This window comes from Bubalus bubalis, chromosome 5 (genome assembly GCF_019923935.1).
Source record: "Bubalus bubalis isolate 160015118507 breed Murrah chromosome 5, NDDB_SH_1, whole genome shotgun sequence".
Lineage (NCBI taxonomy): Eukaryota > Metazoa > Chordata > Mammalia > Artiodactyla > Bovidae > Bubalus > Bubalus bubalis.
Genome location: NC_059161.1, coordinates 59,563,345 through 59,635,433, shown reverse-complemented (window position 1 = coordinate 59,635,433; position 72,089 = coordinate 59,563,345). Strand labels below are relative to the sequence as shown.

At 39.9% G+C, this 72,089-nt stretch overlaps 1 protein-coding gene across 1 annotated transcript; it reads right to left on the bottom strand.

Moving 5' to 3' along the window:
- Window positions 1-43,756: 43,756 nt before the first annotated feature.
- LOC102394022 (heat shock cognate 71 kDa protein-like) lies at window positions 43,757-67,750 on the bottom strand. The gene is made up of 2 exons (XM_045165892.1): window positions 67,682-67,750; window positions 43,757-44,216 (listed from the first exon to the last, which is right to left on the bottom strand). Exons 1-2 carry the CDS (start codon window positions 67,748-67,750, stop codon window positions 43,767-43,769), a joined length of 519 nt encoding a protein of 172 aa, XP_045021827.1. The 3' UTR covers window positions 43,757-43,766.
- Between the last annotated feature and the right edge of the window lie 4,339 nt (window positions 67,751-72,089).

Genomic DNA, 72,089 nt, shown 5'->3' with positions numbered 1-72,089 from the left:
TCATTCTTTTTAATAGTTGAGTAATATTCCATAATATTCATAAAATCCACATTATTATCCATATCTGTCAATGAACACTTAGGTTGCTTCCATGTTTTGGCTATTGTAAACAGTGCTGCTGCGAACACTGGGGTCTAGTCTGCTTCTTGTCCACAGTCTACTCCCATTTCCCTCAACATATTTTCAAACCTTCAACACCATCCTCTCTCCTTCCAGCTCCGGCCTCCTTCCAGTCTTCAAAAGATAATTACCTTTTACACATAAAATCCAGGCCTTCTCTCAACTGCCATTCTCTGTTTGCTAGTTTCTTCCTATTCATGGTCATTTCTAACTTCCCTTCCTCCAGTGTTAAAGAAAAGTTGACCTCCCCCTATTTAAACCCCATGTATCCTTAATTCCTCCTTCTACCAACACCGTGACTCTGCTCCCTCACCTCCTTTCTTGTATCTTTCTTTCCTCTCCCCTCTCTTTTCTAGCTCATTGACCTCAACACCTAACTGTAGAAAAACCTCTCCCCCCACCAAAAAAAAAGAAAAAAAGAAAAACCTCTCCCAGACAAGAAAGAACTGACCTTCACCTCATAGTTCTCTATCTTCAATCTAACCCTCCTTTCACATAAAAATTTCTCCAAAGTGTAGCTTTAATTTCATATCTTCAGTGCCTATCAACCCACTGCATACATGACTTCTATTCCCAGATTGCTAAAATGTCAATCATCTTATTCTCAAAGCCAAGTAAGCATCTTACTGTATTTCTCTATGACACTTGATACCTACTTCCATCTTCTCAGCATCTAAACTCTTCATTCTCCTGACTGCCCTCCCATCTCTGGCCATTTCGTGCCTCTTACTCACGATCGCCTAATCTTTCTCCTACATTTAAATGTGTGTGTTTCTACATCTATACCAAGGCTTAACTGACTTGTTATATTTTATCCTGAGCAATCAGATTTTAGCAGTCACTTCTAACGGTTTCAGCAATTATTGTATGTAAATGACTAACAAATTCATGCTTTTAGAGGTAGTTCTCTTCAGGGTCTGGATCAAATCCCCTTCTAGGATATTTCATCTAGATATCGCTCGAGCACTTTTCTGAGCCACCAGGGAAGCCATATTTTATATGAATTCATATATAATAAAGTCATATTTTGTAGACTCCAAAAAGCTTATTTATATTCACATATCTTCAAGTAATACTTAGTTTAATAGACATTATATATAAAAATTACCCCTCTGGGAAATTTATTTAGTTTAATAAATATTTGTTGAGTACCTATGCATCAAGTATTTTTTCAGACACTGGACAAAGATAATAAATATAGGCCAGTGGATTAGAAAATAGATAATTTTAATGAAATTAATCAGAGCTATGAAAAACTTTACAAAGGGTAATAGGTTATGAAAGACATGAGAGGGACCGTCAGCCAAGCAAGGATATTCAGGAAGGTCTTCTTTCCTGGTAGAAAGGACTACTTAGCTAGAACTGAAAGCAGCCTGTTTTTACTCAACCCTCTTCCACTGATAAAAGTAATTCATCTGTTACATTAATTAGTCCTTATATTCTAAATAATAAGAGTTGTTCACATGGTTTTCTAAAGTGACAAATAATATTTTTAATTCTTTGTTAATACTATATTGCAACCAGATGAATGTAAGAGCTTTCATTCCCACACAACTGCTTGCAAGCTAGTATCTTCACCAGTTTAATGACCATTGCAATTTGAGCCTACAATCATAATGAACATGGAAAATAACATAACGCTGATGGATGGTGCCTAATGCAAATATTTTATACTTGTTAGCTAGGTGTGTATGTCAGATAACTGTACATTTACTACTCTCGGATCTCAATTAATTCATTCAAGATGATTGGCTATTTGTGAAAATAAAAAAATGCAAACATCATAACATTACCTGATAGGATATTTCATTACCTGTAGAATGTAAGAGACATTTCTCTCATTAGCATGGTCTACTAAATTAGGCTTTTATGTTGTTAGAGTATTTGTGGCTTAGTCAAAGCTCATAAAATAGATAGTAGCCAATAATGGAGAGGAATGATTTATTGGCAAAGAGCCAAGTCTCTAAGTCCTTTTGTTTTTCTTACAGTCATGTAAACTGAAATCACTTAGACACATCTTTTCAAATTTCTTTCAGGAAAGAGAGAAGAGATTTTTTAAAGTCAGAGACTGTTTTTAAAAGAACAGATGAAAATTGAAAGACCTTCAAACTTTTATACTGGTCACTAAAGCTTCATTTATATTGATCCAAGTATCAGCTGGACATACAGATGTAACATGATTTTTTAGAGTCATTTCCCATGTGTTCCTTCTGTTATATTTGCCAGCTCTATCATCTAGATAAGGACACATTTTAAGATGGGATGAGTTATTGACTTGAGTGCATAATAACAAACAAGATCCGAACTGGGAGTTAGTGTTCACAGCTCAACCAAGATACTGTGCTGTTATCCCCCTGTATCCCTAGTGGACAATAGCTGCATGTGTATCTGAGCACATGAGTATTTCTGGAGGTTTCACTGACTTCCTCCAGTCTCATCAGCCTCAAACACTGGAGGACTGCCTTTGTTATACAGATGTGCAGTACAAATGGACAGATGTGCAGTACAACTGAAATGATATAGTTTCAGTTTGTAATAGATAAAAAGGTTGATGAGGAGTGAGTGACCAAGAATGAGTGTGAAATATGTAGAGAACAAACTAGCACTTATCAGTGGGGGAAAGATAAGGGAGGGACGTATAGGGGTAGGGGAGGAAAGAGTGGGATACTATGGGATTGTATGAAATCATACATGTGGAACTTTTGGAAATTGTAAAGCACTATAGAATTTAAGGAACCTTTAATTTTGTATGAAAAAGAATGACTGTGAAAGTCTGAGATCCTTTAAACTCAGTAAACATACGTTTTATGACATCTATAGTTTGGGAGGATTTGTCTAAAGCCAGAATATTTAATGGCTCTTAGGGCTGAAAAACCCTTTTCTTAGGGCTTTCTTTATTTTTACAGACTGGTTCATTTAAATTTTATTATAAAAAGATACTTTTATTTTAAATATAATGTATAATATAATGAGGTACAAAGTATTATATTCTTATTCAAAAACACATCTTTAAAACACCTCATGTCTTAGAAATAATATTAAGTACCGTATGCCTTTGAAATAATAGTAGCCAGCATATGTATCATTTAGTAAAGAATTTCATAGAATGAGATCACATCTGTAACAATGTGTTTTTGACGAAAGTAAATGGACAACATTAGCCTCAATTCATGTGACTGAAGCGGCAGACTAGATTTTTAGTTTAATTTTATTTTTCTCTCCCAGCATATGGGATCCCCGTTCCCTGGCCAGGTATCAAACCCACACCCCTGCATCGACAGCACAGAATCTGAACCACTGGACCACCAGGGAAGTCCCCTATATTTTTAATTTTGAAATGTCTAAGGTCTTGGAAGTATCCAGAGGAAGTTTCATTCTTTGAATAAAAAAATATTTATTCAATGCTTATTATACATAAAATGTTATAAGTCAGTTCTTCACACCCAGTGGCCAAAGTATTAGAGTTTCAGCTTTAGCTTCAGTCCCTCCAATGAATATTCAGGGTTTATTTCTTTTAGGATGGACTGATTTGATCTCCTTGCAGTCCAAGGGACTTTGAAGAGTCTTCTTCAGCATCACAATTCAAATGCATCCATTCTTCAGCTCTCAGCCTTCTTTATAATCCACCTTTCACATCCATACATGACTACTGGAAAAACTACAGCTTTGACTAGACAGACCCTTGTTGGCAAAGTAATGTCTTTGCTTTTTAATATGTGGTCTAGGTTTGTCATAGCTTTTCTTCCAAGGAGCAAGTGTCTTTTAATTTCATGGCTGCAGTCACCGTACACAATGATTTTGGAGCCCAAGAAAATAAAATCTCACTGCTTCTACTTTTTCCTCTTCTATTTGCCATGAAGTGATGGGACTGGATGCCATGATCTTAGTTTTTTGAATGCTGAGTTTTAAGCCAACATAAGCTTTTTCAAGCTCCTCTTCACCCTCACCAGATGTCCCTTCCAATAACTCCTATGGCTTTTTCCATCTATTCTTTTAGTAAGATTTTCTTTGCTTCATAAAGGGTTTGGCATTCAAATTCTTTCCTGCTTTCTTCTTTTTTCACTTAATGAAAGTTTACTCAGTTCTTTGGAAATTGCTAGCAGAAATACAATAACTCTTCTCTTTCTATGTGTAAATAAAAGATTGCCTGACTCAACCACCTGTGTACACAATCCCAAATCTTAAAATTTTAGGACTTAGATATCCAGTGGATGCTTCATTGATAATTTATAGACAAAGCTTATAAGAATAAACATTATTTGTATCATTTGTTAATGTTCAGTCATAATTAGGCTTAGTAGTGAGTGAAGTCGCTCAGTGGTGTCCAACTCTGCGATCCACCTGGATCCACTGTAGCCCACCAGGCTCCTCCGTCCATGGGATTATCCAGGCAAGAATACTGGAGAGGGTTGCCATTTCCTTCTCCAGGGGATCTTTCCGACCCAGGGATCGAACCCAGGTCTCCTGCATTGCAGGCAGACGCTTTAACCTCTGAGCCACCAGGGAAGCCCATTAGGCTTAATAAGTCCCTAAATAATGAAGTTTTCCAAAGAGAGCTACATCAGAAATTCCAACTTAATTTGTTGGTAAAGTAATCTTTAGAATGACTGTATCAATCATATAGAAAAAATGAGGATCAGGTTTTTCTCTTAGCTAATAAAAATATTATATTTTCAGCTTAAATGAATTTTCCTTTCTACTTACAGTTTTTTTTTCAATATTTAGGGAACAAGTTTAACATCCTGCCATTTACCTGTTTCAAACCAGATTGTTTCATAGATCAGCCTTATTTCTTGGTGCAAATAAGTAAGTGCCATTAAATGTTCAGACTTCAAAGCAATCAAACTTGACAACTATTGCAGCCGCTCACTGTCCATAGCTGACCTTACAATACTAGGTAATAATGGATACCATTTAATGGACTTTTAATTTTCCTATATTTTAAGGAGTTATAAGGACTGAAACAAGGAAGGCAAAGAATTATAGTATTCCAGAATTTAGAAAAATACATAATTAAGTGTGAAATACTCAGTTATAAGTAGAATTAAATCTTCTGCTGAATATGTTAACAATAGATTTTTCATTCAGTAATTTAATGTAAATTCCTGAATCTTTTTAGAGTAGGATGTATCTTTGCCTTTATTTTTTAAAACTATATACATTGGAGAAATTTAACAACACTTGAGGCAACAATCCATGATCATTGTAAACACAAGTTCAGATCTTTCTTAGAAAATTGTTGTGCAAAATCCAGATGATCAGCATATAAGATCCACTGAAAGACTGTTAGATGTAACAAGATAATTTAGAAAGGAGACTTCTTGCAAAATAAATATCAAAATCAGTAATATTTCCATAGAAGTGTACTAATCAAAAAAATAATGGAAAAATTATTCTTCCATTCATGTTAACAACAAATACATATAAAAGAGTCAGAAATGAATACAACAAGCAAGATACAGGCATTTATGAAGAAAAGCAGAAAACTTCCCCAGGGAATATGAAAGAAGACTAGAAAATAACTGACTTATTTCTGGCTGGTGATATCTAATAGTCAATATTTCCTGATTTAATTTGTGGATTGATATAATTTTTATCACACTTAAAATGGAATTTTATTTATGTCTTTACAAAGTAATTTTAAGTTCACCACAAAGAACAATAAGCTTGCAAAACCTCTGTGTATGCTTATGAGTGCACATGTGTGTGTGTATAGAGATAGAGAATTGAATTTTTATATTTAAAGTATGCTTTATAAAGCTAAAGCAATTAACAAAATACACTATACTAAGCCAATTCAGTTGCATCCAACTCTTTGCAACCCTATGGACTGTGGCCCACCAGGCTCCTCTGTCCATGGGATACTCCAAGCAAGAATACTAGAGTGGGTTGCCATTTCTTTCTCCAGAAGCAAATATTCTAGTGCAGTGTTATAGAGACTGAACAATGACTACATTAGAAAGTCACCAATCTACGCACTTTATGTAAGAATTTAATATATGGTAAAGGTAGTATTTTGAATCAGGAAATAGCAAACTACTCACTAAATTGTTTAGGCACAATTCAAAAAGGTTACCATCCTCCTTTTCAAATGGGGGAACCGAAGCACAGAGAAGTTAGGTAACCCGCTTAAAGTCACACAGCTAGCATACAGTAGATTTAGGACTCAAACTCAAGCAGATTGACTCCAGAACCCATGGTTTTGCTATTACACTCTCTCTTCCTAATACTTGACTTTTCTAACAACCTTATTTTAGAAATAAGAAAACTGAAGAACAGGAAAATAAAGGAACCCCCTAAAATCATGTATCTGAAGTATTCCAGAAATAGTTTTGGAATTTGAATTCAGGCCATCAAGATAGTTATATAATTTTTCAGAATATTTTGTACTCATTAAATCTGAGTTTTTAAAAAGTCTAGCTCTTTTAAAGTGGTCATATCATTTTTCTAAAATAGTTTCACCAATTACATAAGCTATCAAATGTAGTGTTATTTCTAGTGTTTGGATAAGAAACTGTGAGAAAGAAGAGGTGTCTCTCATCAAATTTTACCTTCCAAAAATAATTCTATTTGTCTGTGTATCTGTGTAGATATCTGTCTGTCTATATATCTATATACCTACTTGCCTATATGGGGCTTCCCTGGTGGCTCAATGGTAAAGAATCCTCTTGCCAAGCAAGAAACACTGGTCCAGTTTGGGAAGATTCTCTGGAGAAGGAAATGGCTACCCACTCCAGTGTTCTTGCCTGGGACATCCCATGGATAGAGGAGCCTGGCGGGCTATAGTCCATGGGGTCACAACGAGGCAGACACGGCTTGGCGACTAAACAGCAACAACAGCTTACCTATCTACCCACCTACCCATCTTTATCAGTAAATTGTGCACAAAACTAACATCTAATCAGTTTAAAGAGAGTTAATTCTTTGACTATGGGTATAATGTTCTGTTTTTCATTATCTAGTTTTAGTTAATATATGGTAAGCTGCTTCAGTCAATCAAATAAATATCCCAAACTTCTACCCAAAGGCTGGTTAATTTTTAATACTGAATAAGTTTTTAAGTACAAATGAAATATTTTGGCAAAATATGTTTCTCTCATTCAGTCCCTTCTCAATTTAAACATAGCATTTACTTCTAAATTACTACAGAATTTTGGTGTGACTTCATGAAAAAATATTCCATAGGGCAACCCTCGTTTTGCCTTCTCCAAAGCGTTAAACATCTTGAATTCAAATTCTTGGCTAGAAGTTAATTTTTTAAGAAACTACATATATTTATGTCTATCTAACAGAAAGATTTTGAGGACATATTATGCACCAGGCATGTTGCTGGATCCTAAGGATAAGAAAAGACATTTAATGAGATCTCTGACCATTAGAAGCCCACAGAGCACAAAGGCTGATGATATTCACATTCAATGAGAGAGCACATGAGAATATTTGCTTCAGTGTTCGCTGCATACAAGGCACTCAGTGTGTTGTAAGAAATAATCAGAGTATCACACAGTAATGATTACCTTATGGACTTATACAGAAATGACATTCAGCATTCTCTTGGTATTTGAAATTATTTTCCAGAACACAAAATTCCAAGAGATTAAACTAAAAATGTTTTGATTTCAATAAATAATATCTCATATCTACATGCATCTGACATATCAATTTTAATACACTGTAACACATTTAGGGGAGAAAAACAATTAATGCCATATTCAGTGAAAGGCAGCTGATTGTTAGAAGCAGACTCACAGAGTAACCTCAATTATTTTAGCTATTTCGCTTTTATCCTAATGCTAATATGTGAACTGAATTGTTTTCAATGGTTTGAAAGCAGAGAGGTGATTGTTTTGCCACGGATTCAGGGAATCACGGTTTATTGGCCAAGTCACTGACCTTCCAAGATCCTGAGCTAAAATCCCATTAGCGCAAGTTGTTTTAATGTGAACTTGATACAGTAACTCCAAACCTGAGAGAGGAGATGTGAAAGGCACCTTTCTAAAAAACAATTGATTTGCTTCATTTCATTGAAATGGCTAATGCTTTGATGGTTCATATTTACAATGGCTTGTCCTGCTCTTCAAAGGAGTTGATATGTTGGAGTCTTTAACACCATAAACTTGATCAGAACTTCCTCAGCAATAAACAGACTGAATGGAAGGGGAGTGCCCCTCCTCACCCGGCCTCTGGAGCGCATTTGCTTACCAATTTGTAGCTAAAGACATTGAGAATGGTGTTCTTCATGCTCAACTGCTCCAGGTAGTTGAAAAGAGTTCTGGGAAACTCAATATGCAAACTGGTTTGGAAGCCTGAAAGATTGCAAAGAGAAGAACATTTGACCTTCCTTAGTAAAAGGCTGTTGCTCAGTTATAGTCACTCTTACGTATGGAATTTTGGTAGTGTTCATAAAACCCACAGAGAAAGTCTATTTCCCTGTAAGTTGCTTCCTAAACAACTCAGAAAACCAACAAGCTGGGATGCTAGTTTGTACGTTTTTTCTTTAAATGCCAGAGATGTGTCAAACTTCACAGTGACTTGTGTTGAATCCCACAGTTGTTAAGGACAAGAGACACAGAGAATGCTGAGGCTGAAACGTGTGTGTGTGTGTGTGTGTGTGTGTGTATGTGCACTCAGGTGTGGCTTACTATAGCCGCCAGGCTCCTCTGTCCTTGGGATTTCCCAGGCACACTGGAGTGGGTTGCCATTTCCTACTCCAGGGGATCTTACCAACCCAGGCATCAAACCCTCGTCTCTTGTGTCTCCTGCATTGACAGGCAGAGTCTACCATTGCGCTGCCTGGGAAACACAAACTTCGCAGCTACTAAAGGGCCTGACTGTGTTGCTTTGTTTATTCTTTTCAATTCCACTCTTTTGGAGATGCCAGGGTCAGTGCAATTTTTTTTTTTACCCCATTTTTAGTGTATTTCTTTGGCAATTACCTATTTCTTTTCATAATGAAAAATAACTTGACTCATAAGTTCATCACAAAAATGATAGTGAGGCACTTCACTGGCAGTCCAGTGGTTAAGACTCAGTGCTTCCATCATAAAGGACATGAGTTCAATCCCTGGTCAGGGAACTAAGATCCAGCATGCTGCTTGGCCAAAAAAAAAATTGATAGCAATCATAGAAATACCATGATTAAAGGTAATAGTCATTTGAGCAGGAGATAAAAGATGAGATAAAATGATTTTACTTAAGGATTTCTTTACTTTTAATTTCAATAAAAATAAGCAGCTAGAGATTGTGTAACTCATTTGGAAAACAAATCTAATCTTGTAAGATGGATCAAAAGCTATGGTATGAAGTCATTCATTACCAAGGGAACATTACCAAAGAGGAGTTATATCTACTAAAAAGCAAAATCACAGTTTAAATAAAATTAAGCCATAAAGTTGGAAACTCATTTCATTATTTCAATGAATGTTATGTATATACATATATGTATGTATATATTTGAGAATAACAAGTGTTGCTTTCCTATGTATCCAATATCCCAACTGTGTATCCTATGTATCCAATATAAATTGTCCAGCAATTTATAAAATCAAAAAATTAAAAATCTTATGTTCAAATGCTTTAATGTGTACTGTTATATGTATTGATCAAAATGTGCAAATAATTTCTCCCTCAATTTTCTTGTTTGGGAGATTAACTGCCAATTAAATGAGCAAATACATAAATAAACAAAAAGTTAAAAGGATAATTAATTAAAACTAAAGTATCCATAGTGATTTAGTAATCCAAGTATTTCAGAATATGTAGACACAGACAAATAATATTAATAAAATGAAAACTTAATCTGAGGTCTCCAACTATTTATCTATTGTATGTATATGTGTATTTATCTACTTTGTATCTCTCAACTTGATAAGTAATAATTTGACAGAAAAATCATGGAAATCCTCTTTCACTTCAACAATGGTTTCTACTCTCAGCAAAAATGCTCAAGAAAATTTTAAATACACTTCTGAGTATTTCCCAGGCTTGCCAGTCCACACTTCAGAAGTTAGTTATTTCTCCTGTGTCTGTCTCAACTAGAAAATTAGGCTAAAATCCTTCCTTCTCCAGCAATAACTTGTATAAAATTCTCCAGTTAAAAATTACATATCAGCACAAAATAATGCCAGTTCTCTTTTTTATTTGAAGAAGAATTCATATGAAACTCAATCTGCACAGTTGCGAATGAAATATGGAAATTTAAAGTGAGTAGTAACCTATAGCTGTGAAATCCCAGAGGCAATGAAATCCAATCAGACAAGGGAAGAGTTAAAATATGAGAACTCTCCAAAGCTTAGATGACTTTGGAAACACAGATCAAAAACAAAGAGACGGAAAGTATAATTAACTCCATTACTGCTCAGTCAAATGAAAACAGCCATGACACTCTTTCTTATTTATGACACCAGCAAATAGCTCAATTCCACCCTGGATATTGCTGTAGGACAGCACTGATTCCACAGCAGGTGAAACAGAAACAAGCTGCTAAAATTTATGTCACTAGATCATCCTATAGATAGAAGATTCATGCAGAAGTCCCATAAAAAATAAGTAGCTTGTGTATCTTCTTATAACAATTCTTGTTCTCGAGCAAACCAAAGTCTATACACGGAAAGCTGTAATTTTCTCAAGTGCACTTAGAATCATGAAAAGCCTATTTGCTTAAATATATATTTTTTCTCAGATACTGGAATTTACCAACAATGATAATAAAATTTTTGCATCATCGAGCCATCTGTTAACATTTATGAAATATTTTCGTTTCTGAGTTGTGCTCCTTAGCACATTGGAAAATTCTTCAATGTGGTATATAATCACCATTGAACAGAAGGTCTAACAGGAGGAAGGACAAAGGGAATATTCAGGTCACTCACAGCACTTCTTCCTGGGATGTCTTCTGTACCTCCGTTATTAAGTTCTGGCCAGATCTTACCTTCTTGATCACTTTGATATTTCCACTGCTTGCATGAGTGCTCATTTGTGTCCAACTCTGCAACCCAATGGACTGTAGCTCACCAGTCTCCTTGGTCCATGGGATTTTCCAGGCAAGAATGCTGGAGTGGGTTGCTATTTCCTTCTCCAGGGGATCTTCTCAACCCAAGGAGCAAATCTGTGTCTCCTGCATTGGCAGGCGGATTCTTTACCTCCTGGGAAGTTAGGATAGTATATGTTAATAGCATGTAAGAGGTATTTGTCTACAAAGAATTTCACTGTGCATATTCTACTCAGATTCTCTTATATTTTTTTGTATCTATCTTAAGTGCCTAGGACAGTTACCTTATTTACATTAGATGTAAAATGTTTAGGTGATTGCCTGATTTCCTGAGTTAAATAGTTTTACAGAGATCTTAAATGTTTTCCTCACTGCTGTGGGAATATGAATGGTTACAATCCATTTGGATAGCAATCTGTTTTTTACACTTATGGTCAAGAATATTCAATGACAGCAGATAGTTTGTTAAAACAAAAAAAAAAAAGATTAGAATGGATACATAGTGGTATATTCATAGAAGGCAATGTTGTAGACCAGTGAAAAAGTATCAACTAGCCCTCTACAGGTTACCACCCAGACTCTCTCAAATAGGATGTTGGGCGTATAAAAAAAAAATCATTTATTTAAAAGTTTTAAAGCATGAAAGCAATACTATCTATTTTATTATACACCACACATTGCAATTATATTTTAAATGCATGGAAATGAGAAGAGTTACATTCAGTAGAGTACTTGCCTTGGGGTAAGAAAAAATATTACAGTCAAGAAGAGTACACAGGAATGCAGAACACTGGGGAATCCAAATATATAGGTAGTGTTTTACTTTTTAAACTGGATGTTGATAACATGAGATTTTTTATTATTGTCATTCTCTTCACCTTTCCATAAATCTGAAATAGTTTTTAAAGGAATAGGAAAATAACATTATAAGGCAATAATCTACCATGGGACAAATATCCTAATTAGATTCTTTTTCTTTTTGCCATCTCAAAATTTTTAAGGAAAATACTGTTCTGAATAGAAATGATAGGTTGACATGAGGCACCATTTAAATCAAGCATGACAAGGGACATGAACCCCAGAGCCAACAAGAAAAGATATGAAACTTTAAGAAGCAAAGAAAACATACTCTCTTCAACCACTCACTAGGCTTCCCCAGTGGCTCAGCAGTAAAGAATCCACTTGCCAATGCAGGAGACATGGGTTCAATACCTTGGTTGGGACGATTCCCTGGAGAAGGGAATGGCAACCCACTCCAGGATTCTTGCCTGGAGAATTCCATGCACAGAGGAGCCATGTGGTTGCAAGAGTTGGACATGACTTAGCAACTAAACAACATCAAAATATATAGACATAATGGCCAGGAAGCCATCAAACACTTCCTGCCAGCTACCTCAAAAAGTTGCTCAAATTCTTTCTATAAAGTGGGTGAACACCTAAGTTATTACCCAAGTAATATAGTATCAAACCTTTAATGTATATACTCTTAGTCTCAGAAATTCTATTCCTATATATATTTGTGCTAAGAAATAATGGTAAATACGCTCTCAAGGGATATTTCAAAGGAAGTTCATCCTTGCAATGGATATGAAAGCAAAAAAAAAAAAAAGAAATCAATATTCATCAATAAAGGATTGATTTTCTTAAATTATGATATATTCTTGCAATATAATACACTCAATCTATACTTATTTACATGGAAGATTAACACAGTTACATTGAAAAGGCAAGCTGCAAAACAATATGTACATATGATCTTGTTTTTGTAAAAAGTAAAAATGTATAAACAGGGCCATAGAATACAGTTTGGGAGGCTCTCCCCTACAGTGTTACTTCCTGCTGCTGCTGCTGCTGCTGCTAAGTCGCTTAAGTCGTGTCCGACTCTGTGGGACCCCATAGACAGCAGCCCACCAGGCTCCCCCGTCCCTGGGATTCTCCACGCAAGAACACTGGAGTGGGTTGCCATTTCCTTCTCCAATGCATGAAAGTGAAGTCGCTCAATTGTGTCCGACTCCCAGCGACCCCATGGACTGCAGCCTACCAGGCTCCTCCATCCATGGGATTTTCCAGGCAAGAGTACTGGAGTGGGGTGCCATTGCCTTCTCCGATGTTACTTCCTAGAAGAGATTATTTCTAATAGCTTGATGTAAGGAGTACCTCCTCTGTTGATCTGCCATCATGATTCTCTGTTCTTAGCTTTCATAAATATATAATATATATTCATTTACTTTCTTGCCTAGTTGTTGTGTCTTTCACCAATTTGACGCTAAGGGCAGGAACCACATTTGCATTAGTTACTCAGGACCAAATGGTACAGAATATGTGCGAAATGCTTGTTGAGCTAGGGCCACACAAATTTGTTTCCAGATGAGTTTTCACTTTCTGCTTTCTACTTTCATCCACTGTTTCAGCTTTCACAAGGAGAAGGGTGGGTATTGCTGGTATAATTATAGGAAAAAAAAACAAAACAGTAAAGCTATTTTTATTATGATAAGGCCAATCAATCAATTGATCAGTCTAGCAATGCAGAGGCAGTGCAGATGAAATTTAAAACGCTGCTGATCTTGCATTCACAGGACTTGAGTCTGCAGCCTGTCTTCCAGCTCAGGCACTTACTGACTAGGGTATCAGTCTCTTAAGCCTCACCCAGGCTCTTTTCATTCTTACTCTCATTGGGAAAAAGAATTGTTTCCATATGTATTTGCAGAGCAAAGAGCTAGGCTACCTGTCTCCAGGAAGCTGCAGGGTCTTTCAGTGCTCAGGGCTCTAGGTGGACCGGAAAGTACTGAAGAGCAGAGACTACAGAGGCAGGACTGCTGAGGATTTGGTTTGTGGGTGTTTTTGTTCCTTTTGGTTTCAGAATGTCAGAGGGAGGTGGAGGCCATAACTTAGAGGGTTGCAAAGCCCCTCAGTCTTCTCAAAGAGAACAGATTGACCTACCTCATCCTTCCACTGTCAAAGGAATAGTCACTCCATAAATATTTGTTACAAAAAAGAATGAATATTGAACATGTAAAACATTCTTTTTCATTGGTCTTTCTGCCGCAGTAAAAGTCCTAAAAGTCATTACTAGAAAAAAAAAATGTAAGATTTGATGAATATTGAGTTTAGGGAAGAAAAAAAATATATTTATAAATTAATTTGTTTTCAATATAAGACCTTGTATGTGAGGTTCCAACACAGTGAATTTTTACAGTGAAGCTATAAACTCTAAAATGGGAATTATGAACGTGGACACTATAATTTATAATACTTGCATAGCTTTCAATTATTCAGGTGCTCAAAGCCCAACAAATTGAATAATGAACAGGGGTAATGAATTGAACACTGAGAAGATGATAACAGAAAACACTGGGAAGTCACCACAGAGAAATTCACATACAGAAGTAGCCCTGAAAGAAACACACTTGTTTGAAGGACACATTTTTTTTTTTCCTTTCAAGCCGAAACATTTACAGAACAGTAATGCAAGTAGGAATTGCTTTCAAGAAATACCTGTTAAAGCTAGAAAGCTGCTAAAATCGTATATTTCAGATGACCAAACAGAGAATTAGAATCATAAACTGGCCTGTAACAGTCTCAGAGAGCACGGTTCTCTATTTCATTATTTTTAACCACATACAGAAGGGGGAAATACAGTCATATAAATTATTAAGCACCATTGCTTTAGATTTAGGCTGCAAAATATGTTGATATACCACAGATCCGAAAGCATGGGGTTCTTAACAGTATTTCATATAACACTGCAGATAAGAAATTTAAATAATGAAATGGCCTCTGACCCCGCTGTTCTGACCCGGGCTGGATGATGCATGCTCGTGTCTACAGGTGAAGGTTCTTAGTATGAAGAAAGCTTGCCAAGCCTGGTACCCAGTGATACTGCAGATCCATATGGGTACAAAGTGCAGCTAGCCAAAATCATGGAAAGATCAGAATTTCATACAACTAACTAAAATCAATAAAAATGAATGCTCCCCCATACTCTCAACCTCCACCACCGTCACAAAGCTACTCAGTCTTCACGGTCATCATTTTCCTAGATAAAGGATATTTATCAAAGCAACTTAGAAGTCATCTGTCTTCTAGAATATTGCAAGCCAGGAGCTAATACTGTATAGTGAATAGCCTATGCCCAGTGAGGTCAACATAATTGGTTTCAAGCCTCAGCTTTGTTGTTTTTTATATGTGTCTTAGGCAAACTTTTTAACCTTCTAATATTCAGTGATTATTATTCTATTATTATTATTATTTTAATATTATAATGCAGATAATAACAGTACCTGCTTCTCCAGATCATTGGGAGTATTAAATAAGATAATATATGCAAAACATTTAGTATAGTTCCTGGTCATAGTTGGCCTTCCCAGATGGCACTAGAGGTAAAGAACCCGCCTGCCAATGCAGATGTAAGAGATGTGGGTTTGACCCCTGGGTTGGGAAGATCCCCTGGAGAAGGGCTTGGCAACCCACTCCAGGATTCTTGCCTGGAAAATCCATGGACAGAGGAGCCTGGCGGGCAGCAGTCCATTGGGGTCGCAAAGAGTTGGACAGTACTAGAAGGCAATGGCACCCCACTCCAGTACTCTTGCCTGGAAAATCCCATGGACGGAGGAGCCTGGTGGGCTGCAGTCCATGGGGTCGCTGAGGGTCGGACACGACGGAGCGACTTCACTTTCACTTTTCACTTTCATGCATTGGAGAAGGAAATGGCAACCCACTCCAGTGTTCTTGCCTGGAGAATCCCAGGGATGGGGGAGCCTGGTGGGCTGCCGTCTATGGGGTCGCACAGAGTCGGACACGACTGAAGCGACTTAGCAGCAGCAGCAGCAGCAGGAAGTATTGCCTGTTCTTACTGGCTAATGCTGCATTGGCAAAGTTGTTTCAATGTATCTGAGACAGTGGTACCTGGAACCTATAAATATGAGTTGTGCCATTCACAAGAACTATTCAAATGATCATTCTGGGCTTGAGCCTTTCAGTGGCATCTGTTGCTACTGTACCCTTAGAAACAGTTTTCCAACAGCAATACAGAAACATTCACATGGAAATGAATGCTTATTTACCTCTCACATTTGTTTTGATGGATAGACAAAAAGGACTCATCAATTCAATAAGAATTGTCCAATATGTGTTACATTTGTTAAACTGTCATGCCTGTACAATTTGAGTTTCATTATTAAGATCCTAAAATATTGTTCTACCCCATGGAAATCATGATAATTATCCCAAATCTGTCCAGGAACTACAAAATCGACAGGGTACAACTCTAAAACTAGCTCTGCTACTTGGAGAACGTCACAGAAAATCCTCAGGAGTATTTCACCACTCAAAATATAATTTAAAAGTACTGAGGTGCTTTAGGACTTTTTCTCAGATCCAAATGTAAACCTACCAGAAGATCTGGAGGAATTTGCTTTTTGTTTTTGGCCACTCACTAATCAAGGGAAAGTGGAAATTTGCAAGAACCTTAAAGATCATCTATTGTGACCACTTTGTGTTAAAAAAAAAATGATGAAATAAGAATCAAGAGAGGAGGCTATGGGGAACTCCTTGGTGGTCCAGTGGGTAGAGCTCCATGACACCACCACAGGGGGCACAGGTTCGATTATCGGTCAGGGATTAAGTTCCCACTAGCCCTGTGGCATGGCCAAATAAATAAATAAATAAAAATGACCTAGCACTTAGCATTCATTACATAGTGGTCAGCTTCCATGTTTGTGAAATGGGAATAATAATAATAATAATAATATTTTTTAAAAAGAGGAAGCTGTGTTTCAAGGAGCCAAGATTTAGATGGAATTTTTTTTTGTGGGCTGAAGGCATATTTTCAGTGATGTGGGCAACTGTTGAAATACCCAGGACACTCCATACATGGAGAGTTCATACTATAGAACACAAAGTATAAATTGTTATTTATCATTTTTGTTTGATAGTCCCAATAATAATTTAATTGCCCTTTATATGTTAACACAAATATATATTCTTCAGTTTCTTTAAGATAAAGCAAAACACCTGCTCCACAGAACTCTCTTTATATACAGCATTTACATGGAGGCATTCATCAAGCATTTCATTTTTCCTCTTGCTATTTCTATTTCTGAAGTCTCCAATTAAACTGTTAAGATATTAGGATCAGAAACCTCTTTCCCCATTTTTAATCACCTACAACATATGGGGTATGCTCGTGATAGGTTCCCGTGATACACCACCAATGAACGAGTTCTAAAGAGAAGCATTTAAACTATTAAAGCCAATGGGCTATGAATTCAGAATTCTTAGAGGTCTTGGGGGAAAAAATTTTTTTTTGTTTAAGGGAGACCTGAACAACCAAAGGACAAGAATTCACAATATGACCTTGGGTAAGTCAATTAACCTCTTTGGACCTGGGTTTCTTCACCTGTAAGGGGAGGAAGCTGGCCAGTGAGATGTCTAAAGAGCCTTCCGGGTGACGACATTCCACAGCCCTGTGTCACTTCATTACCGCGGTCTCTCTGTACAGTGTTGGGTTATAGCCTTCACCCCTGCTAATAGCCATTCAATCTTACTTCTAAAAGCCAGATCCCGCCGGGGTCGCTGGTGGCGGAGGTTGCACTGCTTGTTTCTAAAGCACAGCGGAGAATTCAGCGATGGGGAACAGATGAGGATAGATGCCCCTGTTACAACCGCAGCTGGGAAGCAATCTCCACCTTTGTGCAGAGGGGCCCTTTGCTTCAGGGCTGGGGGCACTGGGAGACGCCGGGAAGGAAAGCAACCACTGGCAGGACGATGCCAGCACGACAGCTTGGTGTTTGGGGATGTCTTTTGCTAGCAGGTCACTCCTCTCTAGTGATGATTTTGGTCCTATGAAAAAAAAAAGAATGTGTATCTGTCCAATCTGATAGAGGCTTCCTTCCCATTCGGCAGATCACAGAAATGGGTCCTGTGAAATCAGGCAAGTAGAAAATCTCCCCTCTGACCCCATCCCTGGCTCCTAGCTCCAACTGAGATAAACAGCCAGCCTCACGAGTTTTTTGCTCCACCCTCCAGAGACTCTCAGAGTGTACAGAGAGTAAAAAGAAGTAAAACTTCTCTCCCAAGTCATAAAACTGGCATGAATCGAATGCCTCCACAGCAGAGAAGCAAAAAAGGAGAGAAGAAAGTTGGTTTAAGCAACAGTAATGTGAATATTCAACCCAAATAAATCTTATTAGATGAGGAGAGAATAAATGAAACAGCCAGAGGCAAGCAAAACAGGAAGACGCTACAGCTGAATTCAAGAAGTTGAGGATAAAGTTCACTGGCAAAGTAGGGTTACAAATAACAGTTGCCTCCTCAGACAAATATAATGACTCACCCAAAAGCCTAGAGAAAAAAGAGTCCAAGTAGAAAATTACCGGAAGTGACAATCTCCTCTCCACCATGATATAATAAAGATCGTATTCTTCCTAAACACCCAAAGCTTCCCCATTAAGACATTAATGATATGATTGGATATTGGTTGTTCAGTCATTAATAATGCTGACTAATTAGCTGCAATAAGCAAGGCCTTAGAAAAGCATGCCTATTTGAGAGAAAGGATAATAGAAAATCTCTTAGTGATGTCAGTTTCAAAATTGAACAATTCCAAATGATCCCTCCTGTTCCTTTTGAAGATCACCAACTTGTTTGGAAAGGTTTTTGTTTTTAATTTAATAACAGGTTAGAAATCTCCTTGCTCATGTCCTGAACATTTTTTACCCTGTTATCTTTGTTATTATTCATTCATTCATTCTCTTATTCTCTCATTCTCACAATGAAACTTGAGGAGACAAAAATAATAATTAATGTAGGATTCCTATCCTTTACTAGATTTATCAAGTCTATATCTCACTCAGACAGCAGAAGGTTAGAATACTAGCTCTTTTTATAAGCCATCTGTGGGCAAGCATACTCTTCAAGCTTTACTTTCTTCAAAAATAAAAGCTTCAAGCTTCAGTTTCTTTAAAATAAAAATAAGAGCAAATTTTTAATAGTGTTTTTTCATTAATTTTTAAAGGAGTGTAGTTGCTTTACAGTGTTGTATTAGTTTCTACAGTACAGCAAAGTGAATCAACTATACATATATCTCCTCTTTTTTGGATTTCCTTCCCATTTAGGTCACCATAGAGCATTAAGTGGAATTCTCCAGGCCAGAATATTGGAGTGGGTAACCTTTTCCTTTTCCAGGGGATCTTCCCAACCCAGGGATCGAACCTAGGTCTCAGAATGTTCAAACTACTGCACGATTGCACTCATCTCACATGCTAGCAAAGTAGTGCTCAAAATTCTCCAAGCCAGGCTTCATCAGTACATGAAATGTGAACTTCCAGATGTTCAAGCTGGATTTAGGAAAGGCAAAGGAACTAGAGATCAAATTGTCAACATCCGTTGAATCATAGAAAAAGCAAGAGAGTTCCAGAAAAGCATCTATTTCTGCTTTATTGACTATGCCAAAGCCTTTGTGTGGATCACAGCAAACTGTGGAAAAGTCTTAAAGAGGTGGGAATACCAGACCACCTTATCTGCCTCCTGAGAAATCTGTATGGAGGTCAGGAAGCAACAATTAGAACCAGACATGAAACAACAGACTGGTTCCAAACTGGGAAAGGAGTATGTCAAGGCTATATATTGTCACCCTGCTTATTTAACTTCTATGCAGAGTACATCATGAGAAATGCCAGGCTGGATGAAGCATAAGCTGGAATCAAGATCGCCAGGAGAAATATCAATAACCTCAGATACGCAGATGACACCACTTTTATGGGAGAAAACGAAGAAGAACTAAAAAGCCTCTTGATGAAAGTGAAAGAGGAGAGTGAAAAAGCTGGCTTAAAACTCAACATTCAAAAACAAAGATCATGGCATCTGGTCCCATCTCTTCATGACAAATAGATGGAGAAACAATGGAAACAATGACAGACTTTATTTTGAGGGGTTCCAAAATCACTGCAGATAGTAATTGCAGCCATGAAATTAAAAGATTCTTACTCCTTGGAAGGAAAGTTATGACCAACCTAGACAGCATATTCAAAAGCAGAGACATTACTTTGTCAAAAAAGGTCCGTCTAGTCAAGGCAATGGTTTTTCCAGTGGTCATGTATGGGTGTGAGAGTTGGACTGTGAAGAAAGCTGAGTGCCGAAGAATTGATGCTTCTGAACTGTGGTGTTGGAGAAGATTCTTGAGAGTCCCTTGGACTGCAAGGAGATCCAACCAGTCCATTCTGAAGGATATCAGTCCTGGGTGTTCATTAGAGGGACTGATGTTGAAGCTGAAACTCCAATACTTTGGCCACCTGATGCGAAGAGCTGACTCATTTGAAAAGACCCTGATGCTGGGAAAGATTGAGGGCAGGAGGAGAAGGGGATGACAGAGGATGAGAAGGTTGGATGGTATCACCGACTCGATGCACATGAGTCTGGGTAAATTCTGGCAGTTGATGGACAGAGAAGCCTGGCATGTTGCAGTTCATGGGGTCACAAAGAGTCAGACATGACTGAGTGACTGAACTGAACTAAGCTGAGAGCACTGAGTAGGGCTCCCTGAGCTATACAGTAGGTTCTCATAAGTTATCTGTTTTACACATAGTATCAATAGTGTATTTATGTCGATCCCAATCTCCCAATTCATCCCACCCCTCCTTCCCTCCTTGGTGTCCATATGTTTGTTGGCTACATCTGTGCCGGAGAAGGCAATGGCACCCCACTCCAGTACTCTTGCCTGGAAAATCCCATGGGCGGAGGAGCCTGGTGGGCTGCAGTCCATGGGGTCACGAAGAGTTGGACATGACTGAGCAACTTCACTTTCACTCTTCACTTTCATGCATTGGAGAAGGAAATGGCAACCCACTCCATTGTTCTTGCCTGGAGAATCCCAGGGACGGTGGGCTGCCGTCCATGGGGTCGCACAGAGTCGGACACGACTGAAGTGACTTAGCAGTAGCAGTAGCAGTGTCTCTATTTCTGTTTTGGAAATAAGATCATCTATACCATTTTTAGATTCCACATGTGTTATTATACAATATTTGTGTTTTTTTTCTTTCTGACTTACTTTACTCTTTATGACAGTCTCTAGGTCTACTTATGTCTCTACCAGTGACCCAATTTTGTTTCTTTACATGGCTGAATAATATTCCTTTGCATATATATAACACAACTTCTTTATCCATTCACCTGTCAGTGGACATCTAGGTTGCTTCCATGTCCTAGATATTTAAATAGTGCTGCAATGAACACTTGGGTACATGTGTCTTTTTGAATTATAGTTTTTTCTGGGCGTATGTCCCATAGCAGGATTGCTGGGTTATATGGTAGTTTTATTTCTAGGAGTGTTGTACATGAAATACCTGGAATAGTCCTTGGTTCACAATAGGAGCTTAATAAATAAAAAGTTATTTTAATTATTTATTTAATGAAAATAAAATTTCATTATTATTAATTTAATTAATTATTTTGTAGTGTACTATTAGCTACCTTCCAACTGTGTACAGAATTCAACTTTAATAAAGTTTTCAAGCACAAGGGAAGAGGTTATATTACATCCATAATAAATCATCATGGTTTTCTTATCAGTTTCAAAAGTGCAAAATCATTGGAACAAGAAGTGTTACACTTAGTTGAAACTATTCAGGTAGTCTGTCACCAACAGGAACATTAAAGACAAATTGTCAGGAACAATAATACTTGTTATCATTTATTGAGCTCTTACTATATATAAGGTCCATGCTAAGGAATTGATATGAATTGCTTCCTTTCATCCTTTACAAAACCCCCTATGGAACTGGTATTTTATCCTTATTTTTCAGATGAAGAACAGAGATGCTATGGGGAGTTGCCTGTAAAGAATGCATTATCTTGTCCAAATTTACATACCTAGTAGGTGAATAAACCAAGATATGAAACCACATCCTTCTGATGACAAAGTTTTACACTTGTACACAGCATAGGATGTCTAGTTTTCTTCTTAAGAGTTGCAGCATTTTAGAAATTCAGAGGAGAAAGGAATTTGAGTCTTCCCCACGAGACCATCTTTTGAGAAAAAGAATTCTCTCAATCTAGTAAAATGCTTATGGAGCCCAAAACACACTGCTTGTGTTTTAATATTAGTGTGATCATTGTCTAGCTGGGTGATCTTGGGCATATAACTTCTCTGTGCCTTGGTATCCATCTTCAACATAGGGTAATGACATAATAATAATACATATTTCATGACGTTATGAAGATTAATTAATATAAGAATGTTAAGAAGAGCGTCTGGCACAGAATAAATGCTCAACAAATGTTAGTTGTTGTCATAGTCATTTTGGGTTGCTATAACAAATACCATAGACAGTGGCTTAAACAACCAACATATATTTCTCACAGTTTTGGAGGCTGGCAAGTTCAAGGTCAGAGCGCAGGCAGGTTCAGTGTTAGGTCAGTATTTTCTTCTTGGCTTGCAGACTTATTGCTCTATCCTTGCATGATAAAGAGAGGGCTCTTTTCTCTTCTTCACAATGGTGAGTACCTACAGTCACACAACTTGCAGGGAGCAGAGCCCAGTTTGACTCCAGCATCTTTGCTCTTAAATGCCACACCATAGTGCCCTTTTATAATTAAAGAGACAGCCTAAGTCTCTGACAATTCAATGGCTGTTCGTATAAACTATAACTGATGAGAATATTCAATGAGTTCTGGATGGCACTGTCTAGAAATTTGGTTGTCACATTCATGAGCATTTCCTCAGTGAGAAATAACAGTTGCTGAACCTCTGTCTCACCAAGGACTAGAAATTCATGGCACCAAACCGTTGCACTGCCCAGTCCAATAACTCAAGCACATCAGCTAGCTGGGTTTACACAGAACAAGCAACTTGCTGATTTACTGGTCTTTTCACACATCAGTGAATCGTTTGGTGTATGAAGCCATAACATGATTCAAAGGCATTGATAGAGCTTGTTTGGAGAGGCACAGATAACTTCTGTTTGGTGGGGGAAATATGTATAGGTAGTCTAAATCTCAATTTGACCTTTTCAGCAAGTATTACATTTCCCAAAGAAGTCTAAGCAAGCAGAAATTTCTCTAAATAAACTTAGAGAGGTGGCAGGTAAATTTCCAACTTTTATACAGCATCCTATACACAGGTGAGCAAATTAAGGCTCTAGTGCTTTTATCAATAGCGTGAAATTGTTTTCTTTCCTTTTTCATAACTCTTGTGATTATATCCGCTATAGGCTCACTTTTAGAAGTTATCAGAGCATGCCCAAAACACAGTACTCCCAAGGCAGATAAGAAGTTTCCTAGAAGTCAGAGAACCTTCCTTGCTCTCTCACCAAACACTCATATTTCCATTGTCCCATATAGTCTGGTTTTTTCAGCAGCATCTATACACACAAGAGGAAGTTCTATGAACGCCCCAAATCAAATGCATAGTTTGGATCATTAAATCATTTGTCTACAATTTTTTGTTGTTTATGTGGGAAGGATCTATGCTTCAATTCTCTACTGCATTCTAAATATATGTACAGGACATGAACAAAAATTCACATGGAGTTTTACTTTCAAACTTTAAGTCTCGAGTTGCTTCAGGGTAAGTTAGTTCTTCACTTGAGTTCATCCTTTTTGCCTGTGTTGAAACTGCATGAGGATAAATGCAAACAATACATAGGCCAAATGGGGATCAACAAAGTTTGAGGGGCTTCCCCTGTGGCTCAGTAGTAAAGAATCTGCCTGCCAATGCAGGAGACACGGGTTTGATCCCTGATCCGGGAACATCACATATGCCACGGAGCAACTAAGCCCACATGCCACAGCTATTGAGCCTGTGCTCTAGACCCTGGGAGCCGCAACTGCAGAGGCCACGTGCCGCAGCTACTGAAGCCTGAACACCCTAAAGCCCATGCTCCACAGCAAGAGAAGCCACTGCAAGGAAAAGCCTGCACACTGCAGCTAGAGAGTAGCCCTCACCTGCTGCAACGAGAGAAAGCCTGTGCACAATGATGACCCAATGCAGCCAAAGATGAAATATATATATATATATATATATTTTTTTTTTTAAAGAAGCTTGACATGAGAAAAGTGGATCTAGAACAGAATGCCATTCACTTTATCCATTCACCCTCAATTCATCCTCATGAAAACTGGTGTAAATGCTTTTCAACAATTTGGAACTTCAGTAGGGAGAAAGTCTATTAAGCTGCCAGGGAGAATTCTTCTTTTGCCGTCTATAGAGCTTAGGTGCTCTGAGCAAACTAAGATTTCTTTTGTCAGTCACTTACTCACTCATCAGAGTACAATTTAGGGAAATTTTGTGGATCAGTTATTGAAACCACTATTGAAACCACCGGAGAAGGCAATGCCACCCCACTCCAGTACTCTTGCCTGGAAAATCCCAAGGATGGAGGAGCCTGGAAGGCTGCAGTCCATGGGGTCGCTGAGGGTCGGACATGACTGAGTGACTTCACTTTCATTTTTCACTTTTATGCATTGGAGAAGGAAATGGCAACACACTCCAGTGTTCTTGCCTGGGGAATCCCAGGGATGGTGGAGCCTGGTGGGCTGCCGTCTATGGGGTCGCACAGAGTTGGACACGACTGAAGCGACTTAGCAGCAGCAGCAACAGCAGCAGCAGCAGCATTGAAACCACTCTCAGTTCATAAGCCTAAAAAATACAGTTAGTATGTAGCGATCCTTGTACATATTCTATAGCAGTAAAATATACATCTAGATGAATTCTGTCCAGTGGAAATAAAATAAGAGCCACATGTGTAAATTAAAGTTTTCCAATAGCCATTTGAAAAGAGTAAAATGAAACAGGTGAAATTCATTTTAATATCATATTTTATTGAACCCATATATCCCAAGTATTCTCATTCCAATATGCGATCAATATACAAATCATTAATGAGGTATTTTATATCTTTGGTGCTAAGTCTCTATTCTGACTAGCTGTATTTCAAGTGCTCAAGAGCCACATGTGGCCAGTGGCTACCTTACTGGGAAGTGAAGCTTTAGATCAGCAGTCCCCAACATTTTTGGCACCAAGACTGGTTATATGGAAGACAATTTTTCCATGGACCCGGTGGAGGAGGGATGATTTGGGGATGATTCAAGCACATAACACTTATTGTGCACTTTATTTTTATTATTATTATTATATCACCTCCACCCCAGATCATCAGGCATTAGATCCTAGAGGTCAGGGACCTCTGCTCTTGATCATCAAAAGGAGGCTAAAAATCATTAAGTGAAGTTAAAATAAAGTACCTCTAGTCCAGTTTTATTTGACTCATTATTCTTTAGTTTCTACCTTAATTGTGTATACTATTACCCTAAAAATTAAGGTTCTATGTAAACAGGGATCTATTCTCAGCTGATAAAGTCAAGCTATAATGAATTTCTTTTTGTAAGATCAAAGTTCAAGGATATTTCTATGGTTCACAAATGTTCTCAAGATTTTGTATTATAGTTAACAAAATGTTCCATAAAAAGTTAAAAGTGAGTAACATGGATTAGTAGTAAAGTGAGAAACGCTGGGCTGGAAGAAGCACAAGCTGGAATCAAGATTGCTGGGAGAAATATCAATAACCTCAGATATGCAGATGACATCACCCTTATGGCAGAAAGTGAAGAGGAACTAAAAAACCTCTTGATGAAACTGAAAGAGGAGAGTGAAAAAGTTGGCTTAAAGCTCAACATTCAGAAAACGAAGATCATGGCATCTGGTCCCATCACTTCATGGGAAATAGATGGGGAAACAGTGTCAGACTTTATTTTTGGGGGCTCCAAAATCACTGCAGATGGTGACTGCAGCCATGAAATTAAAAGACGCTTACTCCTTGGAAGGAAAGTTATGACCAACCTAGATGGACTATTCAAAAGCAGAGACATTACTTTGCCAACAAAGGTCCATCTAGTCAAGGCTATGGTTTTTCCTGTGGTCATGTATGGATGTGAGAGTTGGACTGTGAAGAAGGCTGAGTGCCGAAGAATTGATGCTTTTGAACTGTGGTGTTGGAGAAGACTCTTGAGAGTCCCTTGGACTGCAAGGAGATCCAACCAGTGCATTCTGAAGGAGATCAGCCCTGGGGTTTCTTTGGAAGGAATGATGCTAAAGCTGAAACTCCAGTACTTTGGCCACCTCATGTGAAGAATTGACTCATTGGAAAAGACTCTGATGCTGGGAGGGATTGGGGGCAGGAAGAGAAGGGGATGACAGAGGATGAGATGGCTGGATGGCATCACTGACTCGATGGACATGAGTCTGAGTGAACTCCGGGAGATGGTGATGGACAGGGAGGCCTGGTGTGCTGCGATTCATGGGGTTGCAAAGAGTCGAACACAACTGAGCGACTGAACTGAACTGATCTATGTTTGATTGGTCCTCAGGCAAAAATAATTTGCCAAATAAGAATCTTTATTATGGATATCTAGTAATTGTGCAATTCTACTTATAGAAATTTATCCTAAAGAAAGAAATTTAAATGTATGTATTAAATTCTTTGTCTACAAAAATATTTACTTCACCACTGTGTATAAGAAAATAAAATTGTAGACAATGTAAATGTCCAACAATATGAGAATGATTACATAAACTGTGATACAATAGACTATGATTCAAATATTCAAAATTATTTTGTGGATAATATGTATTGACAAGGTATTTCTGTATTTTGTTTGATGAATGAAATTGGTTACTTTTTATTTTTAAGTATACACATATATACAGTTTATGATGTTCTCATGGCAAACATACTGGGGTGGTTTGCCATTCCCTCCTCCAGTGGATCACGTTTTGTCAGAACTCAACCACTATGACCTGTCCATCTTGGGTGGCCCTACACGGCATGGCTCATAGCTTCATTGAGTTATGCAAGCCCCTTCGCCACAACAAGGCAGTGATCTGTGAAGGCGATGGCATGCTGCAGTTCATCGTGTTGCAAAGAGCTGGACACAACTGGTGACTGAATAACAACAACAGTATATATATATAAAAACATAAAAAACTGACAGAATATATGCTGTGATGTTAGGCACTCTGTGTCATAGAATTACCACTAGTTTTTCCTTTTTGCATTCAGTTCAGTTCAGTTCAGTCACTCAGACATGTCCAACTCTTTGCGACCCCATGAATCACAGCACACCAGGCCTCCCTGTCCATCACCAACTCCTGGAGTTCACTCAAACTCACGTCCATCGAGTTGGTGATGCCATCCAGCCATCTCATCCTCTGTCATCCCCTTCTCCTCCTGCCCCCAATCCCTCCCAGCATCAGAGTCTTTTCCAATGAGTCAATTCTTCACATGAGGTGGCCAAAGTACTGGAGTTTCAGCTTTAGCATCATTCCTTCCAAAGAAACCCCAGGGCTGATCTCCTTCAGAATGCACTGGTTGGATCTCCTTGCAGTCCAAGGGACTCTCAAGAGTCTTCTCCAACACCACAGTTCAAAAGCATCAATTCTTCGGCACTCAGCCTTCTTCACAGTCCAACTCTCACATCCATACATGACCACAGGAAAAACCATAGCCTTGACTAGATGGACCTTTGTTGGCAAAGTAATGTCTCTGCTTTTGAATAGTCCATCTAGGTTGGTCATAACTTTCCTTCCAAGGAGTAAGTGTCTTTTAATTTCATGGCTGCAATCACCATCTGCAATGATTTTGGAACCCCCCAAAACAAAGTCTGACACTGTTTCCACTGTTTCCCCATCTATTTCCCATGAAGTGATGGGACCAGATGCCATGATCTTCGTTTTCTGAATGTTGAGCTTTAAGCCAACTTTTTCACTCTCCTCTTTCAGTTTCATCAAGAGGCTTTTTAGTTCCTCTTCACTTTCTGCCATAAAGGTGGTATCATCTGCATATCTGAGGTTATTGATATTTCTCCCAGCAATCTTGATTCCAGCTTGTGCTTCTTCCAGTCCAGCATTTCTCATGATGTACTCTGCATATCAATTAAATAAGCAGGGTGACAATATACAGCCTTGACGTACTCCTTTTCCTATTTGCATATTTGCATTTAAATTTTTCTCCAATATCTGTTATTTGATAAAACAAAATCAATAATTTAAAAAATATATAGATATATTCTCTATTATATTTTTAGAAAGAGAATTAACAAAGAAACTGATTGTATACTTGGGTTCCTTCTTTGACCCAAGGAACCCAAATGTGCATCTTATCAAGGAGGAAACTAGCACAAAATTTAGCTGGAATAACTAAAATGCTAATAAGTCAGTTGTTTGAAGAAAAAATACCCTTATAGATTCATGGATGTCAGGAATCCATGCCACAAGTAAGAGCTCAGGCAGCCAAATAAATAAATAAATAAATATTTTTTTAAAAAAGGAACAAGCCAGTGATAGGAGCAAAATCAAATATAGCTCAAAAATAATGTGTTGAGCAGAAGAAGTATGCATCCTACATGCTGACATCTATGTAATATTCTACCATAAGCATACCAAGTTATAATGACAGGGTGGATTCAAAACAGCTGGATAGCCATGGGCAGCTGTCTAGAAGGAGGCATGAGGAAGGGTGAGTGATATCTGAATTGTTCCATAGATCAGCTGAGGCAGTGGTTATATTATTGGAAATTTTCATCAAATGTCATTGGACTGAGCACTTATAATGTGTGCATATATAAATAATAAAATAAGTTTGAAATTAGAATTTTAAGAAAGAGTAAGAGGGCAGTGATCACTTTTATTCAGACTGTAGTTACTACATGTGCTTGTGTGATAGCTTCTGGTCTCTTCAACCTATTTTACAGGTACAGGTATTTTAACTCCCTGCCTCCCTCCCAGTTCATGCTCAGGATGAACAATGAAGAGTCTCCTGATGACCATTTTCACTGAAGAGCTGGTATTAAGTGAAAATATAGATGAGGATTTGCAGTCCACTCACACTTCTCCGTCATTTCTGCAATCATTTTATGAATTTTTGGCAGGTATTCAATGGGGGCGAGTGATTTTTCAAAGGGTAAACAATTAGTATATAATATTCAGCACATTACACACATTTCATGGTCTCTTTATTCATCTTGAACTTGATAATCTCTGGAAATTTTGAATTGAGGGGGTTTTGGTTACTTTCCAATGACATTTAACAGTTAGACTTAAAAATACAGAAGAAAGCATTATAAGTTTTATCCAAAATGATTATGGCCATCATTTGAATAAAATACAGATTTCGCAAGCTGTAAAGCATATCATTACTACATACTGGCCTAAGTAAGGTTTGGTTCACAAACTATAGAGCTTTAACCAAGTCATTAAATCTATCTAAAAGGGCCTCATTTGAGAAGCAATAAAATTTTTAATCATTTTATTATTAAAAGAGTGTTTAATATGTAGCTAATTAAATGCCAAAGGCAGGTTATCTGAGTTTAACCTTCAAAAAGAAAATGATGTATCAAAGTCTGCCTCTGGCATCATGGGATAGAAATGTCATCCTCGTAATCATTGCGTGACAACTAGCGGGTGGCCTTTTCTCGAGCTATAGTTAAATTACCTGATTAAATTAATAGCCATTTGGATGTTTTAGGAACTGCACAGACCTATACTAAATGAAAATTAGGTCCATTACATTTTCTGAGTGGGCTAGATAGACTCTAAAATAAAACACGTATGCCATTGCCCACATTACTTAGATTAAGCAATTAAAAGCTCTTTCTAAAAAGCGACTAATTCCCTATAAAGTGCAGGCAAGTGGATTTATACTAATGACCAGAGGTAGGGTTTTTTTTTTTCCTGCTTATTTTTCCCTATCCTCAGACAAATTCTGTGTTTCTTTTAAAGTAAAACATTAAATTTGAACCTATTGCCTAAATATGTAGCCAGATAGCTACTTGTAACTATATTTCTACAAGGCAAAGAATAATAATTACACATAAGTAAAACAGTAAATTAGAAAGTAAAATAGAAAATCATCCTAATTGGGAATCCACCAAATCTTTATTGAAGCATTCTAAGTATCAGTTTTTAAATAGTCTCGAATGTTTGGAAAGGATACAGAAAGAATTAATGCCTTCTTTCCTTACTATGTTAATTCTTTCATATGAAATCTGAATCATCAAGTAATTAAATGTCAGAAAATGCAAACAACATATTTATTAACTTGCTTAAGAAGTAAGCTACTTTCTTCTCCACATGCCTCCAGTTGCAAATGAATTCAGACTGTGTGTGAGTTTTAAGGACAGAAAGTGTGGTCACTGCTGTGTGCTGAGTACCCAGAATAGCGTCTAACACCTAATAGGTATTCTGTAAACATGTGTTGGATTGAAGGCAAGCCTGAAATATTTTCTCAGTTTTAATTAATGACATTTATTTAAAAGTCATATTGATATAGCATGATCCCTTATTTTCATAGAATGCTATAAATTCAATATTTGGCAAGGAAGTTTTAGTCCAATGCCATTTGATAGGCAACTATTGAATAAATAAACTGCATGGATGTGGGGGCTTCCTTTATTTACAATTAAGATTTTGCTTAACTTCATTTCATTTCATACTTATCAAAGATACAAGGTTGTATCCTATTCAGAGACTTTAAAGGTTCAAAATAGATACAAACTCAACAATATTTCTTAGAATCCTTCTTGTAGCTATAAAGCTTAGATCTACTATAACATCTGGTACTATTTACAGATAAATTTCAGCTGTGATATGTTCATTATGTTTTAAACATTAAACAGAAAGAACCAAGGCAGCACTGATATGAATGTGTAAACAAATCACTCTTCGGGAATTAACAGTGCTTATATCATAATTTGGTTGAATGTGAGTCAGTCTTTATTCATTGACTCCTCATTTATTGGAAGGCTTATGATGTGTTTGCATTGCACTAGACACTTTGTAGAAATGCAAAGAGTAATAAAACAATGCCTTACTCTTGTGTAAATAAATAATCAACCCTGAATAGGAAAGAGTAATCAAAAATGTACATGAGCAAAATGAGAAATATGGACAAAGTACAATGACTAGAGCGAGACAGAAATGATGAACTGTTCCATGGATGGTGGAGGCAAGCTGGGAACACAGTCAAAAAAGAAAACAATGTCCAGAATTATTATATGACAAAATGAAGACGGAAACTTTCATGATTATGTCAAATCCAAAAATATACCCTAATCCTATGGTTTTATTTTGTTACAGCCTGCTGATCATTTTTGGACCCCACTCCAGTACTTTTGCCTGGAAAATCCCATGGACGGAGGAGCCTGGTAGGCTGCAGTCCATGGGGTCGCTAACAGTCGGAGAGGACTGAGCGACTTCACTTTCACTTTTCACTTTCATGCTTTGGAGAAGGAAATGGCAACCCACTCCAGTATTCTTGCCTGGAGAATCCCAGGGATGGGGAAGCCTGGTGGGCTGCCGTCTATGGGGTCACACAGAATTGGACACGACTGAAGCGACTTAGCAGCAACAGCCATGAAATCAAAACCTTTGAGTGACTTTGGTTGTTTGCTGATTTTCAGAAGTATTTTGTATGTGTTTTATGGGGAAAAGGATTTTCCAGGTAGCTCAGTGGTAAAGGATTTGCCTGCCAATGCAGGAGACTTAAGGTTTGATTCCTAGGTCAGGAAGATCCCCTGGAAGAGGAAATGGCAACCCACTTCATATTCTAGTCTGGAGAATCCCATAGACTGTGGAGTCTGGTGGGCTACAGTCCATAGGGTCATAAAGAGTTGGACAGGACTGAATGACTGAGCACACAGGTATGGGGGAAAGAGAAGAAACTCTGAAATAAATCTCTGCAATTCATAAAACTATTGTTTGATATTCATATTGAACAGTAAAACTTTCTCTCATCTTATCATTGTGATTCTGTTTGCCTGTTTGTGAATCTGTCAAAAGATTTAGCGATTCCTAATGATTTTACAAGTTGATTTGACAAGGGCAATGATGAAGGAATTGTTATCTCTTTTTCTTTTAGTGATCAACCTCCATAATTACTCCATATCATGCTCTAAGTTGTCTTTGAAAAGTTCTGCCTAATAGAAGAGTTTCCTCCCACAGTTCAGTGAAAGCAACTGCTAGGTGTTACATCAGATTTTTTTTTAACCTGATCACCTAGCTCACAAGTCAAGGCTGAATAGTGTCTGTTGAATGAATAATAAATAAAAAATTAACATCAGATGAATAAATAATTGGCATGTTCTTGAACTCTGGCTGCACATAAAAGCTGTTTTATAGATATTAGCTATAGCAACTCACTTGTAGAACTGGAAGAGAATATTAGAGATGATCATTTCATTTATAACTAAAATTCACTCCTCCCATCCCCCCACCACTACCAATTTATGTGGTGGGAAGTCAGAGAAAAGACAGTGTCTGTTCTTTTTAAAGGAAGAGTAGGTAATTGGGAAGTTTGGGCTTTCACACTTACAAAATTCATTAACTTGGAGGAAAAAAGCATAGGGTATAAAGAAAGAAGGAACTGTTACTTTTGTTTGTTCTAAAATAAAAGTAGTCTGAAGTTCTCCTTTGAATGTTATAATATGGCTCTATAAACTGTAGAAGTCATCCATATCTATGACGATTCAAAAAGTGTTTTGAAGAGCTATGTATACAGATTGTCAAAATAGAACAAAGCAAGCAAAATCTTCACTTTACAACTGATTGTATTGGTCAAGAATTTTGAATCTTTTCATAATTATAAAATGTCAGCGTGAATGTTCGTATTTGATTTACTGGCATTCTCATCCTTCCTCACACAAGTATATTGTGATTTTAAAAAATCATAGGATATCACATTTTTGAAGCTAAAAGTGACCTAATGTTATCTGTTTCAAGCCACATCCCTTTGGAGCTAAAAGTTACCTGATACTACCTATTCCAATCCACATTCCCTTCTTAAAAAAAAAAAAGGTTGAAGAAAAAAAAGCAATGAAACTTAAGTCAAGAAGTCAGCTTAGGGACTTCCCTATTAGTCTTGTGATTAAGACTCCACCCTTGTGCTGCAGGGCACATGAGTTCAATCCCTGGTTGGGGAACTAAGATCCTGCATGCAGCACAGTGCTGCCAGGATAATAACAATTATAAAAATTAGTATTAGATTTATTATAATAATTATGTTATATTTATTATTTATTATAATACTTGTTATTGTTATTATATTTTTAAAAACACTTTTAAAAGTTCACTAATAACAGAACTTGCCTTCCATTTTTAATTAAGTAAAAATATAATTGAAATTTTAAAGCTTTAATTTGAAATTAGGTAACAGGACATTAGTTTGACCCTTTAAGTTCCAGGGAGCACTCTCAGCATTATCAGAACTTATAGTAAATATTCTATCTTTAAATCTGTTATTCAGTTGACATGGCTTGAGATTTCTGCTAATTTTAATCAGGAGCCCTTGCTTTAGCTTCTTAACTTTTCTTTGCCTCAGTGTCTTCTCATAGGAAGTAAGTGCTTCAACTTCAGTCTCCAAGGTCCCTGCCAGTATTTCTTCTCTGATTATAGCTTCTGTTAGATTTTTCTTCTACAAAATATTTCTTTTCTTATCCTCAAAATGGGTGAGCGTTAAAACCTATTTTCAGTATTTATCTTGGAAGTGTTCCATCCACTGAGCTGCCGTTTGATTATCCAAAACTTTCTAGGAATTTCTCTCTTAAAGTGACTTTTGAGAGTTAGAATCCATAATGAACATAGGGGATGAGCAAGTTTAACACCCGCCAAGGCGCAGGTCATGACCGCCTAAAAGGATCATGACACGCATGCCTGAGTGCTCAGTTGCATCCAATTCTTTGCGACCCTATGGACTGTAGCCCACCAGGCTCCTTTGTCCTTGGAATTTTCCAGGCAAGAATACTGGAATAGGTTGCTATTTCCTCTTCCAGGGGATCTTCTTAACCCAGGGATCAAAATTCCGTTCCTGCATTGCAAGCAGATTCTTTACTGCTGAGCCATTGGGGAAGACCCAGTGACATACATACTGGTAGTAAATATCCAAGTAAAGATGCCACAAACAACAAACATTTACTGGCAGCTACTCTAAGTTCAGAGCTCATTTCCTTTTACTTAATCTCTGCAATGATCTCATCTATATGTGGAGTTGAAACTACCATGTGCATCATTAATTCATCACACATCATCCCTCTGAGCCCTGGATCTGCATGTATTGGAAAGAATGTCCACATGTTTGTTCCACGGGCACCTCAAATACACCAAGTCCACATTATCCTTTCTACCCACCTTCTAGTCTCTCCCAACATTTCTCACCCACGTAAATAGGGCTATTACACCCTCCACCTTCTAATGCAATAAACGTGAAGGATCCTGAGGATAAGAAAAATGGAATTAGAAAAGCAGCGGTAGAGAGTGGAAGATGGAGAGACAGGTGGGAAGACAGGCAAAAGAGTTTGACCAGGCATGATAGGGTAAAAAGGTTTGGAATGGGAAATAGGCATGACCACTTCATAAATGAATGAATGAATGAAGAGCTGTGTGCATGTAATTTATGTGTGTGTAGTTTATTAAGAAAAATAAGACAAAGAAGAAATGCTGAAGGAAAGCACATTGATGCACTAACTCTTAAGTCACCTAAACCACATGTTGTCATTAGTTCTTTTTTTAACAAGTTCATAGAAAGGGTAGGCTCACTTTTATTAAAAGGGTGCTGCTGCTGATGCTAAGTTGCTTCAGTTGTGTCCGACTCTGTGCGACCCCATAGATAGCAGCTCACCAGGCTCCTCCATCCCTGGGATTCTCCAGGCAAGGACACTGGAGTGGGTTGCCATTTCCTTCTCCAATGCATGAAAGTGAAAAGTGAAAGTGAAGTCGCTCAGTCGTGTCTGACTCTTCGCAACCCATGGACTGTAACCCACCAGGCTCTTCCATCCATGGGATTTTCTATGGTGAGGAGAAGGTAAAATCTGAAAATTGCAACCATTTTCAACCTAATCATGGCGTGGCTGAATGTGGTTTGAAGCAAGGAATGACAATGAAACATGCTTTCATTTACTGGGGACTCTTCGTTCTGAGCAAGGTTAGGAACTTCGTCCTCACTTGGGAAGTTTTATGATGACTTTTTCAAAAGGCTTGGCATATCGTCCTCAGTTCTTTTTCCCTGTATCAAAACATTTGCTGACATGTCCAAGAAAGTGATATCGGCATGTTGATCATTTTGTAGAGAATCAAATATGTTTCTCTGCCAGTTTATCAGTAGATATGAATTTTAAGTTGCATTTTATCCCTTGTTATCAAAAATTACCACATATGATTCAAGTGTCACTCCCACACTTGTAATTCTCAGAATGATAAGAGGAGCCTGTCTCTTTCATACATTGAGAGTTGTTAGTTTTATGTTCCTTACTTGATCATAATCTCTGGGAAAGCAAAGGCTATGCCTCCCTCATAATCTATGAGCTAAAGTTAGAGCAAAACCAATGCAGTTTCCACTCCAAGAAGTTTATCATAGAATACATGGAGAACCATATGTGTAAACAGACCATCATGCAAGTATTAGTCAGTTCAGTTCAGTTCAGTTGCTCAGTCGTGTCCGACTCTTTGCAACCCCATGAATCGCAGCAGGGTCTCAAATTTGGCCATGCATGAGAATCACCTGGATGCTGTGTTAATTCACATATTACTGGGGCCCCAACACCAGAATCGCTAATACAGTAGGTGTTAGGTTGTAATAAGGAAAAACTTCTATATTCTATTACAAGTTAATCACGTCCTATAAGCTTAAATTCTACATAATGGTCTACCTCCAGAAATCCTGCCTCCCAAGTAATGAGGGTTAAGGAAAAATACCTTGTATAGCTCACAGGAAACATCCTGACCTGTGAATGGCTACAGGAAGAAAGAAATTAACACATCCTCTAAAGAGTGTGGCTGGAACCAGGACTTCACTCCCCTTCTCTCTTAGTATAAAAGAAGCCTGAATTCCAAAAAGGGGAAGATGATCCTTCAGGGCACTAGTTCCCCACCTTCTCAATCTGCTGCCTTTCCAAATAAAGTTACTATGCATTGCCCCAATAACTCTTCTCTCAATTTACTAACCTGTCATACCATGTTTGGACTTGGTAACAGGGTGATGCTACTAAGCCTTTGCATTTTTAACGAGTGATGCTGATTCTGCCGGTCTGGGAACCACACTTTGAGAAGACTAAAATATGGTGTCAGTGGTGGCAGGTGAGCTTATATTTACTCCTAAAGAATCATATGATGGTAGGGCTGACTTAAAATTTTAGAATTGAAAGGGAATTCTGAGATCTTCTTATTTAATCTCCCAAATATTATGTAACACAAGTCAATAGTGGTAGAACTTGAGCTTGATACTCCAAAACCAACTTCTGTCCACCATCTTCTCTGCTTCTCAGATAAGGTTCCCCATATCTGGTACAATCCCCCACTGGCACCCTGCCTTTGTGTCGCCCATGTAAAATAGCTACAGCGGAAATAATTAAGGAATAGTGGAAATCATTAAGTTCTGTGTCTATAGCAATCTCAGAGGTTGCTTATGGATTTTATTCCATCAGTAGAAATTACAGAAAAAAATACACATGCATTAGTTTGATTTTGATCTCTTTGCTCCACTTGTAGAAGAAAAAAAATGAGTATGAAAACGTGTTCTTTCTGAGATTTTTTCCCAGGTGTTTCCCTCTTTATTTCTCAGGTAAAGTGGGCTGCCATCTGAATAGGAATATAAGGCCCCCTGGCCTTTTTCACCCACCATTATGCAGAGTCAGTTTTCCACCAGTTAGGATTTAGTGCATCTTTGGTGAAGCCTGACAGGTACACGGAGGGTCGGTGGAGAGAGGTTGGAGGAAGGTAAGAGGGCTAAGAAAGCAGCCGTCTAATTTACAATCTTCAGGACCATAAGAGCACAGCAAGCAGGTAAGGTCGAGGGTGCTGTCACGGGGGCTAGCCAGGCCTCCACAAACCACAAGGTTTTATTTCATTATCCTGTGACCTGCATCGCAGCGCACAAAAGGCCCACTCCAGGGCCAGAGCTAATCTACTCTGACAGAACAGGACAACAACTGCAGAACTCTGCCGCTTCCCTGCCCGATAACCAGGAGGCCAATTGCAAGCGACTGAACTACATCACTTTGGAGAACCTTCATGACCAATGAGGGCATCCGGAACTTACGATCGGGCTCTGACTCTGTGACTGTGTAATTGTGACCCTAGTCCTGCCTAGATGTTCAGGGCATGGGTTTGGGGTTCAGATGTTGATTCTCCCATTTGTGAGCTGGATAACTTTGACTTCTGCTTCAATAAGTTGCATCTTCCTTAACTACAGGATGGTGACCAGAATAAAGACAAGCACTCAGGGCTGTTAAAAGAAAACACTAATCCATGTACGATACAGAGTACGTCCCATAGGAAGCTTTTATGATTATGACAGGTAGCTCACCAGTCTGTGATACGTCAGGCTGATTTACTTAGACCTGCTTATATAGTTTTTTGGTTGTCTTTACCTATTATGGGCTTTCCTGGTGGCTCAGATGGTAAAGAATCTGCCTGCAATGTGGGAGACCTGGGTTCAATCCCTGGATTGGAAAGATCCCCTGGAAGAGGGCATGGCAACCCACTCCAGTATTCTTGCTTGGAGAATCTCATGGAGAGAGGAGCTTGATGGTCTACAGTCCATGGGGTCGCAGAGTCAGATATGAATGAGTGACTAAGCACAGCAGCACATATAGTTATTTGGCTTTGTCTTTACCTGTTGTGGGCTTCCCTGGTGCCTCAGATGGTAAAGAATCTGAAGCAATGCAGATCTGGGTTTGATCTCTGGGTTAGAAAGATCCCCTGGAGAAGGGAACGGCTACCTGTTCCAGTATTCTTGCCTGGAGAATTCCCTGGACAGAGGAGCCTGGTGGACTGCAGTCCACGGGGTCACAAAAAGTTGGACACAGTTGAGCAACTAACACACAATATACTTTACTTATTAAAGAGACTATCCTCAATTTCTATAGGTTAGGCTGATTAACTTGGCAGATCACAACACTGAAAAAATTCACACCTTAATCTTATCATGACTATTACTGGAATAACCAAGGAAACAATTGCAAATGTGTTCTGCAAAGGAGAGCTTAACAAAATGCGAAGCATGCATGGTTTCCTTGTAATCAGTTCTTGTCCTTCTCTTGACACAGCTCACCTCGGAATAATGTAAAAATCACAATAAAGGTAGAACTAAAGCAAAATAATTAATGTCATGTACTGTTTTGCTATCAATGAAACATGATATTACTTACAGCAGGTCAGAAATAATATTTCACAATAAGAAATTTCACTAACATTTAATAAGTGCTACCTAGACTCTGCAAACCAACTTCCTCCTTCAGATTGGTCTGTGTATCAATGAGTTCTTCTGTTGGTGGACAAGGAAATAAAGATAGCAGTCAGCATTCATGCTTTCCTTTGTAGATTTGAAAAGAAAATGATCCGTGGGGATGTTTTTGATCTACAGTGAAACATAATATTGCGCTCAGGAGTTGACATTAGCATCATTATACTGGGGAAGGGGGGCAGGTGGAGACAGGGGCCTGCATATTTTTTGCTTGTTTCCTCTCTCATCAACTGGAAACATGACAGTGTTAGCACCTTACGTTCTATCTGGTGTATAAAAACCAAGCATCTCGGCATTTTTGAGCGATAATTCAATGGAATTAAATTATACTCATGTGACAGCTCAACCTCACTAATGAGGGAAGTTTCAGTAAACTGTTGACAGAACTGTCTGGAAGGTTTCTTTAATTTACCAACATGTAAGAACATGGGAAAAGCATTAGTCAACTAGATGAAGATGAATAAGCAGTGAGGTCTAGGGGTATTTTACATTAATACCTGACAACCTGAAAGCGTTTTTGTCACCTGCTCTATTTAGCCCAAGGCAGGCATACAATTGCTGGTACCTGTTAGTGTGATTGACTTCCCAAAGCAATGAAAGGAATTATCTTGAAGAGGGCTGAGTGGGAAAAATGTCAGGGAAATTTCTTTTCCTTCCAGTTAACAGGAAGCATGTTCTTTGCAAAGCAGGAGAATGGTTGCACTAAAGTTGAAAAGAATGTTTCAAATCTTTTCAGATGGCTGCAAGAACACTTTTCATTTTTCAGATGCTTTGCTGCTGTTGCTGCTGCTAAGTCGCTTCAGTTGTGTCCGATTCTGTGCAACCCCATAGATGGCAGCCCACCAGGCTCCCCCGTCCCTGGGATTCTCCAGGCAAGAACACTGGAGTGAGTTGCCATTTCCTTCTCCAATGCAGGACAGTGAAAAGTGAAAGTGAAGTCGCTCAGTCGTGTCTGACTCCTAGCGACCCCATGGACTGCAGCCTACCAGGCTCCTCCATCCATGGGGTTTTCCAGGCAAGAGTACTGGAGTGGGATGCCATTTCCTTCTCCATCAAATGCTTTGAGTTTGTCCTTATAGATGAAAAAAATTTGTATGTATTTCTAGCCTGGTGTTGATTGGGAATAATGTAAGGTTATCCTTGTGCAACTAAGTAATTTATTCCGGAAAAGAAAGAAAACATAGGAAACATGGAAGAGCAGTAAACAGGAGACAAGAAAATATGCTTACAAGGCATCAAATGCTTATTGAAACCAAGCTCTAGTTAAGATTAGAAGGCCATGAAATCATTTGCATTCTTTGAAAATTGTCCTGAAACTAATGTTCTTGTAGTGTCTGACAAGCAATATGTTTAAAGAGAACTGTCTAAATGGGTAAACATAGCAAGCATTAGGGGGCGCTAGAGATTCCAAAATAGATACTCATGTACCAAGGCTACCAATTTCAGTAGCCTCAGAGACAAAGAACAGGCCCTTATGGTGACCAAAAGGGAAAAGTCAGGCAGGATAAATTAGGAATTTGGGATTAAAATATACACATATATATATATAAAACTGATAATTGGCAAGGACCTACTATCTAGTACAGGGAACCATATTAGCATATTATAATAACCTATAATAGAAAAGAATCTAAAAAACAATCAATATATAGGTTTATGTAGAACTCAATCACTTTGCTGTAGACCCAATGCTAACACAACTTGTAAATCAGCTATATTTCAATAAAAATTTTAAAAATAAATAAAAAATAGTTTTCTCCATACTTAATCATCCTAGTAACATTAATGTAGCAATATAGCCTCAAGGGAAGCTGTGCCACAAAGGAGATGCAGAAGCAAAGATGGAAATACTTTCTTACTACAGCTCTTGGCCGGAAAACTCGAAACCACTGAGTAAATCATAAGAATTAGAAGGAAAAAAGAAGCCACGACACTTTTACCTTTTTTTTTTTCCTGGAGGTGGACCATTTTAAAAGTCTTTATGAATCTGTGACAATATTGCTTCTGTTTTATGTTTTGGTCTTTTGACCCCAAGACATGTGAGATTTTTAGCTCACCCACCAGAGACTGACCCTGTACCCCCTGCATTGGAAGGCGAAGTCTTAACCACTGGACCACCAGGGAAGTCTCTAACTCGAGTATCAAACACATTAGAGATGATTGCCAGTTTAGCTAACCCAAACTATCAGCTAAACTACATCTGTTTAACTTTGAGAGAAGAATGAAGTTTACTGGGATTCTTCATAGCAAGTTATGATTCTCATTTCATCTTGATATGACAAATATTCTAGTGATTTTGCATTTCAGCATACACAGTCATTTGTCAGAGGCCCTTGCAAGACAATCCCCAAGAAAAAGAAATGTTAAAAGGCAAAGTGAGGAGGCCTACAAATAGCTGAAAAAAGAAGAGAAGTGAAAGGCAAAGGAGAAATGGAAAGATATACCCATCTGAATGCAGAGTTCCAAAGAAGAGCAAGGAGAGATAAGAAAGCCTTCCTCAGTGATCAACGTGAATAGAAGAAAACAATAGAATGAAAAGGACTAGAGATCTCTTCAAGAAAATTAGAGACACAAAGGGAATATTTCATGCAAAGATGGGCACAATAAAGGACAGAAATGATATGGACATAACAGAAGCAGAAGCTATTAAGAAGAGGCGGCAAGAATATAAAGAAGTATACAAAAAAAAAGATCTTAATGACCAAGGTAACCAAGATGGTGTGATCCCTCACCTTGAGCCAGACATCCTGGAATGTGAAGTCTAGAGAACCTTAGGAAGCATCACTATGAACAAAGCTAGTGGAGGTGATGGAATTCCAGCTGAGCTATTTCAAATCCTAAAAGATGATGCTGTGAAAGTGCTACACTCAATATGCCAGCAAATTTGGAAAACTCAGAAGTGGCCACAGGACTGGAAAATGTCAGCTTCATTCCAATCCCAAAGAAAGGCAATGCCAGAGAATGTTCAAACTACAGCATAATTGCACTCATCTCAAATGCTAGTAAAGTAATGCTCAAAATTCTTCAAGCCAGGCTCCAACAGTACATGAATTGAGAAATTCCAGATGTTCAAGCTGGATTTAGAAAAGGCAGAGAAATCAGAGATCAAATAGCCAACATCTGTTGGATCATAGAAAAAACAATAGAGTTACAGAAAAACATCTACTTCTGCTTCATTGACTATGCCAAAGCCTTTGACTGTGTGGATCACAACAAACTATGGAAAATTCTTCAAGAGATTGAAATACCAGACTACCTTACCTGCCTCCTGAGAAATCTGTATGCAGGTCAAGAAGCAACAATTAGAACCAGAAATGGAACAACAGACTGGTTCCAAATTGGGAAAGGAGTATGTCAAGGCTGTATATTGTCACCCTGCTTATTTAACTAATCTGCAGAGTTCAGTTCAGTTCAGTTCATTTGCTTAGTCCTGTCCGACTCTTTGCAACTCCATGAACCACAGCACGCCAGGCCTCCCTGTCCATCACCAACTCCTGGAGTTCACTCAAACTCATGTCCATTGAGTCGGTGATGCCATCCAGCCATCTCATTCTTTGTCGTCCCCTTTTCCTCCTGCCCCCAATCCCTCCCAGCATCAGAGTCTTTTCCAATGAGTCGATTCTTTGCATGAGGTGGCCAAAGTACTGGAGTTTCAGCTTTAGCATCATTCCTTCCAAAGAACACCCAGGGCTGATCTCCTTTAGAATGGACTGGTTGGATCTCCTTGCAGTCCAAGGGACTCTCAAGAGTCTTCTCCAACACCACATTTCAAAAGCATCAATTCTTCAGCACTCGGCCTTCTTCACAGTCCAACTCTCACATCCATACATGACCACAGGAAAAACCATAGCCTTGGCTAGATGGACCTTTGTTGGCAAAGTAATGTCTCTGCTTTTCAATATGCCATCTAGGTTGGTCATAACTTTCCTTCCAAGGAGTCTTTTAATTTCATGGCTGCAGTCACCATCTGCAGTGATTTTGGAGCCCCAAAAAATAAAGTCTGACACTGTTTCCACTGTTTCCCCATCTATTTCCCATGAAGTGGTGGGACCAGATGCCATGATCTTCGTTTTCTGAATGTTGAGCTTTAAGCCAACTTTTTCACTCTTCACTTTCACTTTCATCAAGAGGCTTTTTAGTTCCTCTTCACTTTCTGCCATAAGGGTGGTGTCATCTGCATATCTGAGGTTATTAATATTTCTCCCAGCAATCTTGATTCCAGCTTGTGCTTCTTCCAGCCCAGCATGTCTCATGATGTACTCTGCATATAAGTTAAAAAAGCAGGGTGACAATATACAGCCTTGATGTACTCCTTTTCCTATTTGGAACCAGTCTGTTGTTCCATTTCCAGTTCTAACTGTGGATTCCTGACCTGCATACAGGTTTCTCAACAGGCAGGTCAGGTGGTCTGATATTTCCATCTCTTTCAGAATTTTCCACAGTTTATTGTGATCCACACAGTCAAAGGCTTTGGCATAGTCAATAAAGCAGAAATAGATGTTTTTCTGGAACTCGCTTGCTTTTTCCATGATCCAGCGGATGTTGACAATTTGATCTCTGGTTCCTCTGCCTTTTCTAAAACCAGTTTGAACATCTGAAAGTTCACAGTTCACGTATTGCTGAAGCCTGGCTTGGAGAATTTTGAGCATTACTTTACTAGCGTGTGAGATGAGTGCAATTGTGCGGTAGTTTGAGCATTCTTTGGCATTGCCTTTCTTTGGGATTGGAATGAAAACTGACCTTTTCCAGTCCTGTGGCCGCTGCTGGAAAGTGCAGAGTACATCACTCTGTGCAGAGTACATCATGCGAAATACCAGGCTGGATGAAGTACAAGCTGGAATTGCCGGGAGAAATATCAATAACCTCAGATTTACAGATGACACTACCCTTATGGTAGAAAGCAAAGAGGAACTGAAGAGCCTCTTAATGAAAGTGAAAGAGGAGAGTGAAAAAGCTGGCTTAAAACTCAACATTCAAGAAACTAAGATCATGGCATCTGGTCCCATCACTTCATGACAAATAGATGGGGAAATAATGGAAACAGTGACAGACTTTATTTTCTTGGACTCCAAAATCACTGCAGATGGTGACTGCAGCCATGAAATTAAAAGAAGAGCTCCTTGGAAGAAAAGCTATGACCAACCTTGTTGTGTTAGTCACTCAGTCGTGCCCGACTCTTTGCGACCCCATGGACTGCAGCTCACCAGGCTCCTCTGTCCATGAGATTTTCCAAGCAAGTACACTGGAGTGGGTTGCCATTTCCTTCTCCAGGGGATCTTCCCAACCCAGGGATTGAACCCAGGTCTCCTGCACTGCAGGCAGATTCTTTACCAAGTGAGCTACAAGGAAGGCCCCCAAATATATACTAGGCTGGCTTAATCAACCTCTTCAGTGGTGGGCCCAGAGGAGGCACCACCTGATGGAGGAGCTCCACCACCAGGGAAGCCCCCAGGCCTTCCTCCTGGCATTCCCCCAGACATGGCTCCTGCGCTCTGGTACAGCTTGGTAATGATGGGGTTGCAGACTTTTTCCATCTCCTTCTGCTGATGTTCAAATTCTTCCTTCTCTGCAGTCTGGTTCTTATCCAGCCAGTTGATAATTTCATTACACTTGTCAAGAATCTTCTGTTTGTCTTCATCATTAATCTTGCCTTGAAGTTTCTCATCCTCAACAGCAGCTTTCATATTGAAGGCATAGGATTCAAGTGAATTCTTTGAAGACACCTTATCCTGCTGCTGCTCATCTTCAGCTTTGTACTTCTCTGCTTCTTGAACCACGCGTTCAATGTCTTCCTTGCTCAAGCGGCCTTTGTCATTAGTGATGGTCTAATCACTAATGACATCACTAATGACCAACCTAGACAGCATATTAAAAAGCAGAGACATTGCTTTGCCAACAAAGATCTGTCTAGTCAAAGCTATGGTTTTTCCAGTAGGCATGTATGAATGTGAGAGTTGGACTATAAAGAAAGCTGAGTGCCGAAGAATTGATGCTTTTGAACTGTGGTGTTGGAGAAGACTCTTGAGAGTTCCTTGTACTGCAGGGAGATCAAACCAGTCAATCCTAAAGGAAATCAACCCTGAATATTCATTAAAGGACTGATGCTGAAGAAGCTCTAATACTTTGGCCACCTGATGTGAAGAGCCAACTCATTGGAAAAGGCCCTGATGCTCAGAAAAATTGAAGGTTGGAGAAGGGGATTACAGAGGATGAGATGGTTGGATGGCATCACTGACTCAATGCACATGAGTTTGAGTAAGTTCCTGGGAGGTGGTGATGGACAGGGAAGCCTGGTGTGGTGCAGTTCCATGGAATGGCAAAGATCTGGATATGACTGAGTGGCTGAACTGACTGACTGACTTGCAAGACAGGCTAGGAGGAAGACCATGTGTGTGTGCTTAGTCGCTTCAGTCATTTCTGACTCTTTTCAATCTGTTGGGCTGTAGCCTGCCAGGCTCCTCTGTCCATGGGATATTCTCCAGGCAAGAATACTGGAGTGGGTTGTGTGCCCTCCTCCAGAGGATCTTCCTGACCCAGGGATAGAACCCACATCTCTTATGTCTCCAGCATTGGCAGGCAGCTTCTTTATCACTAGCACCACCTGGGAAGCCCAGGAGGAAGATCATGGAAAAAGAAAAAGGAAATCATCTAAAAAGAAATTTAAAAAGAAACTGAATTTTTACAGTTTCAGCTGTCAGCTCAAAGTATTGACCTGAGTGGTAATAAAGGTACGAAAACCATTCAGTAGTATTGTCAACACACATATATACATCTATAATTTCAAGCTGAACCCTGGAGTAAGACATAAGTTCTGCTCATAGAAAAGCTCTCGGTTGGTCTGAACATACTGACAAAGGGTTTGCTGGACAGAATGGGAAGTCTAACAAAAGGGCCAGTTAATTCCAGAATTGACTTCTTTTGCTGGCCTCAGATACTACCTCCGACTCAACATTGTTTCCAGTCTCTAAGAAAATCATAATAACAATAATTGCTAAACTCTTCCCCAAGTTCTGTTATTTACAAAGACTCTTATCAGTTCATTTGCTTCTGTGAGGTAGGTAGGGTCAGTACTTTTATAAAACCTGACAGACGAAGAAGTTGACTTCGGCAGCTCCCCCAGTGCAAAGCAACTGAATAAGCCACAAACTCAAGCCCTGGGACTCCAGATCCTAGTACGTTTTTTTCTCCCCCACTGAGTTGAAATGTCATGGAACATCTAGAAGCAAAGGTGCAGGTTTTGAGGTGGGCTGGTACATTCCAAGTGGAAACTGAATATCCCAAAGGGCTTCGATCTGAGTGGTCGTCCTAGAGAATTCAAGAGGAAGGATTCCAGCCTTTCACAGTCAGACTAGGCAGAGGGAGACAACTAACTTGATTCGTTCCTTTACTTTTCTCTTAACTATGTAAAAAAACATAGGCCTGGAGGGTTCCAAAGTAGTGAAGGCCAAACATTCTGAGTTCTTTTTTTCCCTCACTCTATTACTTTTTTATTAGTAGAAGCAATATAACAAAAATATGAGTATTTCTAGATTTTTCCAAATATCTGTTATATAAATTTCTAAGGTAGAATCACTGGGTTCAAAGATATGCACATTTAATTTCTGACATATAGTTAAAATGCTTTCCTTTGAATTTCTTTTATTTTTTGAATTGAAGTGTGGTTGATTTATAATACTGTGTCAGTTTCCAGTGTATAGCAAAGTGATTTGGTTATATATATTCTTTTTTCTATTCTTTTCCATTATAGTTTATTACAAGATCTTGAATATAGTTTCCTGTGCTATACAGTAAAATCCTTGTTGTTAATCTCTTCTATATGGTAGTATGTGTTGGTTAATCCCATTCATGCGTGCTTTTGCATTATAGATTAATATAAAGTTAACAGCAACAGTGAAAGAAAATGATTTCACACCTACAAAATATTTTACTATAAGGTCTCAGTTGAAAATGCTTATCTGACTAGTAATACTTTTCTCACCTAACAAGGTATATATGCTGCTGCTGCTGCTCAGTCGCTTCAGTCGTGTCCGACTCTGCGCGACCCCATAGACAGCAGCCTACCAGGCTTCCCGTCCCTGGGATTCTCCAGGCAAGAACACTGAAGTGGGTTGCCATTTCCTTCTCCAATGCATGAAAGTGAAAAGTGAAAGTGAAGGCACTCAGCCGTGTCCGACTCTTCAAGACCCCGTGGACTGCAGCCTACCAGGCTCCTCCATCCATGGGATTTTCCAGGCAAGAGTACTGGAGTGGGGTGCCAAAGGTATATATAGTAGTTGCTAAAGCTTGAACCGTATCTAGTTATAAGACAGTTCTAAACAGTGTTAGGTCAAAAAAATTGTCTGGCTGTTACTCTGACCAGGTAAAAATAGTCAAGCAATAGCTTGATGGAAACGGTTTTAAATTTGAATTTAAAAGTGAATAATCAAATTTTGCCTGGGATTGACTCAGCAATCTAGTTATTTTATAAAATTTAAATAATATTAATAGCTAATGATAGTTAAGTTTTTTGACTGCTTAGTGTGAGCCAGAAACTGTGCATTTACAAACATTATATAATTTCATTCCCGTACAGTTACATGAATGCCAATACTGTTACTAGCTACACACAAAAAAATGTAAAAAACAGACTGAGTGCCTAGGTAACTTGTCCACACTATACAGCTACTAATCAGCTGAGCTACCACTTGAATCCAGGGCTGTAGTGTTCCAGAGTCTAAACCTTTTACTATGCCCACTTGATTCAAACTTAGCCAGATCCTCTGTCTCAGTTAACTTCCTAATGTTCTGCTATATTCCTAATTCTGGTTATCAAACCCAAAGACAGCTTACTTTGGAAAGACAGAATTAAGTTAAATCAGCTGAGAGCAAAATGGAATACATACTAATAGGAAAACTTGCTTTATATAATGAGGAAGTTTGGCGCCAATCTGAGTAACCAGTGCATGACCAGGAATTGTATCAGAGTGATTCTTTTCAAATAAGAAATTAATCTTCTGGATACACTTGAATTCAAACATAAAAATGTATTACAAAGATTTTAAAATTGTGTGTAATAGGAAAAGACAAAAAATTTGATGGAGCCAGAAGAATAAATAAATTATGACAAATACATACAAGAAAGTACTGTGCAACCTTAAAAGAAATTAAACATATTAGTGTGTGCTAAGAGATCAGTCACCAAGACATATGCTGCTGCTGCTGCTAAGTCACTTCAGTCATGTCCGACTCTGTGCGACCCCATAGACGGCAGCCCAGCAGGCTCCCCCGTCCCTGGGATTCTCCAGGCAAGAATACTGAAGTGGGTTGCCATTTCCTTCTCTAATGCATGAAAGTGAAAAGTGAAAGTGAAGTCGCTCAGCCATGTCTGACTCTTAGCGACCCTATGGACTGCAGCCCACCAGGCTCCTCCGTCCATGGGATTTTCCAGGCAAGAGTACTGGAGTGGGTTGCCATTGCCTTCTCCACACCAAGACATATAGTTGTGTGAAAAATCAAAGATCTGACTAGCATGACCAGTATGTTACCAAGTCGATCTCAAAAGATAAACATACAAATTCATACAAAATAGAATATCACGGGGAAGAGCTACAAGATCCTGGTACTGTCTTTGAAGACAGCATACTTCAGGGTAAGCTACTATTTCTCCAAATATGTGCTTGGCCATCAATACACCCAAGTGTTGGACTGAGGTTATAGAATGCAACTCCTGGACAGCCTGCCCAGTGGATTGATTGTCTACAATCAGCAGGAACATTTCTAGGTGAAGTGCAAATTGCTTTCCCTCATGCTTGACCCTTCCAAGCCATAATGATAATTGCTGCTGTGTTGCAAGCTGGGCTTGTGAACAAAGCAAGGGTTAGCACCTTCCCCTCAGGAAAGCCACCAAGAAGTAGGGACTGCACACATCTGATTGTGACAAATACCTACCTTATCTGCTAATCAGTGCCCAGTAGTAGTATCTTGTAATCTCACCAAGGCAGAAAACACCACACCGCTCAGCTCAAAAAAAAAACAAACACATCAAATCTTCTGCTTCTATATATTCCCGGTAACAAATGAAATAGGTTCAATTTTAATCATATGAGCAGTCAATCAAATATCAAATTGAAAACAATGAGCTACAAAGAGCCTCCTCGAAGTCACTTAGCATTGATAAATTAGTAATGTATTATTAAATTATTCATATCTTTTTTCCTTCAGACTATAATGATATACTGTACACAGCACTGATAATTTACTTAGGCTGAGTCCATTCATTTAATTATGCCGCTAAACTTGGTAGGCCAATTGGTCATCATGAGAGTTTCCAGGCAAGCTAATCACAAATATATAGAACATGTTCCTTATTGTCCCCAGCGGCTAAGTGCTAAAATGCTATTTAGTGCTCAGAAGGTTAATGTCCTGCTTATGTAAATTGTCCAATTTAACATTCAGCAGCAGTATCATAAATTCTGGCTCCAGGATTTCATTAAACGTATGTTCAAACTAGTTGACCTTAAAGGTTAACAAGCACAAGTTAAACAGGACAATTATTTAACTCACTTCTTATCAAGAGACTGAAGTGTAGTAGCCATTTAATAGCTCTGCAGACTTCACAATTAGAATTCTTCGAAGGTCTCTGATAAAACGGCAGGTCATGAATTTTCATAAGGATGTCAGATAATAACTATTTATAGGCACTTGTTTTTCTTTCTTATAAACTTAAACTTTGATCTTAACATTCAATTAGAAATAAGTCCACAGAGAAGGACTAGGTGACTCAAGATGCTAGGGTTCGCCTTCATTTGGGTGTGCAGGAGGACTTAAAACCTCATCTGCCTTGTCATTCATGGAAATTAACATGAAAGTCAGGGCCTTACCATTAAGGGTGCAGAGCTCAGATGAAGCACAGAGCCCAACACTGAGAAACAACATTGCTCATTGGTGTGAGACATTCAACTGAAACATTTGATTTTTTTCTTAAAAGACCCCCAAATGTCTATTAACCTCCTGGAAAAAACATGCATTCACTTTTGCATTTATATTATGATGGGTTTTAATACAGTAGGAAGTTAGATCCTTCAAGATGTCCTTTTCCTCACCAGTCTGGTTTCTTCTCCTAGTCTCTTTGAGCATTATTTTTGTGAAATGGGAGCGAATCACTGGACGTGCTCAATATGGCTCTGCTCTCTACGCTGGGGTGAAGCTTGGAGCAAAGTCCCTGGGCTGACATTTCCACATGCTTCTCTGTGCATCAGGATCAGGCAGTCGCTTTGGGGATGCATTAAATTGGTAACCACACAATCTCAATATTGGACAGCCACTGTCCACCAGGAAAAGGCCCAGAAGTGTTCTCTCTTGCACGTTAAACTGTTCAGACTGCAGGCTCTTTGGAAGATAAAGCAGCAAATAAGAGCAAACGGGACTTTATTAATAAATCATGAGCTGAATTTCTGTCAGGAGCTGAAATGGAGAAAAAAACATGTCCAAATTGCCTGTGGGTATGTTTATGAGGGGTGTGATAAGTAATTTTAAAAATTTTGTAATTTACCTTTGGTTAAAGTAATTAGATGCAACGATAGAAAAGGAATAGATAGATAGATAAATGTTAAATAATATCTATGCTTGACCCAGTTCCTCTTTTGTGCATTCCTCATTTGCCCAGAGGTTACTTATTTTTAGGAGCTGTTTAAAAAAAAAATTATATAAGGAAGAAATATTTTCTAGCATGAAAATACGTGACAGTGTTTTATATCTTCTTGTGTTGCTCTTCATCCAAACTTCATCTTTTGAATATTGGCTTCAAATCCTGCCTGAAAGGGGACATAAATAAAGCGAAATGGCTAATGGACTAAAAACACTTATGATCAGGTTTTCATAACTAACATTATTGATAGCTTCTCCCTCGCAGGCACCCACATTCAGCGCAATATCCATTTCTAAAGTAAGATTTAAAGCCCTATTTGCAATAAAAAAGCTAGCACATGCAAATAAAGAACGCTAGAGTGAGGCCAAGAATGCACCCCCTCCCCTTCCCGAGAGATGGGGGAAAGACCTCTTTCCAAAGCAGAGCTGACCAGGGGGGACACAGAAACCTTTTTCGGATTTCAGACGTGGCTGTGCATTTAATGGTGCTCTGGAAAAGTCTTCAGGGACAGGAAATTGTTAAGTCCTGAATTTGGAAGCAACCACTGCTGTCTTCTCAGTGGCATTAGTATTTGCACTTGGCCAGATAAATAAATCTGCATGTCTGTACATTGAAACAATAACAAGATTGTCCTGCAGTAAACGTAGCACAGTGCAAATAAGGAAGCAGGCAAGACGGGAGTATTTTCAGGGAGTCTTGTGGTTTCCGTGTCCATTTTCATGCGACTTTCCTGTTGTCGTCGTTTTTCTTTTTACTCCAGGGATTTCTGTTTTAGAAAAGAGAGTGGAAGAAAAGCCTTTCCGATGCCTGGAAATTTATTGTGTGTTTAAAAATTTTTGTATCAATAACTCTATCTTTTAAAATATTCTATCTATAGTAACAATAAGAGGATACTAGCAAAGCAGAAAGCTTTTTATCTGCTTCTTGCTATTTAGACGTGATTTCAGTTCAGTTCAGTTCAGTTGCTCAGTCGCGTCGGACTCTTTGCGACCCCATGAACCGCAGCACGCCAGGCCTCGCTGTCCATCACCAACTCCCGGAGTTCACTCAGATGCATGTCCATCAAGTCGGTGATGCCATCCAGCATCACCCTGATGCTGGGAGGGATTGGGGGCAGGAGGAGAAGGGGACAACAGAGGATGAGATGGCTTTAGGTGGGCATAATTTTCTTCTCTTCTAGTTCTTATTGTTCCCATCTCAGCAGAAAAGAATTTTTTTCTTCAAATTCTGTACTTTATTATTCTAAAATAAAAACATTAAGTTCAGATTGACCTCAGGTGGCTTCAGCCTTCAGTGGCTCAGAGCAGGGCTTGGGCTCCAGGTCAAAGATTGAGGCTGGGTCATAGCGGTGAGAGCACCGAATTCCAGACACTAGATCAAAGGTCAAGGCCCCGGCCCTTCAGCTTGGCAGAAATGAATTTCCTCAAAGATGGAAAGTAGAGAAATAAGTATAGTATTTATTAGGAGGAAAAAAAGTACAGGAGATGTGGACACATGGACAGACTCAGAGAGAGTTGTGCTCTCACGACACTTACATGGGGCATTTCTTCTGGGTTTCCTTTGGCCGATCATTTTGATTTGCTTGGTTCTGAGTCCATATTTAGCATATCTCAGGATCCTCCCATGCGTGCATGTGCATCTCTTAGCCAAGATGGGTTCTACAGAAGGGGCATATGGGCAAAGCATCTCTTAACATCACTTCCCTTTCGACCTCCAAAGAGCCTTTCTGCGCATGTGTGGGTGGGGAGGTCTCCTGACTTGAGATTGAGAAATATGTGGTCTCAGGGTCCAGCCTCCTCTGTCAATTGTCCTGCTATTCTGTCTTGGAATTTCAGTCCACAGGGAATGAAACTCCAATTGCTTTACTCTTGGGGGGTGGGGGGCGGGGCGGGGAGGGGAGTATCTACCTCCTGCCTCAAGATTACAAAGAAAACTGTAAATCATGGCTTAATTAAATTAATTCAAAAGAGGATTGAGTTTGTGGGACTGGTATAGTTACTCAGGTCTACAGCTTCTATTATGGGAGAATCCCCTCCTTCAATTATATTGGAAATCTGAAAACAGTAGAATCCCAATATATGGTCCCCTTGGATCCCCTCCCCTCCTGGCATTGTGTATTAAAATACGAGAGATTATCACTTCTGTACTATAAAGAATAAGGATGGTTTCAAGCTATATAGCAATCAACAGCAAAACCTCTCTTCCTCCCTTCAGAATCACACGGTCCTGAAAGATATTAGTGACAGAGAAAAATGTTTTATACAGGAAATTGCAAAGATTTCAAGCCCAAGTATTGGGACTTAGTTGTGAGTCCCTATTATGGTCCTCTCTTTTGTCTGAATTTGAGAATAACAGAGAATGAAGAACGATGTGAAAAGGAGGATGTGACATGACTGCACACTGTTCATAAATGGCATAGTCATTGCTCAGAGGCAAGCTGAGGCCTCACTGCTGATGACAGACACCACCCAGATGCCAGATGCAACTGATGCTACCTGGGAGCAGGGGGGTGTGGGGCTGGGAATGATGAGAGAAGTGTGACCCTGCTCTCCCCACTCCCTCATCCCACCCACTTCCACCTGTTGAGCAAAGAAGAGTCAGCAGTCCAAATCACAAATCCAACCTGCTACAGGCCAGCACTAATCCGAACAGTGTCCATAATGGGAGAGACAAGGGGATACTCAAGGAGATATTCAGCTCAAGGGGATACTCAGCTCAAGGGGATACTCAAGGGGATACTCAGGTCATGGGACAGCTAGGGTGGTTAAACATCAGGAATGAATGGCGGCTAGGTGAAGAATGGTGGAAGGCATGCTAGCATAAGAGAAGGAAAGAGGTTGTCGTAAGTTGAAGTGTCTCCCCCAGAAAGGTCCGTTCAAGTCCTCATCTTTGGTCTCAGTGGCGTGAGCTTATTCAGAGATAGGGTCTAGGCAGATGAAGTCAAGTTAAGAAGGACTCAACAAGGCCCTACTGTACAGCACTGGGAACTCTGCCCGACGTCATGTGGCAGCCTGGATGGGAGCGGAAGAGGGGGAATGGATACATGTGTGAGTATGGCTGAGTCCCTTTGCTGTGCACCTGGAACCATCATAGCAGTGTCAATCGGTTACACTTCAATACAAAATAAGAAGCTTTAATAAAATAAAAGATAAGAATAATAAAATGGTGAGGTTGCACTGGATTCGAGTGTGCCCTGAATCCAATAACTGGTGTTCTTATCAAGAGAGAGAGATTCAGAGAGACAGAGAGAATGTCACATGATGATGGAGGCAGGGAATTGAGTGACATGTGTTCAAGCCAGGGAACTCCAAGGATGACAAACAACCACCAGAATTTAGGAGAGGAACATAGAACAGCTGCCTCCCTCAGAGCATACAAAGAAACCAACCCTGCTGACACCTCGATTTCAAACGTCTAGTCTCCAGTATGAGGAGAGAATACATGTCTGTTATTTTAAGCCATCTAGTATGTGGTAGGTTGTGTCAGCCCTAGGAAATGAATTGTTGTTCAGTAGCTCAGTCATGTCTGACTCTTTACAACTCCATGGACTGCAGCACACCAGGCTTGCCTGTCCTTCACTGTCTCCCAGAGTTTGCTCAAACTCATATCCATTGAGTCTGTGATGCCATCCAACCATCACATCCTCTGTCTCCCCCTTCTCCTCCTGCCCTCTATCTTTCCCAGCATCAGGGTCTTTTCCAATGAGTCAGTCCTTCTCATCAGGTGGCTGAGAGATTGGAGCTTCAGCTTCAGCATCAGTCCTTTCAATGAATATTCAGGACTGATTTCCTTTGGGATGAACTGGTTGGATCTCCTTGCAGTCCAAGGGACTCTCAGGAGTCTTCTCCAGCACCACAGTTCGAAAGCATCAAACTACTACAGGTAGGGACTTGACCTCCTTCCTTTCTCCCAGTTCCTCCCAGCAGTCCACTGGGCCAGAATTTGTTCTGGTATCTTTCATACCCTCCTGAACAGACCTCTCAGACCAGCTGGCACTGATGATACTAAATGCAAGACTCACCACTCAGAAATCTCGAGGTCCTTTCTCAAATTGGACCTGCCTCTCAGTCAGCAAGGCCACTGAGATTTGATTTTGTTCTAGTGTCTTAGAATTGATTTTGAACTTCTATTAATTTCTCTTTCTATCCCAAAGTTAAAAAGAAGTTCTTAGCTTTTCTCCTTATCCCATTTCTTTCTCTAAAAACAGTCCTTGGCTGGCTTGGGCCCACTTTCCACTCATCTTCTAAAAGTTTACCAAATATCATACTCTTTATGGTTGGTAGGAAAAGGCAAATGTAACTGTTTGATCACATTTAGAGCTTAGGTTTGGAGCTTAGACACTTTTGATGGAGTTTAAGTGAAAATGAATCTGGCAGTTTCTGTTAGCCTATCCCCAGACACTACGTCATTGTCTCCTGCAGGGCTGATGCCTAAGAGCTTTTCAGACAAGACTCCCTGGCAGCAGCACTCAGTTTAAGCTTAGATAATCATAAGCATGTCAATTTTGGCAACATGTGCAATTGCCACTATCTGTAACATCCACAAATTACAATTAATGACTCCAAAAGAACAGGGTTTGGAATTATGAGTGGCAGACCACTTCGTATTAGGTTTCTAATGCTCATGACTAGTCCAGGGTTGGATTGACATGACATGAATAGCGGGACTAATTTTTATCCCCAGTATATAATTATTCAAACTAAGTCACTAATGACACAGCATATATACATGTTTATATCTACTTGGCACCAGTATAATTACTCATATACTGTATCAGTTCAGTTCAGTTCAGTCGCTCAGTCGTGTCCGACTCTCTGCGACCCCACGAATCGCAGCACCCAGGCCTCCATGTCTATCACCAACTCCCGGAGTTCACTCAAACTCACGTCATATACTGTATACATAAGTCTATAATATTTTTTCCCCAAAGAATTCTTTAAAATTGTTGTTTATTTTTTACATGATTTTAAAAGTTACTTTCATTTACAGTTATTACAAAATATTGGCTATTTTCCCCACATTGTATAGTACATCCTTGATCCTATCATACACCCAATAATTTATGCCTTCCCTCCCCCCGCTCACACTGGTAACCTCTAGTTTGTTCCCTATATCTGTGAATCTGCTTCTTTTTTTGTTTTATTCACTAGTTTGTTGTATTTTTAAGGGTTCACACGTAAGTTATATCATACAGTAGTTGTCTTTCTCTGTCTGACTTATTTCACTTAGTATAATGCCCTCCAAGTCCAACCATGTTGCTAAAAATGGCAAAATGTTGTTCTTTTTCGTGGCCGAGTAGTATTCCATTGAAGATGTGTGTGCTTCTTTATCCATTCATCTCATGATGAACACTTAGGTTGCTCCCATATCTTAGCAAGTGTAAATCTTGCTGCTATGAACATTGGGATATATGTATATTTTTGAATTAGTGTTTTTGTTTCTTAAAGAACTCTTTTCAACTATTTAAGGGGAACAAAATACTTTGTTGTATAATTTCCACTTTGCTAACTTTCCTGACTCTGCTTCCAAAAGTCAACTATAGTTAACAGCCAAAGAATTTCATGGAACTTATAAAATCATCAAACCCTTCACAACTAACAAGGGAGGTCTCATTTACTTAAATTTAGGTCTATAGTTGTGCAAATGAAACATAGATTTAAAGGTCTCCTTCTGCTGTGTAAGTTTTCCTCAATGTGTAAAATTGAATACTCTTTGCCATTAACAGGGGGTGCACAGGGATTCAATAAGAACAGCCTGTTATTTCAGGGGCTTCTAACTAGCTGAAGGGAGAGAGAGAAACAGAATCATGAGCATTCTTTTTGCTTTGCCTATGTGGCTCTTTCCCTCTACTTCTTCTTTTTAGTCTGTGTTGGGTCTTCCTTGCGGTGTTCAGGCTTCTCTAGTTGTAGCTTAGGGGTTTAGTTGCCCCAGGGCATGTAAGACCTTAGTTCTCTGACTGGGGATCAAACCTACATCCCCTGCATTGGAGGGCAGATTCTTAAAGGCTGGACCACCAAGGAAATCCCTCTCCTTTCCTCTTATAAACCTCCTTCTTATACCTCACAGATTAGCCACCTGGTAGACAAACAGACATTAAGTGAAGGCAAGCATGAAACCATTGAAAGCTGTGATATGAAAGAATGAGTGTGAACTTGGAAGGCTGGAAATCCTAGCACATCACTTTGTAAGCTGTGACCTTTGGCAAAGAAGTTTATTCATTCATTCAACAAACATACAATGACCACCCACTCTCAGCTGACCACTGGAGTTATGACAATAAAAAAGTCAGGTATGGGCCCTTCACTCAAAAGATTTCACTCTATTTAACTATCTTCATTGGATAAGACCCTGATACTGGGAAAGATTGAAGGCAGGAGGAGAAGGGGATAACAGAGGATGAGATGGTTGGAGGGCATCACCGACTGGATGGACATGAGTTTGAGCAAGCTCTGGGAGTTGGTGATGGACAGGGAAGCCTGGTATGCTGCAGTCCATGGGGTCGCAAAGCGTTGGACATGACTGAGTGACTGAACTCAACTGAACTGAACTGTCTTCTCCAAAGCTCAGCTTCCTCCTCTGTTAATTCAGTGTAATAATAACACCTAATTCATGGAGAAAGTAGGAGGGAATGGATGAGATACAATCTGTGTGCAGGAATTATGAAGCCCAGTAAAATTAGCTATTATTTCCACTGAATAGGAAGTTCTTTAAGAGTAAAAAGTATTTGCTATTTACTTTGGTATCCCCTGCACCTTGACCAATGCTTGGCATTTAGTAGATACTTAGTGAAAAAAATGATTGTATGATTATGAACACCAATAGAGATCAAGTTACTCACTTCCTCTTCTGCTCTGCACAAATGATACAGCACTTTGAAAAATACACCAGGTGAGAGCGTGTTATGTTCATCTTAGTATTCCCCTCACCCTTCCTTACCTGGCATAGTCACTGGAGCATAGAGGGGGCTTGGAATTTATTTGAGAAAAATGTCTGTCAGTTAATAATCATTTCAAATAAAAAACTTAAGCAGGGAGGGGGGAGGATCAGCACTCAGCCATGTCTGCTTTAAGCCCCCTACAACCTGCGTCCACCACAGCCCTCTTCACTGGCCAGCTACCAATACTGTAGATTTTAGCTTCCACTTTCTTTTTTTTTTTTGGCCGCACCACATAGCATATGGGATCTTAGTTTTCCCATTATGTAAAGATTTTAGAATCAGCCCTACTTAGATTTGAAAATGACCCTGCTACTGCTGCTAAGTCACTTCAGTTGTGTCCGACTCTGTGCGACCCCATAGACGGCAGCTCACCAGGCTCCCCCGTCCCTGGGATTCTCCAGCCAAGAACACTGGAGTGGGTTGCCATTTGCTTCTCCAATGCATGAAAGTGAAAAGTGAAAGTGAAGTCGCTCAGTCGTGCCCGACGCCTAGTGACCCCATGGACTGCAGCCTACCAGGCTCCTCCATCCACAGGATTTTCCAGGCAAGAGTACTGGAGTGGGGTGCCATTGCCTTCTCCAGAAAATGACCCTAACCACGTCTGTTAGCATATAAGAGATTGGGTGGACATTGGTCAAGGTTTCCCTGTGAAAAGAACTCCTAAAAAGACATTCAGAAGATGTGTGAGGGGAATTTTAGGGGAGAGAGTATAGCCTTCAGAGAAAATAACAGACACACAGGACTGAAAATGGGAAAGATGGAAAATTTGTGGAACAAATCCAGCATGCTTGAAGAGTAAGTCAGGAGGAGAGTGGTTCAAGATGAGGGTAAGAGGTGGGCAGGGCTAGGCTGGGTTGGCAATTTCTGTGCTTGACATTTGGGGCCAGAAAACTCTCTGATGTGGAGTTCCATCCTGCGCCTTTGCTTTCTGTTCAGTCACCAAGTCGTGTCTGACTCTTTGCGACCCCATGGACTGTGGCATACCAGGTTTCTCTCTCCTTCACTGTCTCTCAGGGTTCATTCAAACTCATGTCCATTGAGTACATAATGCCATCCAACCATCTCATCCGTCGTTGCCCCCTTCTCCTGCCCTTATTCTTTGCCAGCATCAGGGTCTTTTCCAGTGGGTAGGCTGTTTGCATGAGATGACCAAAATATAAGAGCTTCAGTTTCAGCATCAGTCCTTCCAATAAATATTCAGGGTCCTGTGCCTTGTGGATGTGTAATTGCCCTGGGTCTCCCCAGGACACCTCTCCCCTCTGATCCTCTGCTTTTGCTCCTCTCTGTGGTACCTAGATAACAGTATTTGATATACATTTCCTGAGTTGTTTTGCAAATGTGAAAACCCTGGAACCAAACTAAAGATGTTAACTACTTGATGACCTGAGCACACGGCCCCAGGCCTCCTAGAGCCTAAGGACTGATACCCCTGTGACTCCACACTACTTTCTCACCATCAGCCAATCAGACAATTGTGTAGGATCTGATCTGTGACCCGGTGACATTCCTGTCTCATCTGGCTTTTAAAAGTGCTTTGTTGAAACTCTTGGCGGGGGAAGGGGAGTATGTGCGGAACTCAAGGATGTTTTTGCCTGGGGGGTAGGACGGAGCATCCCAGGTGGCACAGGGCTAAAGAATCCACCTGCTAATGCAGGAGATGTAAGAGACGTGGGTTTGGTCTCTGGATCTGGAAGATCCCATGGAGTACGAAATGTCAACCCACTCCAGTATTCTTGCCTAGAGAATCCCATGGACAGAGGAGCCTGGCAGGTTACAGTCCATGGGGTTGCAAAGAGTGGGACCTGACTGAGCACACACACATACCCTGATGGCTTTTTAGGGCGTGAGCCACCTTATCTCCTTGCAAAGCCCTGAAATAAACATTTTCAGCTCCAAACTCCAATGTTTCAGCTTGCTTGGCCTCACTGCGTGTTAGGCATATGAATTTGCATGAACAGATGGTTAGCAGCACAAGCACTAGATGCCAAGAGTCTGCCTCAGTGGGGTGACCACAGCCATCTCCACATACCACCCAAAGGCCCCTTAAGAGACAAACTTCTGAGGCTGAGAAGCACTGGGCCCTAGGTCGTGGCAGGGTCTTGCAGGTCACACAAGGAAGTGTAGGAGATCACTGTGACCTGACTTGCATTTTGAAGAAACTACTATCTGCTGGATCCATGCAGAGAGACCAACTGGGTGGCCATGGTAAGGAGTCCACTCAAGGGCAATGGAGGTTTTGACTAAGGTGGTAGCAGTCAGATGGACAAAAACTGGTAGATTCAAGGGATGTTAGGGAATAGAATGCAAGTAGTATTAATAATCTTGCCTTGCATCTTTTTTTCTGACCATTTTCACTGTTCTATTGGACTCTACTCATGCTTGAGGAAGAATCAGCAGAGGAAGTCTTCTTGTTAATACCTGTCTGATTTCAATTGGTTAGGTCCTTTTTCTGACTCAGGAGCCCTCCTTGCTTATTACTTATTGCTATAATTCCTAACTGTGAAAGACTGTGTATTTTCTTTTGAAGTGAAGCCGAGGACATACATGCCCCTTTTGATTATCTACCTGTCTTTTCTGGAGGCAGAATTAGCAGAAGCTTGTCGAAGCAGTTCCCATCTTTCCATTGATCCCCATTTTACAAGGAAACTCAGGGAGAAATCCCAACTTTTTAAAGGGAAAAAATAATTACCATTGGTGAGTCTACCACAGTCTGAGCACTTGCTGAAGTCAACAGAATTGCCTTCTGGTTATGTCACAGAAAAATCAACAGTCGTCAGACTATATTTATTACCCTATTTAGTGGATTTCAGCAACAATCTCATTATGACCCCCCTCACACAGTATAAGGTCTTTTCCATTAGTATAAGGAGGAACAAAAGGTCAGAGCTATCCTGCAATGTCCACCCACTAATTAGAGAGAGAGACCCTTTACTCAGTGAGGCTGAACATAATTGGGCCATTACCTAATCCCATTATAAAATAAAAAATACACAATTCCATTTTTGTTGGTTTTTCTATCAGTGAGACACAGATCATCAATGGATATTCAAGGTGCAGCAAGACTATTAATGATGGGTTTTCTAAATGTGAGATTCCAGCTCGAGGATGCTATTACTATGCCTCACATTAAAGAAACTGAATGGACAAGTCACCATTTGGGACCTACTTCTGATCCAAAGCCATTGTAAATATCTAGTCTTACCATGGTGAACCCTATTCAATGGCAAGTTCAGGAAAAAATACTAACACTGAGAGGAAAACTCTTCAGTAAAGGCACCAAGATTTCCTTAAAGCCAACCATATTCCGGGAGCAATTTAATAGCACTCCTTCCAAAATAATCTGTGGGTAAATATGTGCTGTGCTGTGCTTAGTCGCTCAGTTGTGTCTGACTCTTTGCGACCTCATGGACTGTAGCCCACCAGGCTTCTCTGTCCTTGGGATTCTCCAGGCAAGAATACTGGAGTGGGTTGCCATGCCATCCTCCAGGGGATCTTTCCGATCCAGGGTTCAGTCCCTGGGTTGGGAAGATCCATGGGTAAATATACACAGAGACAAAGCCATGGTACTTACTTCAACCTAGAGCTGTATGAACACGACTAGATTAGGACCTGGAAACCTGATCTCAAGTCACTAGAGAACCACTAGCTTCGTGGAGATACCTTCTTCTTTGGTGGTGAAGCTAGCTATGAATTCTTTTGCAAGCTCCCACATTCTCCACCCATTCCTCATCTTCTGTGCAAAATCAAGACCTAAGGGCACTGAGTTCAATACTGTTGTTGTTGCCAAATGTTGCCCAGTTTCCATCTTAAAAAACTTAAATTTCAAGTTTTCTATTTTCATACAAATGAGTCTATTGGAAATCACAAAATGAACCAAGTTTGAAATAAAATTAGAAAAGCAAGTAGGCGATGTACTCTATCTTACCTCAAGAAATGTTTGTGGTAATAATGGTCATTTTTCATTTGTTTGTGACAATGACTAAAATTAGACTTGATCAAAAAAGGACTATCCCTACTTTTTTTTAAGGAAAGTTATGTCTATTTAATACCACAACAGCTTCTCAAGGCTGTTGTTCAGTTGCCAAGTCATCTCCAACTCTTTTCAACCCTATGAACTGCAGCATACCAGGCTTCCCTGTCCTTCACTATCTCCTGGAGTTTGCTCAAATTCTTGCCACTGAGTCAGTGATGCTATCTAACTATCTCATGCTCTGCCACCCTCTTCTCCTTTGGCCTTCAATCTTTCCCAGCATCAAGATATTTTCCAGTGATTTGGCTCTGTCAATCAGCTGGCCAAAGGATTGGAGCTTCAGCTTTAGTATCAGTCTTTCCAATGAATATTCAGGGTTAATTTCCTTTAGGATTGACTGGTTTGATCTCTCTGCAGTCCAAGAGACTCTTAAGAGTCTTCTCCAGCACTATAGTTTGAAAGCATAAATTCTTTGGTGCTCAGCATTCTTTATGGTCCAACTCTCACATCCATACATGACTACTGGAAAATCCATAGCTTTGACTATATGGACCTTTGTCAGCAAAGTGATGTATTTGTTTTTTAACACACTGTCTAAGTTTGTCATAGCTTTCCTTCCAAGAAGCAAGTGTCTCTTAATTTCATGGCTGCAGTGATTTTGGAGCTCAAAAAAATAAAATAAAATCTGTCACTACTGCTCAAGCTGTGTATATGCTAAGTTACTTCAGTCGTGTCCTACTCTTTGCAACCCTATGGACTGTAGTCCACCAGGCTCTTCTGTCCATGGAATTCTCCAGGCAAAAATACTGGAGTGGGTTGCCATACCCTTCTCCAGGAGATCTTCCTAACCCAGGGACAGAGTTTGCATCTCTTGGGCTTCCCTTGTGGCTCAGCTGGTAAAGAATCTGCCTGCGATGTGGGAGACCTGGGTTCAATCCCTGGGTTGGGAAGATCCCCTGGAGAAGGGAAAGGCTACTCATTCCAGTATTCTGGCCTGGAGACTTCCATGGACTGTAGAGTCCATGGGGTCGCAAAGAGTCTGACATGACTGAGTGACTTTCACTTTCACTTGTGTCTCCTACATTGCAGGAGGGTTTTTTTTTTTTGTTTTTTTTTTTTAACTGCTAGCGCCACATGGGAAGCCCACTCAAAGCAGTGGAGTCCAAAAAACTGGGAAGTTAATATTTCAGTAGAGCCTGAAAAGGACACCTTCTTAGCCATGGAGAGGCAACTTGGTGCTGAAGAAAGTATACAGAGCTGGGAGTCAGGCCTACGAGTGCTGGACAGTTCCTCTCCCTTCGTGGTCTTGGTCATAGTCAGTATCAACCCTCTCAAGTCTCATACACCTAAGGCTTTGTCAGGCATTAAAATTCTATGATCGGGGACTTCCTTGGTGGTCCAGTGGTTAGGACTCCATGCTTCCACTATCAGGGGCACAGGTTTGATTCCTAGTTGGGGAACTAAGATCACACAGAGCCATGTGGCCAGAAAAAATTTAAAAAGTATTAAGAGAAAAAGAATTCACAAGATTACATGCTTCTTTTAATCCTCCATGGCTGTATATGACCCTGAGAGGGAAAAGAGAAACAAATCCCCTTGCTGAGAAATGAGAGGTTGGCTTTTGGTGATTTGTCCCCTAATCTCTCTCTTAACTAGAGAACTCAGTCTCCAGACACTGCATACTAGCGTCCTTTTCTGCACAGACCTGGGATCATTCTGAAAATAGGCATGTTTTTCTCACACCACCAGGCAGCAAGTGTTCAGAACAAGACTGAAAGGCTAGACAAATTTCTCCATTGTCTAAATGTCAAGATTGTTGTTATGACCCATCTGTAAATCAGAGATTCAGAAAACAGAATCCTGGTTTTCTATGACAAAGAAGTCTGAGGACTGAGTGGTGAATTATGCTACATGCTGAGTCCATATTTTGAACCCAGCAAGTGCTACCAATCCCCATAAATTCAATAAGAAATAAACACTGAAAAACTCTGTAGGGTAATAGCATCAGTCCTCTGTGTTTAGCATCCCTTCCAGGTACAAAAAGGAAAACACATTCAGTGTTGAAATGATGCAGTGAAATGGCAGAGAATCTGAAGACAAAATCCTTATAATATGACATTCTGTAGAGAAGTAATAAATACAACTATGCTCCAAATTATATTTAATTATAAACATAATTTTTTCTTTATATGCATCCTCTCCAAAATGATTACAGTGAAATTTTATTTTGTTGTAAAAATACAATAAACTCCATTTTGAAAACATAGAAATAGTAAGGAAATCTATGCAAGCTGAGAAGTCACTCCAGTTTTAATTTTTATTTTTTCAAATGTTATGCATATATTATGACTTGGACTTGTTGTGCCAAAAATTTACATGTTTTTTGCTAAGCACAGGAAAGGTGGATATTATATTACAGCATTCAAATGCTCTCTTACGTGTGTGTGCGTGTGTGTATGTGTGTGACATCATGGGGCAAATGAGAAGATTAGGAATAAGATCCACAAAATCCCTGCCTTTAGTGTCATAGCCCTTGGCATTATATGAATAGTTGCCTACAGTACTTTATATGAATATTTATATGAATATTTATATTTATATGAATGTTTGCCTACAGTACTTTATTGTGCAATTTACAAAAGTGAGACAGGTGGCTTTAAAATAACTAGTTTAAAAACATTATATCTTTGCAGATAAAGCTGACTGTGATCATCTTTACTGAATCATTGGGATGGTGTTAAGGAAATTATAATTACAGATTCAATAAAAATAGAACTTAAATACAAAAGACTCTGTACTGTGTGTTCGGTTGCTCAGCCGTGTCCAACTCTTTGTGATCCCATGAACTGTGGACAACAGAATGGGAAAGACTAGAGATCTCTTCAAGAAAATCAGAGATACCAAAGGAACATTTCATGCAAAGATAGGCTCGATAAAGGACAGAAATGGTATGGACCTAACAGAAGTGGAAGATATTAAGAAGAGATGGCAAGAATACACAGAAGAACTGTACAAAAAAGATCTTCACGACCCAGATAATCACGATGGTGTGATCACTGACCTAGAGCCAGACATCCTGGAATGTGAAGTCAAGTGGGCCTTAGAAAGCATCACTACGAACAAAGCTAGTGGAGGTGATAGAATTCCAGTTGAGCTATTCCAAATCCTGAAAGATGATGCTGTGAAAGTGCTGCACTCAATATGCCAGCAAATTTGGAAAACTCAGCAGTGGCCACAGGACTGGAAAAGGTCAGTTTTCATTCCGATCCCAAAGAAAGGCAATGCCAAAGAATGCTCAAACTACTGCACAATTGCACTCATCTCACATGCTAGTAAAGTAATGCTTAAAATTCTCCAAGCCAGGCTTCAGCAATATGTGAACCATGAACTTCCTGATGTTCAAGCTGGTTTTAGAAAAGGCAGAGGAACCAGAGATCAAATTGCCAACATCTGCTGGATCATGGAAAAAGCAAGAGAGTTCCAGAAAAACATCTATTTCTGCTTTATTGACTATGCCAAAGCCTTTGACTGTGTGGATCACAATCAACTGTGGAAAATTCTGAAAGAGATGGGAATACCAGACTACCTGATCTGCCTCTTGAGAAATTTGTATGCAGGTCAGGAAGCAATAGTTAGAACTGGACATGGAAGAACAGACTGGTTCCAAATAGGAAAAGGAGTACGTCAAGGCTGTATATTGTCACCCTGCTTATTTAACTTATATGCAGAGTACATCATGAGAAACGCTGGACTGGAAGAAACACAAGCTGGAATCAAGATTGCTGGGAGAAATATCAATAACCTCAGATATGCAGATGACACCACCCTTATGGCAGAAAGTGAAGAGGAACTCAAAAGCCTCTTGATGAAGGTGAAAGTGGAGAGTGAAAAGGTTGGCTTAAAGCTCAACATTCAGAAAACGAAGATCATGGCATCCGATCCCATCACTTCATGGGAAATGGATGGGGAAACAGTGGAAACAGTGTCAGACTTTATTTGTCTGGGCTCCAAAATCACTGCAGATGGTGATTGCAGCCATGAAATTAAAAGACACTTACTCCTTGGAAGGAAAGTTATGACCAACATAGATGGCATATTCAAAAGCAGAGACATTACTTTACCAACAAAGGTTCGTCTGCTCAAGGCTATGGTTTTTCCTGTGGTCATGTATGGATGTGAGAGTTGGACTGTGAAGAAGGCTGAGCGACAAAGAATTGATGCTTTTGAACTGCGGTGTTGGACAAGACTCTTGAGAGTCCCTTGGACTGCAAGGAGATCCAACCAGTCCATTCTGAAGGAGATCAGCCCTGGCATTTCTTTGGAAGGAATGATGCTAAAGCTGAAACTCCAGTACTTTGGCCACCTCATGCGAAGAGTTGACTCATTGGAAAAGACCCTGATGCTGGGAGAGATCAGGGGGCAAGAGGAGGAGGGGACGACAGAGGATGAGATGGCTGGATGGCATCACTGACTCGATGGACGTGAGTCTGAGTGAACTCCGGGAGTTGGTGATGGACAGGGAGGCCTGGTGTGCTGCGATTCACGGGGGCACAAAGAGTCGGACACGACTGAGCGACTGATCTGATATGATCTGATCTGAACTGTAGCCTTCCAGGATCCTCTCTGCATGGGATTTTCCAGGCAAGAATACTAGAAGTACATTGCTGTTTCCTCCTCCAGGAGATCTTCCCAATCTAGGGATCGAACCCCTGTTGCGTGCTTTGCAGGCAGATTCATTACCACTGTGCCATCTGGGAAGCCCACGTACTACACACTTCTATTTATATGAAGTTGTAAAAAGGCAAAACTAGGGTGTCTAAATGGAGTTCGGCTGTTGTTAGGGCCTGGTGGCGGATTGAGGGGATCTAATTTAAAGGAACACGAGAACACTTTAGGGTAGTATCTTAATTATTGCGCTGACATTATTCTATTCAAGCACTCATTAAACTGTACTTTTAAAATTGGTTAGTTTTAGTGCATGTAAATAATACCTTAATAAACATAATTGAGGAAGAAATGGACAAGATTTGCCTAAACCTATTTAGGCTTTTGACGCAAGACCTTAAGTTCTGGAGAGGGTACAAGTGGCAGCATTTACCATACATGGTAAAAATTTCATGAACGATCTGTTGCTGCTAAGTCGCTTCAGTCGTGTCCGACTCTGTGGGACCCCATAGATGGCAGCCCACCAGGCTCCCTTGTCCCTGGGGTTCTCCAGGCAAGAATAGTGAAGTGGGTTGCCATTTCCTTCTCCAGTGCATGAAAGTGAAAAGTCAAAGTGAAGAGGTTCATTAACTGGCATCTTCCTTGTTTATATTCTTGATGGTTGGTGGGATTTTGTTCACTCAGTCCCATAAGAATATAATCTCCATAAGAAGAATGTCCTAGCTTGTCTTGTTCTTAGCCTTGAAGTGAAAGCTGCTCAGTCATGTCTGACTCTTTGCGACCCCATGGACTATGCATTCCATGGACTTCTCCAGGCCAGAATACTGGAGTGAGTAGCCTTTCCCTTCTCCAGAGGATCTTCCGAACCCAGGGATTGAACCCAGGTCTCCCGTATTACAGGCAGATTCTTTACCAGTTGAGCCACAAGGGAAGCCCAAGAATGGTGGGGTGGGAAGCCTATCTCTTCTCCAGAGGATCTTCCCTGTCCAGGAATCAAACCGGGGTCTCCTACATTGGAGGTAGATTTTTTACCAACTGAGCTATCAGGGAAGCCCCATTCTTAGCCTTAGGCATATCTTAAGCACTTAGGAGAGCATCTGGCATATAAAAAGTATTCCCCAAATATTTTTTGATTGAATCAAATCAATAAATACATAAGATAATTTCAGATTCCAGTAAGTGCTAAAAGGATTCTTATAAGGAAGATTTTCAATTAAATTTACCTGAACGAAGTATTTTCTGTATGGTGAGTCCAGATAATAATTTTGAGATATTAATTTATGTTTTTCTCTCTAGACTCCTCTTCCTCTTTATTTTTTAAGAATTATTTATTTGGGCTTCCCTGGTGGCTCAAATGGTAAAGAATCTTCTTGCACTGCAGGAGAACCCAGATCGATCCCTAGGTCAGAAAGATCCCCTGGAGGAGGAAATGGCAACCCACTCCAGTATTCTTACCTGGAGAATCTCATGGATGGAGGAGCCTGGCTGGCGCTGCAGTCCATGGGGTAGCAAAGAGTGGGACATGACTGAGCAATGAACACTTTCACTTAAATTTTCAATTAAATTTGGCTGAACAAAGTATTTTCTGTATGGTGAGTCCAGATAATTTTGAGTCATTAATTTGTGTTCTTCTTTCTAGACTCTTCCCTTCTTTTTATGTTTTAAAAATTATTTATTAATTTACTTTAGAGGCAATCATGTGGTATTCTGGATCTTAGTCCCCAGTCAGGGATGGAACTCGAACCCCCTGCAGTGTAAGCTCAGAGTTGTAAACATTGGACTGCCAGGAAGTCCCATCCTCTCCTCTTTTTAGTTGCAAGCAGGTAACTTTGTATTTTACTGACCCTGAGACTTAACAGCCTGATAAGCAAGTTGCTGGGAAGAGAGGGGAATACCTTTCAGTCACAAAGGAGAGAAGGGAAATATCCTGTGGACTGGAAATAGGGAGTTACCCTAAGGTAGCAGCAAGGGAATGCCATGACTGTATTAGAAAGTATCACCCTCAAGCCAGCAGACCACTTTTGCCAGGTGAGATGGTCCCTAGCCTAGATTGCTACAGGATTTCATAGTTGCTCAGTGAGCCCATGTCTACCAAAAACAGACTCTTGAGCTGTATCTGAATTTTGCTCCTTTCACTAGCTGGTGATCGGATGAGCTCCATCATGACTGCATCTCCCTCTTTCCCCCAGTTACCTACCCCCTGAGACCTCTAGATCATCCATTTTCACCCAGACACTTGTCCCGTGCTGCTCGGAAAATCTCTGATCTGATGCACTCTCTCTTCTGCCACCGTCTCAAACCCTCCTCCTGTGCCATACATCAACCAAATCCTGCTGTCAGTGAATTTCCTATGTCTCAACTTCTTCCCTCAGGATTCCTTTTACATCCTCTTCATCTGAAATTTGACTGACCTTAGAAATCTCTCATAGGGAGGCTGCTGTTTTTGTTTTTTTTTTTTTCCCCTGTCACACCTGAAGTAGCCAAAGTATTTTTCCTGCTCCTCTTTGCCAAACCTGCTTCTCCTTTTTAAAAAGCATGTCTTCCTGGGACTTCCCTGGTAGTACAGTGGATAAGGATCTGCCTGGAAAGGTAGGGGACACAAGTTCAGTTCCTGGTCTGGGAAGATTCCACATGCCATGGAGCAATCAAAGCCCGTGTGCTGCAAATCCCAAAGCCTGCGTACCTAGAGCCTGGGTTCCGCCACAAGAGAAGCCACCACTGTGAGAAGCCCTCTCACCACAACTAGAGAAAGCAACAAAGACCCAGTGCAACCAAAAATAAATGATAAACATTTAGAACCACACTTTCCTTAAACATTTGCTCCCATTCACCTTGCTTTGTCATCCTTCAGTCTCAGCACCTCATTCATCATGGATTTTAGCACCTCTTATCATCATTGGTGACTTCAGCAGCTGCATAGACTCATGGCTCTCACCCTCACTGAACATCAGAATGAACCAAAATGCTTCTTGAAATCACCAGGGCTGGTGCCCTCTCCCCAGAGGTGTGGGTGTAGTGATCCAGGAATAGGACTTATCTCTCAGGAGGAAGAGGATCTCCCACCTCAGTCCACTCCTATCTGCCCCACCAAAGGCTGTAGTGCACCAGTCTTCCCGTCCAAGTTCAGTTCAGTTCAGTCGCTCAGTCATGTCCAACTCTTTGTGACCCATGGACTGCAGCACCCTAGGCCTCCCTGTCCATCACCAACTCCTGGAGTTTACCCAAACTCATATCCATTGAGTCGGTAATGCCATCCAACCATCTCATCTTCTGTTGTCCCCTTCTCCTCCTGCCCTCAATCTTTCCCAGCATCAGGGTCTTTTCCAGTGAGTCAGCCCTTCGCATCAGGTGGCCAAAGTATTGGAGTTTCAGCTTCAATATCAGTCCTTTCAATGAACACCCAGGACTGATCTCCTTTAGGATGGACTGGTTGGATCTCCATGCAGTCCAAGGGATTCTCGAGTCTTCTCCAACATCACAGTTCAAAAGCATCAATTCTTTGGCGCTCAGCTTTCTTTATAGTCCAACTCTCACATCCATATGTGACTACTGGAAAAACTGTAGCCTTGACTATTGTTGGCAAAGTAATGTCTCTGCTTTTTAATATGCTACCTAGGTGGTGTGTAAGGAACAGGGAGCTGATTTTCCTTCCAGTGCCTGATGGAAGTAAGCAGTACTTCGAGGCCTGCCAATGGTGTCAAAGGCTACGTGAGGAGCTGCCTTCTGTCCCCCACTCTGCCAGGCGGTGCTCTGGTTGCCTCATCAGGATAGTGCAGCAGAGCCCAGGAGACAGCAGCACCTCTGCTCCCATCTGGCAGCAAGGAGGTGGGACAAGGCACACGGAGCTGGGAGGAGGGCAGGCCTAGTGTCTGGAGGGCCCAGCAGCCACAGAGCTTGTGGCTGATGTCAGCAGTGCTCAACAGGGAGCTGGGCTGACACCTCCATTTAGAAACAACTAAGCAACATGAATGAGTTCTACTTTTGCTGGGATAAGATCAGAGGATTCAGCAGGAAGCAACACACATGCCTAGTTGGCCCTATGTCACACCTCAACAGGGGCACAGTCAGCTAAGTAAAGAAGATTAAACAGGATCCAGTCTTATAATATTCCAAATATTCAATCGGGGCTGGAGTCTTATAATATTATACCTTAACTGTCCAAAATACAATTTTTAAAAATTATTCCTTATAATAACAACCAGGAACATTTACACCTTGAGTGAGAAAAGCAATCAATAGACTCCGAGATGATGATTACTCAGATCTTAGAAGTATGACAAAGATTTTAGGAATAGTCATCGGGACTTCCCTTGCAGTCCAGCATTTAAGATTCTGCACTTGCAAGGCAGGGGGCGCAGGTTCAATCCTTGGTTGGGAAACGAAAGTCCCACAGGCTGCACAGCATGGCCAAAAGTAAATAAATAAAATAAACTTTAAAAATAAATAAAAACAGCCATCATAAAACGCCTCAACAATAACTATGATTTTTTTAAACAAATAAAAAAATAGAAAATCTTGAGAAATAACTATAAGTTATTTTTTAAAAGGAAAAATGGAAATTATAAAACTGAAAAACATTGGGTTGGCCAAAAAGGTCATATGGGTTTTTAAAAACTGTTACAGAAAAACTCAAATGAACTTTTTGACCAATCCAATACAGTAGTCAAAATAAAAAGCCGGCTGGATTCGTTCAATAGTAGAGTGGATACAGTGGAAGACAGGCTATATTAATATCAGGTAAAGTGGACTTCAGAGCAAAGGAAATCACTAGAGACAGACATTACATGATGATAAAAGAATTAAGCCACCAGGAAGACATTAACAATCCTAAATTTGTGTATATCAAGTAACAGAGACTCAAAATACCTGAAGCAATAATTGCTAGAGCTAAAATCTTGGTTCTGGGTACCTCACAGATTATTTTTGAACCACTATATCCTTATTTGTCAGAGGATGAGATGGCTGGATGGCATCACTGATGCAATGGACATGAACTTGGACAAGCTGCTGGAGATGGTGAGGGACAGGGAGGCCTGGCGTGCTGCAGTTCATGGGTTGCAAAGAGTTGGACACTACTGAGCAACTGAACAACAGAAACAATCCTTATTTGTAAAATGGGGTTATTAAACACCTATCACATTTCCTGGTACAAGGGCTTAGTAAATAGAGCACTGGAAATCATAGCTTCTCATGGCCATGTGAGAAGCCTTACAAAATGGTTCAGATCACCTGAGCTGTTTTACTCAGAGGAAGTCTCTCCTCACGCCATAAAGCACCTCAGGATTCAGGCTTCAGCTCAGAGAACTCAGGGCTGTTCCAGCCAAGGGCTGCATGGGCTCTGCAAAGTCGGGTTTCAAGTTCCTGGCATGGCCGAGAAAAGAGAGCACTCTTCACGTCCAAAAGGAGATACAGGTGCCCAGCTGGCTGTTGGTCTTGGTAGCAAAGCCTCTGGTTATGTTGGTGTAGACTTCAAAGAACACCATGTCTGCCCAATAGGCCAGCAGGCGAGCCTCAGTCTGCAAACAGGAAGGAAGACAGACGACTAGTGCTGGCCAGTCTCAGGGCAGGCTCCTGTTACAGCCTTCCCTACCCAGTGCCCTCAAGGAGTAGGCAGGTCTCAGCAAGTGCTGGGAACTCCAGGGAAAAGGCAGTGGGGATGGGGTGAGGACCGTGGTCTCTATGTGGCTGAGTCTCCCTGCACCTTGGCATTGGTTCTCCTCTGTGGAAGGGACACGATCCCTCCCTCTAAGCCTGAATGAGATGATGAAAATATTCCCCTGCATGGCATTCCCACAATCTCTTTGAGATGGATGAGATCAGAGTAGAGATTTCTACTTTGAAAATACCTTATGAACATAGTCTTGTTCCCATCTATCCTGACCTCACATTTAACAAAGATGATGCTTGCTTCCTTTTTGAAACACTTTCCTCCTTTGCTTTCTTAATTTACAAATTCTTTCTACTTTCTGGCTATACATTTTCATGCATTGACTCCAGATCTCCTAGTACTGGAGTTCCTGCCACCTGGGCTGTAGCCTCCATTTCTCTCTTCTGCCTGGAAAAGCTCCACCATCCCAGGATGTTAAAACCCACCAATAGGAGGTCTTTTGTTATCAAATTTTAGACCTCATATGTCTAACCCTGGCCTCTTTTGAGATTCAACTACTTATTCAACATTTTGACTTAGCTGTCAAGATCTTAAACCTGAAAAGTCCAAGTAGAAACAATTGACTTTTCCCATAAAGCTGTTCTTCCCAGCCTTCCTCTTATCAGCAAATGACACCATCATCCACTTAGCTATTAAACAGAAAAATCTAGGCCTAATTTCTAATTTATTGTCCCTCACTTCCTATATCCAAACCATCAACAGCTGTTTCCATATTTGAAATATACCCTTACTATGTCAATTGTCATTTATCTCCACCCCAGTCTGAATGACCATTATTTCTCACATAGAATTTTAGAGTTGCCTCCTAACTGGTCTATGCATTGGCACTCTG

Coding starts and splice junctions, on each gene's coding strand:
- LOC102394022 (XM_045165892.1), bottom strand. CDS start 67,750: ATGGAGCTCATCCGATCACCAGCTAGTGAAAGGAGCAAAATTCAGATA. Junction 44,217..67,681: donor AGCTCAAGAGTCTGTTTTTG/GTAGACATGGGC, acceptor ATTAGTGATTAG/ACCATCACTAATGACAAAGG.